Genomic DNA, 54,111 nt, shown 5'->3' on the forward strand with positions numbered 1-54,111 from the left:
CTGCCATTCATGCCTCAAAAAAGCTCACCTTGCTATGGGACAATTGCCATGGTTATCTCACCTGCCTAGAATGGACCAAGCACCTGAGCCCTGGAGATCTGCTCAAGATCTCCTGGTGCTTCATGACAGAGAAGCAGAAGTTCTCAGGAAACTCTTCTCCTTTCCTTCCCCTTTGCTATGATACAGGATAGATTCTCCAGACCTTTTTCCGTCCCTCTCTGTTCTGCTTGTCTTCCTACACAGATCAGGGACTCCTTCTCTCAGTCTCCCTTGCTCCTGCCACCTTCTCCTCACTTCTATGCAGATTTACACTTTTTCCATCTTCTCACTCCCAAATCACAGGACTCCTTTTTGGAGGTTGCCCACTGTCACACTCCCATATCACTGTACTTGCAGACCTCCCACCACCACCTGTGCAAGCTGCTGATCTCTTTGTGTCCCAGTGTATCTAAAGCTGAGCTCCAGCCAGACCTGCACAGCTCAGCTCAAGTTGAGATGAGGAATCCCTTGGGAGGGTGGAATGACAGCTTAAATCTCTCTTGTTTTCATGTCACAGCTAACATTGTGCCATGTCCTCCCACTGTTAGACCTTCTTCTGCTTATGGAATGACAGGCTAGATCCATCAGAGAGACCCCAAAATCAGGTCCTGTATTTAGCCTGCAATTCTGCCTTCCTCCAGATCCTCCTCAGCTGCAGAAGAGAATCCAGTGTTTGCTTCTCTGGGAATAGTGTTGCTGTTAATGAATGATAACATTCAGCCTTAGTGCAGTTCCCCAAAGCCGTTTATTTTTTCTCTTTTTATTGTGCGAAGGGTTGGTATGGCCTGAGGCTGGGTAGCCCTGAGAGCCTTGTGCAAATCAGATCCCCATCTGCATCTGCTTCCTCCAGGCTCCAGAAACCAGAGGCACATTCAGGTCAACCTCAAGGGTGTTGCAGATTGACTGTAGAGGAAGACCTCTGCACTGGAAAGATATTGAGCAGCTTTCTAACATCACTAAAAATAAAGTCTAAAATGCCACCAGACTAGTCTAAAATATGTTACACAACAGTCATATCCCTGTCTCCCAGGAGAACACAGTTGAATTGCAGGTTTTTTACCAATAAAGACAGGATCCCAAATACTCATAGACTGCTTGAAACAGCTCCAGGGAAGACTCTCAAAGTGAACTCCAGAGTCTGCTGAGCTCAGTGAGAAGCTAAATGTGGACTCTACCCAAAGGAAACTCACCCAGAAATATTCACACTCTTTCTCATAATCATTCTGAAAGACATGACCAGAATTTAGAGGAATGCTTTCTTAGCACTTAATTGCTTTCTGAGGAAGTTTTAGCATGGCCAAATGAACATCATCAAATTGATTACCTTGTAGAAGTAGTATGTTTATTTATTAAATAATTTTCTTTTCATTATACTATGTTATGATATATCACAGTACATTGTACTGCAGCATTAATTAATAATATATTCATTATAACACTTCAGAACTGTAGTATTTTTGGTTTTTTGCCAAAAGTACATGCTGGGTCTTTTCATTCTGAAAGTTTCTTTCCCCAGTTTTAGAGAGGAAAGCTTCTTTAAAAATTGTAGTGAATTAAGAGTTGCAAAATATTAATTATTTGTAGCCTTAAAGATCAAAAAGTTGAAAATAAAAAGCTCTATTTCTAGCCTGCTATATTTGAACTAAAAGAAGATTGTTTAAAAATATAACAACCAAAGAAGCAAATTTAATCTCATTTTTTGCAGGAGTTTTTAGGGGGTTCAATTTAATATATTTTGTACTCTTTGAAGCTATAAGAATGAAACTCCTTCCTGTTTACCTGTGGGCTCATGGTGAGAATACTGACAGTTGGTTTCAATTTTTTATATGTGGAAGTGAGAGGAGTTAAAGCAAGAACTTGAGTCTCCATCCTGTAACCGTCTTCAAATTAAAATGCCCTGGTGTTTCTGCATACGAAGCTACAGTATCAATAGCTATAGTTTGAAAAGTCACACAAATCTTTTGTCCTCCATTCCAAGACAGCACTAAGTGCCTGCTCAGATCTAGAACCTTGAGCATCCTCATTCTTTTTGTGGAGTACTGCAAAAAGATAAACTTCAAGTGCAGACCAGCCTCGTCAGTGTCTTGTGGGAGCATGCCTCTGGAGTCTTTGTTCCTGGAAATAATCATTAAAACTTAACTTTTAAGTTTGCTATGGTCATGAAGAAGAGAATTGCAGAGAATAAGGATTTTTTGTAGTTTTTATAATATCTTGATTGCATTAAAAATCATGCAAGCATATATATATATATATATAACAGAAGAAACTCTTATTTGGATGTTAAAATTCCCAGATAAAGAGCTTGCAAAGGTCTTTTTCTTTCCACTGCCTATATTCAAGAGTGCGTTGAATGGCAAACTGGTGAAGACATCTGCAGTGCAAATGCCCAGAGCTAGGCAAGATAATCCCATCCCTGTCTCAGAAAACCCCAACATGGGGTCTCTCCACAGGCTTAGAAGCCCAGGTGCCAGCTTGGGTTCTGTATGGAGGTGTCCACTCCCCAGAAGCAGCTTGTGCTCTTGTGGGCAGCTGGCCTTTAATAGCTTTCAGGCTAGTGGGCGTTTATAAGCTCAGTCTCAGAAATGCCTTTTAGTCAAACATATACATTCAGGCAAGGAAAACAGGTACATTTTTCGGCACAGAGGGGTTTTACATGCAGAGGACTAACTCCTGATAGTCCAGGATGCCTGACTTTCAGCTGGAGACCCTCTGTGTATAAAAGTATCATACACCATATGTATATGAAATGCTTGTCCAGGCTGTAATGGATGCCACTCCTTCAAACAACCTCGGTTTTTACCTTGCTGTCTTGGGCACCACTACACTGAATTCATGATGAGAATGTTGCTCCACTGCTCTAAACCTATACTGTAAATGAGAGTTGGAAGGTTAAGCCATTACTCTAGGTCATTTCTGCATTTCTTTACATAAGCATCACTCAACAGTAAACTGTATTTGATCACAGTTACGCAGAAGTTCTCTTTCATAGAGGTGATCAGAGTCTTCTCATATAGGGCAGAGCATTCATTACCAAACTGCAGTGGAACTGTGCTTGAAAGACTTTGAAGTAAGGAAGGAGTTAATAGTTTCAAAATAGTCATTTCCTGAGTCTGGTTGGATGAGTAAAAACTTTCAACTATTTCTATTTCTTCTGTGTCATTTAGGAGGCTTTCAAGGTGCACTGTACTTCGCAGACCAGGTAAGGAGTACAACTTTTCACTTCTTGATTGTTTATTCATAATAGTTTTTCAGAGGAGCCAGACTCAGTCAAGACTGATTTTTCTCCCTCCTATTATTTACATCTGAAGTGAGAACGACGTTCATTGCAATCCAAGAAGTACATGTGTCTCTTTGTGCCAGATAACTGTGAGCTGTAGAAATAAATGAAGAACTGTATGGCTTAAAAATGGAGCAAAGATAGTTAAGAAATTATGCTGCATAATATTTAGAAGTCAGAATTATTACAGCGAATACTGCAGTAAAAGAGAAAGAAAATGCATCACCAATTTTAAGGAGTTCACTCTGCAGGAACCACTAAGAAAATAAGGGGTTCTCAGATACAGTTTGCTTTAGTGAGGAGAGTAGTAAAAATCATAGTTTTCAACTCTGATTTTAAAAAGAGGAAGAATAAGCTTCTACATATTGGGGACAGAAGAGAAAAAAATCAAACCCAGATAGTTTTGCACCAATTTTAGTTATAAATCTGGAGCTGATATCTAGCTTTAGCTATTGCAGAGTCATGTACTGTACTCATCCTGAGACTGCTCTGGCAGTTTGCAGCAGCCCAACACACACACACAAGTGACTGTGGAACAATATCATAAAATGATACAATTTCATCAGGGTCTTTTGATGCATAAAAGCTGAAATCAGACAGACAGGCACCAGAAGAAAGTCCCACAACAGAGTGCAGTTTAGGACACGGCATTTGTTGCTTCTTAATAGACAAGCAGAGGGATTATTTGTGTGAAAACCTTTTTGTTTTGTTTAATAGTTCAGAAACGAGCATAAAATAGTCATCTGTGGGGAAGTTATTGTCATAATATGCTGTCATTGTGTCACCATACAGAAAGGGAAATTGTACATGCCATGCTGATCCCTGAGTAAAATCATACACTGGTATGGCATTTGTGGGTTTTTTTAAAGACTCAGGGGTTTTTTTGCATTTGCAGGTTTTAAAGTCTTTGCTTGTTATCAGTTTTAATGTTTGGATATTGACTCCTTGAATGTTTGGTTTAAATGCTTTCTGGATTTTATGCCTAGTAGTCAGGCGAATCTAGTTAGGACTTTTAGCAGCATTGGTTTGATTCAGACACAAAATTTCCATCCCTGTTGGGACTTAATTCCTAAATAATTTCCACTTTACTTGTGAAACTGCTGATAGAGTAGCAATTGGACCTCTGTAATGAATTTCACGCTCAACAGACCCAATGATCCACATGAAGTTTTGTCACTGCATCTACAGATGGGGACTTAATATGAATCTCAGCTGGTGCCAGACTTGTGCCCTGGTTTTTGCAGCTGCCCTGTGCAGGCAATCTGATCAAGAGCCCCAGTCTTCCCTTGCGAACAGCTGTGTCAGTTTAGAAACAACCAGAGAGCATGTCACCCTTCTGCTAGGGAAGAGGCTATGGCAGGGGTAGAAGCACTTGCATCAGCCTGAGTCTTAGTTTGAGCATCAGTGCTAAGGAATTTGCTCTTCCTTAGGGGTCTGTATGGCCTTAGTTGGTAAATTCTTGCAGCCTGTGCCATAGTTTGCTGAAGGAAAGGTGGCTGAGGTGTGCCTACAGTTCTGCAGTCACATTTCCCAGTTACCGAATAAGCATGGCTCAAGGGAAAGTGCTCAGCAGCTTTGTGTGGGAAGAGCAAAGAGAACCCAGGCATCCCCTGTCACCAGCCAGCATCTTACTCACTGCTTGTGTGTTCACCTTCTGTCTTACAGCGTGGGTTTGGGTTCAACTCAGATGCATCTGCCCATGCAGATAATTAGGCTTTCACTGATGACTGTTAGTGCAGAAAAGGCCAGCTCAGGTGATTTGAAATGTTTGCTCTTGGTGCCCTCTTTCAGCATCAGTGTCTTTGTTTGATGTGGGAGAAGGGTGCACTCCTCTGTCAGAGGGTGCAGTATGTTATGTGCAGTGGTTACGTGTAACAGCACTGAAAACAAACAAACAGCAGAAAGGTGATTCATTGTATGGCAGCTTTGGTCTGCCACAGTAACTGCTGTTCTGGTCAAGCAGCAAGAAGGGAGAAACCCAGACCCAACCCAGCCACAACAACTTGTTTTGTGGTAGACTCCCCTGTCCTGCTCAAAAATGAAGGGACAACAAGACTGTGCCACCACGCGTCTAAAATACGTGCTGGTGTTGTGCACTTGTATGGCCACTTACAAACTTCACATTTGCACAGTTTCCAGATAAAAAGTCATTTTGAAACAGAAGTTCAGGGGGATTTGCTGCTGAGAACTAATGTTTGCAAAGCTTTCAGTTGGACAGAAGGGAGGTTTCCTTATCAGGCATATTTATTGACACTGGTTCCATGCTCTTCACAGCATGAAAAAGGAGCTTGAAAATGTAGCTCTCCTCTGAAAAATGACATTGCAGAAATGCATTACAGTATGGACCTTGACTACTGCCTCCAGAATTCCTGGATGAAATGAGCTGTATTTATAATTAAATGTCTGTGGGATTGTTGTTTTGGCTTGATTAGTCTTACTGACAGCTCTCAAATGGGAAAGTCAAGCTGGTGTTCCTCTTGGGCTTACTATTTGTAGACAGGAAATCTGAGAGGGACTCAGCCTGAGAGTTATGGTTGTTACTTAAAATAGGTTTTAAATGGGTAATATAATCCAATTTTTGTCAAAATTTTGTCGCTAATCAATCAGAAATATCCCACACAATTAATTTTCTGCATCTTTGAACCAAGTAATGTCAGTTTGATCCAGTATCTTTTCCTGTATTTTGATTGGAAGCCTTCTGTCCTTATCAAAAATTTCCATTGTTAATCTTATTTTTCAGTGTTGATGAATATTTAACTAAAGCTAAATATGAGAGAAAGAGAGAGAAAAATCTGTGCATGCTTCATGCAACAGCTCAATAATTAAATACTGGGTTTTAGCTGTCATTGATATCCTAACAGAGAGATTCTCTATTTTTGCACAAGACCGATGAGGGTCCAAGAGTTGTTCAGGTTGGGGCCAAGGATTTGTAAGTTTGGTCAACAAGAGCTGCACATTTTTGTCACATTTTCACACTACTGCATGAAAAATTCAGGCTCAGCAGCTGGTGAATTGAAAATCCTTGCTTGCCCAACTGCTGACTAAATCTTGAAATAAGAACAGAAATTACACCTTGCTATGGTCATGAAGAAGCAGCTAGGGCTACTTACTGTGATATACCCTGCACCTGATTCACATCTGCACAAATGAGAAGAGAAAATAGCAGGCCAACAACTATGAGCTCTTTTATCTTCTCTTCATCTTCAGATGTCTATATTCTGAAGCATTAGTGGTTCTGCACAGGTATGTTTTACAGCTAGTGAACCATATTTTTAAGGCTGTGAAAGAAAATAGAAAATATTATCAGTGCTTGTCACTATCACTATTTGTAATTATCTTTAGATATGTCCTCTTCTTTTTTTTTTTTTTTTCTTTTTTTTTCCCTTAAAAGATTTCTTGTTTGTTCCTTTCTGCAGATCTTACTCATAGAGGAAATCTGATCTGCTGCAGCACGGAAACATCAGCAGTGAGATGGCGAGACAAATTCCTTAGGGAGCTGCTTGTAAGTCTGGGCAACATTTAAGATGAAAAGTTTTGCATTTTCTTTGGCAGGATGTTGCATGCAGAGTTTAGCTGTATGAGGCAATTGCTGAGGCAATAAGGGAATATTCAGGAACACAAGCTTTGAGTAGGTGAGTAAGCACAAAGGCAGAAATAATCTTGCTAGGATTTTTTCTTTCTTCCCTCACCTTCTAAAGCATGATTGGTCTTTGAGACTCACTAAATCATGAACAATTGAAATCCTGGTCTCCAGAATCCTGGATACACTGAATAGACCCCACTTTGAGGGTACAATCATTCAGCAGTCGAAAGCTGTGAGAAAAAGCCTTTTGTACTTTTGTTGCTTCACCTCGAGACAGTCAAGCAGTGCAGGGATCAAAGGGAAATCCCCCTGGAACACAGCCAGTGATGAGAGATAGTGTGGGAAACTGTGGATAAGTCAGCAGTGAAATGGTGAGGATGAGACCAAAGTACTATCAGACCAAAAAACTGATAGTACAAACTTGGGGTAGATGAGGACAGAGGGTGGGATCTGGAGAGCAGTTAACAGGAGGAAGAGAGACTTTGGGTTACATGCTGATCATGATCAAAGTGGATTTGTAGAGTACAGCAAGGTGTGATTCTTTCAGGTCTTTCCCCCAAACACTCTGGAGATACCCCTGAAATATCCAGGTCTCAGAAACATGGAAGTAAATCTTGGAGGCAGCACAGGTGTGTCTGCACCCTCTAGTGGGCTACAGAAAATTATTTTACCCAGCAGAAAATTACATTACACAGAATATGCTTTTACCCAGCAGTTACTTTCCACTTAATTTGCTAGGACCAGTCATATCCTGATGTTTAGCATATTTGACACACATGTAATAACTGTTTTCAGCCTCTATAACATGATGGCTGCATCCAAACTTCTTTTTCTGGGATGGTCTTTTGTCTGTCATAGCTCCTGAAAGATACAAGAAGTTGATTGTGGCTCAGAGTTGTTTGAGGCAGCATTAGCTGATGTGAAACAAAACCATGTCAGAACTGTAACAGCCCAGCAGTTGAATTTTGTGATCTGAGCACTGTTTTGACAGTGTTAAATTTACTAATATTTACATGCTTTACATGTAGTAAAATCTTCCTTGTGCAGGTTGTATACTCCTCAGAGTCCTAAGGGTAAATATTACAGAATAATAATTCAGCACAAAAAAAATCAATGAACAACCTGTTTAGGGGGAGACCATTTCCTGTCTCATTGCTCAGCTCTCATCTACTTGCTGCTGGAGGACATATTCTGACTGAGATGTAGAACTACAGGAAAAAGCAAAGCAGCTTTGTGATTTTAGTGACTGTGTAATGCTCTGGGAAATATGATTCTGCCACTAATTCTACCTGGGAGTAGATGCAGATAAAAGCTTTTGTGATGGTCACAAAAAGGTCACCTTTTTAAGAAAAGGATACATGTGAAATGCCTGAAGTGGAGCTAGGATGGAACTTCAGAGCTTCAGCTCTGAACAGGGAAAATTCTGATGCAGCCTCTGACTTCTGAGGGATTATACCGTAGTAGTTGCTTCTTATAACACAAGATAGCAATATTTAAGATACTTAGAAAAATAGAGAAGATACCCATTAGCAATTATAAGAACAAATGGATTTTTGCAGGACTGAGAAAGCTGGTCTGGTGCCACCAAGGAGAACGCTTAAAGAAAGTCAGTGAAACACTTTTTTCTTTACATATGCAGGTACTTGCTTTTAAAAAGGTCAAAGAGTAGGAAATAGTGTAACTCCTCCTCTAGAGCATGCTCCTAGGAGAAAGAGTGTGCACATTCAACTTTGTTCTTTGGAAAGTATTTAAAGTCTTATCCACCTCCCTCCTAGGTAGTATGCTAAACCTATGGACTGGGCAGAATTGCACCCAACCAGTAGAAGCTGGAACAGCAAGCAAAAGAGGATAAAAGAGGTCAGAAGCCTGAAATACCATCCAGCTGGAAGGCTAAAGACTTATCTCTGGTCTTGTCTTCAGAGACAGTTTCACAGTAATCACTGGATAACTCCAAAGACCAAACTAAAGCTAGATTCCAGGCCATGTGCACTTACTCGATGGCTGCCTTTAGAATCTCTTGCCCTCCTTCATGGTGTTTTCATCTTTTCCTGAGTTGTTGTGTTAATAATTTTTTAGTGTGCATCTCTGATGTGAAAGATGGGTGGTAACCAGAAGCTTTGTGGCTAAAGCAATCTCCAGCTCAGATAATCTAACTCCCATGGTCAGACTTGGAGGGCAGCTTAAGGCATCTATTTGCTGAAATTAGCCACTGCATTACTGTTCAGACAGGGAAGGGAAGCATTTTTCTTCTATCAACCATCTTAAAAAATTGTAGTAAATTATATTTGGGGCCCAGAAAGAGAAGGCAACAGAGAATTTTAACAAAAGGAACTTTGGCAAAGAGGTTCAAGGTCTCCCTGTATTTTCCCTGTGAGAGTATGATGTGTGAGAATTACTATTTTTACCCCCAAAATTTCATGTTTTTATGGCTTATTCTCTGTCCTCACCGGATGATCTATATGTGTGGCATGTGAAGTGTGCTGACTTAACACTGTTCCTTATAATTTTTCTGACTATTTCAGATCCCATTCTGAGACACCAAAGCCTTCACTGGTGCCTTCATCCTTCCACCTATGTGATGCTTATGTTACAGAGCTTGAAATTCTGTTTCAAATCTGGTTTCAAGGGGTTAAGCTTTCAGAAACACCAAGTCTGAGTTCCTAATTTTCAAATGCTTATTAAAAGATAACTAGACTTGCAGAGGGTATTGAGTACTCACAAATCCAGGTATGGTCAATAGAAATGTGGTTTGGAACAGTAACATTTTATTTAATGCCAAATGCTCTTAGAAATCAGGTCCTGCTCCTAGAAATCAGGCCCTTCATTCCTCACATTCCTCTTTGCAGTATGGGGTTAAATAATACTTATATTAGAGGAAGGCTGCAAATAAGAAATTTGTAGGTGTTTCTGAAGCACTTTGATGCTATAACACTGGATGTCATAAAAATGCCCAAAAATAGTTTATTCAGTATTTAGGACAAGAATTTGAACGGGGCATTTTACATAGGGCATAGCGTCATTTATTGAACAATCCGAAGAAAAATTTTTCTGATAGGGTCTTTGGAAAATTGCTGGGAAGGCATTGGTTCAACAGAAATCAAGTGGAGAAAGACAAGCTTAAACATGTCCATTTTCAAGCTTGTGACCTGTACAGTTTCTTGGCAACTGATTGAGTTCAGTTAGAGATAGAGAATCTTGGCTGTTTTCCTGTCTTCAGCCTGTTGACTTACACTTCACTAGTAGGATCATTCAGCTAAAAAGCAACCAGGACAACCTGCTGGTGAAATTCTGGCTCTCAAGATCTTCAGCTGTTTATTTATTCAGGCTGCCAGAACAGTAACCTTCCTGAGATGAATAGGCATTGTGAGCATATCTGTTGTAGTGCGTTTTTAAGTTTCTCTTATGTTCTCCCATTTTATGTATTGTTCCCCCTTTGTACCTTGTAAAATGGTTCTTCCCTCCCCAGTTTTCCCGCCACAGCTCTCCTGACAGTTATGTTACTATGGTTACCCCTGCCCCCTTCAGTTGTCAATCGCTCAAGTTATGTAACTTTCCCCGCCCCTATTCTACCATATAAGTAAGTTTTTCCTCCTCCCTGGGCCCAGTCAATCACTCCCCACTCCTCCCAGCTTTCGAGAACCTTCTTCTCTCTGGGGGTTGTGGTTGGCTGGGGTCCCGGGGCTCCTCCTTAACTTTGTGTTTATTGGATATGGCTGTATGTCAGTTATGTTATGCACCTCCCTATATGTTCTCCTATTGGCTAGCTGGGCTTCCCTCCCTTCTCCACCCCTTACCTTTAAAACCTTGCCTCTCCCCCTTGCTCGAGGCCATTTGCTGGTCGGTGCCTTCCCTCAGTTGGTACCTGCCTTCCTTCAATAAACCGACGTTAATCCTCAGCAAGTGGTCACTCCCTTTCCTCGTTTCGTGCAGCGCATAGAATCCAGTCCGCGATCCAGCCCAGCCCGAGGCCACGACGCCAAGGGGGCTTGGCCTCAGATGCAGTGGGGGCGTCGGCCATTACCCCTCTAGCTAGCCGGACTTTGGGCTTCATACGCCCTCGCGCACATCTCAACGTGGAAGGAGAATACACGACATTTTCATAAGGGACTTCTCTTCCCCTCAGTCACGTTTCTGCAAAGCTGCTGATCTCAGTTACACAGTGTTTAAACCCTCAGTGGACAGATCAGAGCTGCTGGGGTCTTTACAAATACATAGTTAGTCAAAAAGTTTGCAACGTATCCGTGACTGCAGCTAACAGAAGCTTGCTGCTAGCGCATGAATGTGAGACTGAGTTAAACCAGAAGCAAGACAAACACTGCCTTGCACATTGCATACATCTCCTTATCAGCCTGATTTGTGACCTAAATCTGTATATCCCTGTCACAGAAAATCTCTGGAACCCAGTCTTTCACATGAAGATGTGCCTTCTTGGTCACCCATTTTTCCTGTGGGGCATAAATATGTCTTTAACACCTCTAAGAGAATGAAGAATGAAGCTTCCTGTTAGGTGTCTGGCTTTTACAAGCTCAGCAATTCTCAGCACTGCAGATACATAATCTTAAAATCTTTATCCAGTGTTGATGGATAAAATAGCCTCACAAACTCATGACTGAGGTTTTTAATGGTGGAATGCATGTTAAATGTTTGACATTTAAAACCATATGCACTTGTGAAAAAAAACTTTCAGCTTTTTAAATGAAATGTTTTCTACCAATACCTCTTTGAGAAACAGGACATGGCACAGTTTTACGTGTTATAGTAAGCTGATAGGTTTGCTCAACTCACATGTCTGTTCTGCTAAAGTTTGTGGGTTGAGTATATAATTATCCCCTCATGAGAGGGGAAGAGATCAGAGCCAGAATCTACATCGTTAACAATTATGATTGATCTACCCTAGGCTTGGAGATGTTTACACTGAGTGGGGTAGATTCTCAGCACTTCCCAGTTTTTGTTGCTGCAGTACTGCAAAAAACAACTGCAAACTCTCCCAGCATGCCTGGGAATCACTTTGTTAAATGTGGAGCACCAGCATGTGGAAAGACTTTTGCTGTGTCAGTTAGCAGGGGAGAGCAGAGAGAGAAAGGAATCAATCATATTAGAGAAAAATCAGTTCCTTCGGTTGTGCCTGTTTTTCTGACTGCCTTCAACTTGTGTTTGGGACTACTGTAGTCATGAGTGTAGAAGGAAAAAGAGGTGGTCAGAAACAGAATCCTTTAGGTTGGAGAAGACCCTCAAAGTCATCGAGTCCAACCCTTAACCCAGCACTGCCAAGTCTGCCACTAAGCCATGTCCTGAAGTGTCACATCCACACATCATTTAATTACCTCCAGGAATGGTGACTCCACCATTTCCCTGGGCAGCTTGTTCCAATGCCTGGCAACCTTTTCTGTGAAGAAATTTTCCTATTATTCAGTCTAAATCTCCCCTGGGTTTACAGGTCAACCTGAGTCCATTTCCTTTTTTTCTACAGTTGTTACTTGGGAGAAGAGAGGAACCCCCACCCAGCTCCAACCTCCTTTCAGGTGCTTGTAGAGAGTGATAAGGTCTCCTCTTTCCTTCAGACTCAACATGCCCAGCACGCCCAGCTGTTCTTGTGCTCCAGGCTCCATTGTCCTTCTCTGTACATTCTCCAGCACCTCAATGTCTTTCTTGCTGTAAAAGGGCCGCAAAACTGAAAATCTTTGCCATCTTCAAAAGTGCACGTGGAGATCTGACTTTCTCAAGTTTGAAATAAAAACTTCAGTGTTGCAGTTTGCCATTGCCAACGATTTTGTTGTTCACACTAATGTGCTACAGGAGCTGTAAATGCTCCCCTGTCCATACCTGCGACAGCAAAGTAAAAAAGTTCACACTCTGCATGTATCATCAGCTTAAACTTTTCTAGTAAATCCAAAGAAAATGAGTAGGGGTATGTTCACAAAGAACCAGCCAGAAATTTAAAGTGTGCCAAGTATTAGAAATAAAGCCATGCTTATATATTAAAGATATGTTGGTGTCCAGCTATGGGCCCAAGAGGACTGAATGCTAGATGCTTTCACTTCCTTCAATGGAAGATAAATATATGGTTCATTCATAAACTAGGTCTGTCACATGTTGGGTCAAGCAGGATTTGGTGTAGGATTTGCAGGCTGATATTTGTATCCACAAGAAATACTTTGTCTTCTATTCTGAGCTGCATTTTTCTTGTTCTGACCCCAGACCGAAAAAAGGGCTAAGTGAAAGGCATTTTGAACAGTTAGGATGAGACAATGATACTGCCCTGCAAGGGGAGATAACACCAACATGTGTGGATTCACTGGCTCTGGAAACAGTAGAAAACACTGGTCTGTTTTCTTACTGTGACTTACAGTGAAATAATATGTAATGAATATTATCCTTATTTGCATTGCACACATCTGCAAACTTCTCCTGAGTTATTATGGCCATTACACACAGAAAACCATAATCAGGGAAAGGAGCTAAAAAAAATTAGGTGGAATTATAATGTCTGAATTATAATGTCTGAATTCCAGGCTTTCATCCAGCCAATTCACATTTTTGAGAAAAAAGAGAGAGGAGAAATATAGGCTCATATATATAGGCCAAAGATCCTTTTCAAACAAAGCTGGACAGCAGCTGGGCTCAGTGTCACTCTGGGTTTTATTTACATTCTTGTTTCTATGCTAAGGATTAAGTGAACAAATGTGTGATACCTGTTCTGGCTGACAGTTGCCCAGGTCATTCCCATCTGGATTGTCCTGTATTACATCCTTCCCCTACAGATGAGGCTACATGCTCACCCACAGGCTTCATTTGTCTGGTAAGAAAGTACACTGAAATATCAGTGTGTTTCACTTCTAGTCCAAGCAGCCCAGTTGGTTTCTGTGAATAGCATTCATTGACTGACTCAGAGAAAGAATTGCCTGGCCCAGCATCTCAGTGAAGGCTCTCTCTGTTATCTGCAGTGTGCTCCACTGAGCCCTAGCCCTCAGCATCCATTTCTGCAGCCCAGTGTCACTGTGCCCCTTCACTTTCTTCTGGGAGGGAGACAATAGGTTCAGGCTGAGCTTTCTGCATAGACATTATTGTCTCAGTGCTCTCCTCCTCCTCCTCCTCCAGAGAAATGTGCTGTAGAGACTTGTGGGGGTTTATTTCCTTTTTTCAGATCTGAGCCAAAGCTTAAGTCTCTTGATGTGTTGCCATCAAAGGCATCAAAGATAAATAACTCGCAGTAGTGCTGGTAAATAAATATCTTGCAGACTGTTACTCACTGCCTTACTGTTTCATGCAGAGTTAAATGAGATTATATAGAGGCAGAAGGTTAAGCTTGCAGTAATTAAACTTCTAAATACTTTTGAACATCAAAATGAAATGTTTTCAATTTTATCTATTTATTTTGTATTTATTTTATTCACATTTATTTCACTTATGAAATTAATTAATCCTAAACCATCCTTAATCTAAATCCTTTCCATAACAACTCACAGTGGTGAGAAATTATGTCAGATTTTGGCAAGGCCCTACATACAGACAATTGCAAATGATAGCACTTTTTTGAATACATCTGCAACATGTCTTATGCATTAATTTTTTTATATGTTAGGGCAACAAAGATTGTGTTGCTGCTGAATCACTACTGTTGATCATGGTATAACAAGAGTATTTCCCCAGTGAAGAAATAGCAAAATATAGTACAATTTTTTAAAAGCCAACAGAGCATTCTCAGATCATAATTACAGAGTATGTAAATGCTCTTTGCAAATCAGTTTGTATATATCTTTTTGACACTGACAGTCTCGGTGTCCTTTGTGGTAAACATCACAAAGGATTTTAATGTGCTTGTTCTGTTTAATATACTTTTGATCCACTCATTCTTAAATTAAATAACTAGATAGAAAAAATTGTGCTACTCTACACTGAAATGGGTTAGAAACCAGCCTCTCTTCTCCTTATTAGAAATAATCCCTTCACTTCATGTTTTGGTCTGGTGGGTAAGAAAACTGCTTGTTTTTTTGGCTAAAAGTGTGGTGTTTCCAATTCTGAACTTCTCATTGCAGTTACCACTAGTTATGAACACCCACATCCCCAGGAAAAAAAAAATAAAAACACCTAGTTTGGGGCTCTTCTGTGTTGTTTATATACCGTTTAAATGTTATCAAGTATTTCTTAACCTTTCTCTTTGCTTAAAAGCAGATTGTTTCAACCACTACTTCCTTATTTCTCCTCCCTTCCTCTTAACTCTTTAATAGAGGATCTCTACATGTGCTTTTCTTCTTCATTTCCAGTCTATGAATAAATTGATCTGTGCATCCTGCCAACCAACTGGGATTATGAAAGCCAAGCAAACTTTAGGGTAGCTTTTTGTCAGAACAGCAAGATAGAGTTGAAGAGTTTGCTGGGAGTGGGGGGAGAGGTGGTGTCAGTCTTTCACCACTGAAAAACTTGTCGTTTTCCCATTCATCCTTCTGACAGTTTTATTTTGACAGCCTGCATCACAGATAGCATCGTATTGTCACCACACAATGCTGAAAATTACTTGATCATCTGCTGCTTTCCTCAAACCTTGTCCTTCACAGTGATGCACCCCCATAGGCACTGATAGGAATTGGTCATGCCAGCAATGACAGGATGTCACAAGAGATAGCTGCGGTCTCGTGCTGGCACAAGAAGGTGTGTGTGATCTTCTCCATGTATGTCCTTGTTCTGTTAAAAAAACACTGGGTTGGTCTTTGCTCTGAGGCCAGCCTGAGCCTTGTTGTAGCTCCATGAGCACAGCTTTCATTCTCACTGGAGTCCTTTTCTCTGGCCTGGCTTCCTAGGTATTTCCCTGTGTAATTGCCACTCTTGGCAGAAAATGGAGTCAGTGTAAGTATGGGATCTTTCTACTGCTCTTCTCCCATTCCAGCCAGGAAGAGGGGATGTGTAAAGGATCTTAGCAAGGTGTAGAGCAAGTAGATACCTATACCCCTGTAGGCTGAAGCTCATCATCATGAGATCATCCATCTAAACAACGCAGGAAGTCAGGAATTTTTGTTCAACTGGAAACAACTCTACTTCACCCCTGTCTGTCACAGGGGGACAAGATACATGAACACTCAGCCAGGTGATTTGCAGTGAAAGCATCACACACACCTACCAAACTCACCCTCACACCCTTCCACAAGCACCTTATTTCTGCCTGGGGAGTGGTGCAAAAATGTGCAGTTGAACTAGGTAGCTTTTCTATGCTGAATGTCTTTCCTAGTCTGCTGGGACAGGATATCTGTTCTCAAAGAGTTTAGCAAGACATTTTAACTCCATGATCTAGAAGACTGATTGAGTGGCAGTACATTCTGGAAGATCCGCCAGTGTTCTTGAACTAGAGAAATGCAATTGGCACTGCAATAAAAGCAGAAAAAGTAAGTATTTTTATTTGACTGCCTCTGATTCTTACAATAGAGGATGAGGACTGTCCATCCACTGTGGCACTATGCTCACCAATGGATGATTTAGGTAGGAGCATAAGAGATTCTTTGCAAAAGGAGCATAATCCCAGGAAGCAGAGCAAAGCAAATGTGCATTTGTGACTCACATTATATGCCTAGCATCAGGCCTCTGCTGTTCATGTGCCTTGACCTACTTGCTGGGATCCACTGAAACCCAACACTGAAGGAGAAAATTTCCATCACAGGTGGAATTTCCAATTTCTGATGTTTATTCTAGCACTGAAAAAGGCTTTAGGAACCTAAATACTCTTTTGTTGTCACTCAGTACTGAGTCTCAAGACTGAGGTCTTCAGCTGCTCAGCTTTTGCTAAAGGTGCTATTATAAAAACTATGAATCCCAAGCGTTAAGTTCTTGGAAGCCCATATATCCTAATACCCAGCTCAGGCTGCAGGCCTGAAATCACAGTTGTTGAGTGGGAGGAAGACTGTTCCTTGTGCTGCATCAGTTTGGGAACCTAGTAAACCATAAACTGCCAAAACACTTATTGGACTACATCCTCCATGGGATACAGAAGGAAGCGAGATGTCAATGCCATGTGTCCTTTAGTGCTGTGGATACTTAGGGCACTCCCTACAGACTATGGATGTTTACCTGGCCTAATTGGAGCCAAGCTTTCTTGTAGAAATGCATTAATCATAATGTTATTTATCTACAAGTTGTCTTTACTCCTGCAGCTGAATTTGTTCCAGGTTGCATGCTAGAGAGGAGAAGACATCCAAAATGCAGTTCCTATTTCAATGTAATTTATATATTTTCTGTGAATCAACTAACAGAAAATCCTATTGCTTGATGGGGGGGTGGGGGGAGTAGATTTAAATCTCCTCACTCTGATGAGAGAAATAAATTCATATCTCCCACTTCCCCATTGTGTGACATTTAGGAAGTGTGAATAGTACTCTTTTGGCTGGTATGGATACTTCTGGGTTTTATGAGATAAGACAAGACAGAGGCAAACATCTCACTGCAGCAGAAATTTCAGGGGTAATGCATGGTTTCATCTAGAGATATCCTTGAAATCCTCCACAAAGGGTGTGGAGGGTTTCACACACTTCCTCTGAAGCTTTCTCAGAGACTAAGGTGTTTCTGTCTAGCTTTCTTGCCGCTCAGTGTCCTGATTTTCTGTATTTCATGGTAAAATGCCTAATAATGAGCTGATGAGGTAGGGACAGGGCCATGGAAACTCATCACCTCAGACAGGGCCATGGAAACTCCTTGGCAGGCAGGTGTGAAAACTTACATTTCTACAACCCAAGGCAGAGTAGGTATTGGATGGTGGTGCACTGGGCTCTCTCTGTGGGTTTAGATTCTGTCTTAACTCCTCTAGGTGCTTGCTGCTCTCCTGTGTCTCTCTTTTTTTCTTTCTTTTTTTTTCTTTTGTGATTGAGCAAATCTAACCACAATCTCTTCTTACACCCAGTTTCTAAAGAAATTCTTTTTCCTGGTTTTCAGCTTTTTCAGCTGAACTGTTGCTTCAGTAATAACAAGAACGAGACATCAGAAATCCAGTAAACAAAATAATACATTGATTCTATAATATGAGGCATTCAGTCATTTGAGAACCAGAGAATCTTACAGTACCCTGCAGTTTATGGAGATTTTTCCTCTTAGAGTATTATTATTATAATTCATGCAAAAAAAAATCCACTAGCTCTAAAGAAATACTTATTTTATTTTGATAATTGATTTAGGAAGTCTCATTATATCATCAGTTAAAGTTCAAGGAAGTGCTCAATTTCAAAAGCCACTTTAAATGTTCTCCTTACAACTCTTGTAGCATTTTCAAAGCAAGACACTAATATGCCTTGAGACATCAGCAGCAAGGTAACTGAGTTGTGCAAAAAATATTAGTGTTATTTAAAGAAAAAATTATATGAGATTAGGAAAGTGACTTTTCAGAAGGCATTGAGCAAGTGAGAGAGAGCACTGGAATTTAAAATGTTCTCCTATCATCCCCAAGAACACACCTACAGTCTTGCCAACTCTTGCCAATCCAGGCAGCCCTCAGAAGAGACATGATTCTTAATCATCTACCTCTCGAAATTGCAAGGAGGTTTTTTCACAAAGAGATGTAAAGAAGCCATTAACATTTTCATCTCCTTATTGACATGGCTCTCTGCAGGAACGATAATGAGGAAGCTCACTGTGAGTGCTGCCTTCGGTCCACTTCATCCCAGCACTTTAGAAGTGGTTTTAGAGTGCCAGATCACTTTACACAGTTCAGTAAGGAGGCTCCCGACTCTAATCTAGAAATTCATATTGCTTTGGATATTGTGGCATTGTGGGAAGGCCACTGACATACTGGTCAAAGTATTGTTACTACATTCTCATTGACAGTTTTGGCAGGAGACAAACTCTGTTGCTTGTGTTTGCTTTTGCAGAAGCATACAGGGAAACTAGTCAGGAATGCCACTGCTAAGGGACTGATTCATAAAATATTTGGATGCCTTCTGAGGACTTAAGGCAAAATTAGTTTATTTTCCAAATATTGCTTTGCATCAGGTGTATAAAGAAATGGGAAAAAAAAACCCAGAAAAAACTATATTAATGTAAATGGCAATGGCAAGGAGTTGGCATGTGATGCGACCTAAAAATAGCGGACTTATATAAACACTTGTTCAGACTAAAAAGTACTCTGTCTTGTGATTGAAGTGACCATTTCAAAATATTTCCTGTTGTGATTGTATAACCTTTAAAAGAAAGGATAAGTTTGAACTGGTGAATGGCTAGGTCTTCTCTTTCTGCTGATCTTGGTAAAGGGATTTCTTTAACATTAAAGAAGCAAGTAAACAAAACTAAAAGACAAGCCTTGAGGGCTTTGTGTAGGTTAGTTTACATCATGCTGTAACAGAATGCTCTAAAAACTATCAACCTACACAGTACAAACACAAGTAACTTTTATATGTAGTTAATAGTACATCTAAGAAGCATCTATAGAGATGGTGTGGGAGTGAAGGGAGGGCTGAACTGAGGAAACTGCTTTTGAAAGTTGTTTTTTTGTGTGTGCAATTTTTTTAAAAGAATTTCAGAGAATGGAAAGAGGAACCTACACTGAGAAGCTAGGCCCAACTTGTCAAAAACTTTCCCCACAGCGTGTGGTGAAACATCTTTTATCACTGCACTCTTATCTTTAGTGTGTTGGCACTACGGTTTGCTCACCTGCACGGACAGATGGATGGATGGGGCTAGAAGGGATTCTGAGAATTTATTTTGTTTTTCCAGGCTCTTTTTATGAAAATTTAATGCACAGCCTTTATTAAACCACAATCCTCAAGAAAATGGATCTATTTTAAAGCTTAAAACTCCTTTCCTTTTCTTTCTCTCTCTTTATCTGTATATTTGTATGATGATTAGGCAATATAAGAGAAAGAAACACACAGAGAAGAAGAAATGAAACAAAAGTTGCTCTCCTGAAAAGTATTGCCTTTGGCTTTTATAAAAGTCTTTCTCAGATGTTGAAATAAAAAGTACTCAGGTCTGTTTCTTTCAGTTCCCTGAAAAAGCTTCCAAACACTGGCATTTTCCTTCATTTGCTTGCCAAACCACATTAAACCCTGCCACAGTGCTCAGTGGCTGTCACAAGCACGGGTGACTTCATGTGTCATGCCCCACCAGGCTCCCCTCTGCTGAGCTGATGCCACACAGAGATGCTGGCTGGATGCCACGTGCACATGCAGAAAGTGGGGGGCCAAGGTCCCAGGGGACTTCTGCAGGGCTGGGGAGAACATGGAGTCTTGGCAGCTCTGTGGGAAACCCCCTTGAGGGCTCTGAGACCCCGAACTTCTCAAGAGCAAGCATGAGCAATGAGTCCCAAAGCAGAGCTGGGAACTAAGCAATAGTAAAAAATAGATAACCTCCGCTGTTCTCTGAAAGAGAAGTGAAAAAGTAGTTGGCACTGATGTTTCTTCAGCTCACTGATGTGAGCTGGGGAGCAGGCTGCATTTTCAAAAGGCCTATCCTGTCTCTACTCCCAGGTAGCTGAGGGCATCCTTGGAGTTTCAGAAGAGAAGGTGGCTGCTGTGGTGGCTGGGATCACACCTCAGCCACTGCCAAAGCATCAAGGATCTGCCAGCAAAGGAGCTTCCAGCAGCAATTCTCCTTCACGATCTGTGGCACCACAACAGAGTGAAAAAGAGAACCAAAACCTTCTGATAGGGAAGCCCTCATGAGAGTACAGGTTTCAAGATTGCCATTTGCTAAAAATTCTCAGTTAAAGAGTTCAAGTTGTAGAAATTTATCTGCAATAGTCTATAGGCCAAAGCTCTTTGGTGCCTTGATTGGGAAGGGGAGACCCCAGGTGAGTGCTTCTGCTGCTGTGGACCCTCAGGATGGCCAAGGCCTGAGCTGAAAGCTGCTAATCCTCATCTTGTGAGGACCTCCTCACTGGGTCTTGAACAGCTAATTTCCACAAGGAATTATATTTGATGTGCCTGAAGACACACATTGCCAGAGTGCATTTTCCTTGTTTGGTTAGGGGTACTTGAAAGGTTTTGTTATTTCCATATTGTTTGCTCTCACAGCTGGTTTTTCTATCCCAAGCGCATTGCTACCACATTTACCATCCTTGTCATGTTATTAATGATGCAGTCCTCCAGTCACAGCCTTCAGCCCATGGAAATTCTGACTTCTGCAACAATCCTGAAGCAACATGGCCCATTTTGGCAGCGCTGTATCAGTGTGCGTCTTGGCCATACCATTCCTAACAGTCACTTTCTGTCATCAGACTTCTCAGATGCCTAAATTAGGTCAGATTCCCAGCTGAAAACCAGGGCAATCAGCCTCAGCATATTTTTACACTTTTAATTTAACTGGTTTTTTATGCATCTCGGTTTTTTTGTGGCTCACTGTTTTATGTGATGTGCTTCACACACTTCACACGTAGCAACTGTTTGTCTGGTTCCTTCCTGGACTTTATTAACACCTTTCCTGCCATTTTTACTAAGATTGCAGGGGATTTAATAACATTCCCACCACTAAATATGTGTCATCCTGAACTGTACACTTTTCTGTGCCACTTGACTCTCTCTAATTTTTAGTTTAAAAGCTATAACATTAATTTTCAGTAACAGAAATTGCCCCATTTTAGTTTAGGTCAAACCGTATTTTCTTGATGGCACCATCTGCACCAAACATTTCCTTTATTCTTAACTGCATCTATATCATTTTTCTATGCATCTGCTTTCAAGTTGCACACTAAAAGTTCAGGAATGTGATAATATTTCAGAGCACATCACTTAGAGATCTCTAGGGCTCTTAACAGCCCAAATTTTGTCTCCAAAGATCTCTCTCCTAGTGCTCTAGTGTTATATGTATCTTATTGAAGCATAACTGTACCAGTCATCAAAATTGCCTTAGAGCAGAGTCTAGTTGGGGTGTTTGATGGTGATACAGAACTGTGAGGAGTGGCTGATAACACCAGGGTGCTGAGCTGTCAGCCTGCAAGACCTGGATGGCTCCCCACACAAACCAGGGGCAGAACACTTGACTTCTGCCTGTGATTATTTCATAGGAATAATTCATTATAATAATGCATATATCTGACCATTGTTGGGGCACTTACATGCTTCTCCAAGCAATAAGAGTGTGTTACACAAGGATAGAATCCAATTTCTCTCTTATTTATGTGTTTAAGTTAACTAAGTGCAAAGAGGGTGGGAGAGAAGACCAAACCCTGAATACCATGGCACTTGCAGCCAGGTTCAGCTGAAAAGTTGAACTTTGACTTCCTATCTCACCTGTACTTGAGGATATCAAGAGGAATGAAGCAGATGTGGTTTCAGGTGCTATTCCTGTTGTAGCTATTTGTACTAGTGTAGTCCCTAAGATACTGGACTAAAGGCGAAGCTTTTCTCAGAAATATTTTTTCCTTCTTTTTTCCCCATTTTATAATCTCTGCTTCTTGTAAGTAACCAGTCATACCTCTAACTGGTATCAGATTGCCAAGCTGAGGAGAAGTCAAGAAAAAAAGTGTTAAGTCACAAAGAAAGTAATAATTAGGTTGACTCTTTGCTCTTTCTTTTGTGCATATATGATGCTGCTTTTAAAACTAGGTAATATCTGCTCCTGTAGTCTGTTGTTTCTGAGGCCCCTGTTACCTGTGCACTTTGCCTTTGGGCAGATGAGCTCTGCACTCTTCAGGCACTTGTGAGTCCATGTTGTGCCCTGTGCCAGCCACAAGCAGCACAGCTGCAATTATTGATACTCAACGTAAGCTGTGAGCTTTTGCAGAGAAGCCAATTTTCAGTTCTTTCCACATGTGAACAAAGTGATTTTGCACAAGCTGGAAAACAATGATCTTGCTTCTACCTATGAAGCAAAGAGCTCCGAGGTGCTGTGCATACAACGCACAGAGCTGCCTCAGACTTCTCTGTGAGCTGCATGAATGCCAGACCTACAGGACTGCTCTGAGAGAAATGCTTCCTGGTCATGCCGTTGGGCCTCCAAAGATTATATATCATAATTAAAAGGCAGAATCAGCCATGACTGTAGCTTGAATACTATTGAATGGTGATGATAATTTCTTTAAAAAAATGAAGAAACTTTCTCTAGCAGAGAACCACAACTATTTATATGTGACACGAGCAACTGAACGTCACTTTGGAAAAATGCAGCTCATCTGTAGCTCAGTAGTACAATTCAGGGTTCACATTTTGATCTGTGACAATAAGCAGTAAAAGAAACTGGGCAAAGGAAAGAGTTGCAACAGTGCAAGGTTCCTCACGGAGATGACCTGAGGCACGCCCCAACCACCAGTCCCTTCAGGCCAGCTGGAAAGGAAGCATTGTCCAAAGTCCTAGGGAATAAGCTCACCTTTCCCACTGCCTTGGATTGCCTACATTTCTGCCTCCTAGCCCTTTGTCAGCCCAGGCACACATTTCTGCCTGAAATATATGCGGTCACCTATTTTCAGTGGGTATGGACAAGAAGTACAGGAGAATGGCTGAATGCAATATCAGTTCCAGTCATACCAAAGTGCTCCAGCAGCCTGGTTTTGTATCAAAGCCTTCCAGTAAGATGTGCAGCTTGACAGGAAGCGAGGCTCATTCTTTCCGTATATCTAGCTCCTCTTACCCTTTCAGGAGCAGAGAATAAGATATGCAAGAAGCTGCACAGTGCACATCAGTTTAGCTCCTTCAGAGCCCCTGGTCTCAAATTTTTCAGCCAAGACTGTTTTCACTAGCACTGATGGGAGAATCACTCCAAACTGTGATTTGGAAGAGGTTCCAATCACTCCTGACATGAAAATCAGGAGAACATCCAGTCTGCAGGAGTTCACTGCCACAACATTGCAGAAGGCACCTGGGGGGAGAGCAGTGGTCAGTCCATTCCATGGCCTGCCAGTAAGGGCTAAATGTTATGTGCTGAGCAAGTACTGCAGCAGGAGCAGGAGAAAAAATAATTTTTATTCTGAATCCTGAAGTAATGTAAAACTGACTGTAGGCTTTGACACACACAGGTGGAAGAAGATGATTCAGGTAAAACAATGCATTTGATCCTGTTCTGTGCCAATTTATTTTCACACAAAAGCTGACCTGGTCATTTAAAAGTAGAAGCTGGGTGATCCAAATGTGAAAGGGGTCAATTATGTTTTAGTGAACTAGCTCAGATTCTGACAGATTCCAGGCAACTGTGGGCGTCCAGGAAATCAGGATCTGAATCAACAGGATGTTTAAAACAGGCTGGAATCAGCTTCAAACACCTGCATTTACTGTGGAAGTGACTACGTATGCAGATACTGCAGTCACTGGAGATCTGCCCAGTACAGTAAACACTTTCCAACTCACCCTAAAATAGATACTTAGATTTCTCTGGATGATAAATCCATAACTGTAGCAAAGACCAGGCAGGAAAGGCCACCTATACACAAATCCTGCTGTGGAAAGACTTTTGCCTATTCATATAGATCTTAATTAATAGGAGGAACAACTATTCATCCTGTGTTTTTACCAGTCACCAGTTGTTAATGGATCCAGTACTTTTAGGACACATCTATTTATTCAGGGGGTAGAAAAATGAATCTGCTGAGACCAACTAGTCTCAGTGGAAGCAGTGGAAAAAGGCCCATCTGAACGCAGCTTACACTCTCAAACAAGTTATTTGATACACCCCTGCAAATATTACTTACAATTTCTGGCCCAAATATGTTATATGACTGTTCGAATTACTCTACATTGTTTGCTCAAAACATTTCCTAAATATCACACCAAATTATTCTTTCAGGTACTCCAGCAAAAATTCGTGGCCTGTCCTGTTTATGGGCTCAGTCATAAGCAAAATCATTTAACAGCTACAGACTGTCATATCCTTACTGTAAATATGAAAAAAAACATAATCTGAGGATCTTTTTTTTCTTTTTTTTTTTTTTTCAATTTTTATCTCTAAAGATAATCTTCAAGAGCACACAGCAACTGTACCTCAATTCCTTTGTGGACTGATCAAGAGAGGAAATACTTGAAGAGAGCTTCACAGAAAAGAGAGGTGAAAAGATAGAAAGTAGAGATTTCAAACAGAAAATATATACACACATATATTTGTGTATAGCATAAAAGCATATGTGCTTTTACATGTATATACTTATATATATTTGTTTGCTGCAAAATGCCAGTTTGAGCACACAGATTCAGTGTAAGACCACCAAGTTTCTGAGGATTGAGGGATTCTCTGTTAGGAATCTGTCATATATTCTACCACAACTGCCTTGTGCCAATGACTGTTAAATTCTTTTCCTGGAATTTGAGGTTGGAAGGGAAATGATTGATTACACTCTTTCCTCTGACTCTCACAACAGCTCCATGAGGCAATTACTTGTAGAGGGAAGTAGTTGATGACCAGAAGCCATTGTCTGTCAATCCTGGATACAGTCAATATTTAAAACTTAAACTTATAAAGGAAACCAATTCATGAGTTATTTAAATTTCAACTAGGCAAACTTCAGGCAATTTCATCAAAGTTCTACCAGAACATGTGTCTTCATCTTGCCATAAGTCAAGGCCAAGGTACCTGCAGGAGTGCCCTCTGGCACAGGATAACTCCACACTATGCAGGATGTCTGCCAGAGGAGTTAAAGGGGGGTTTACAAGCTGATTGTTCATGGCCCTGAACCATCTGACAAACTCTGTGGCACATTTAAGTGAAGGGTCCTTGCCAGGAATCAGCAGTTTCGGGAACCACTTGCATGGCTCTTCCTCCCTGTGCAAGATAGCATGGTTTCACCCAGAGGAAAGTTACCTTGTGCTGTTGGGAAATATGAGTGTGCATATGGGCAGTGATCACAGAGGCCTGTATGTCCTACAGAATGAATGCTTGAGCTGATATGTTGAACTTTTCTGTTGCATTTGCTTTGCTAATCTTTTTTAAAATACCAGTCTTCAAAAAAGCTTTTAAAAGTTTTAAAGGTCTGCTTATGTAGGAAAGATCAACATATATATAATATTCTAGCTATTAGCCCCTAAATTGGAACCTCTTCAAATCCACTTTAGGATACTTACTCTTACTGACATTTAAACCAGCCTACAAAATTTATCAGTAGTTACACAACTTGGGTTTCAACTGACCTAAGGTTTTGTGCACAACATTTTTATAGGCTTACTTGTGCACTGGTAAATAAAACTGCAAACTGATTTATTTTGTAATCTAAGTAGCACCTGAACTGTAAAATCATACTTCAGATGCTGAGAGGTTTTTGTCAATACTGGCTCACAGACTTACTATTTCCAAGAACCTTACTACTGCAGAAATAAAGTTTTTTAAAGACCACATTGATGAGTTTCGCTCTGAGCCAGCTCATAGACACAGATGACAGTGGCTGTGTTCATGCAAATCTTACCTAAATTAGGGTGAATGTTGCTAACTAGCAGAGAATCCTGAACTTGCTGATTTATACTTCGAAAAGGTGAAGGTTTAAGTGAATTAAAATCAGCACAACTGCATAGTCCAGGACAGACACAGGAAATTTGAAAGTAGATATGTACATTTAATTTTACTACTTAGCTAGTTCTGAAGATTCAGTGCAGCATTTGCTTGTGGAGTTTCTTTGCCTCTCATCTGTATTTTTTAAATTTCATGGAAACAAATTTTTGGTTCAATCTTGGAAAGTGCCTGCTTTTACTCTGTCAGGCTGGAGAACAGAAGCACTCCCTAGTAGGCAGAAATCACAGCATTATTTTTATTCACTTTTGAATAAAGCAGTTTTTCTCTAGAATGATACAGCTAACAAGCTCTTACAGGAATGCACCCCTCTACTACATGAAAGCTGGTAATGTTTCTATATTTTCTTGCTGAAAAAAGAGAGGGGTTTTTACCTCTCAATTTGAAATCCTTGTGGAGAGAAGACACTCTTGTTTTACCTTGCCCTGATGGTTTGAGGTCAGAGCTATACCCACCGTAGGGTTTACTTTGACTGTGTGTACTAAGATAAAGACTGACATTTGTGTCTGAAAGAGTTTTTGATTAATATAATGAGTATAGCTTAACTTTTTCATTGTAAAATATGTGCCAGCTTTTGCAGTGAAGGTATACATATGGTTTACTTATGTCCTTTATCTAAGTGATCTTCAGTGAAAAATAAGAAATAAGACCAGGGTTTTTTAAAAGCTAAATGGCATGGAAGGTCAGGAATATCATAGCTAGTTCGACACCTTCAGTTTTCTTTTCTCTGCTCAGTAATTCTGAGTGCACAGAGGGTAGAAGTGTCATTTCCCAAATGTATTTCTTCTTAAAAGAAGGTAAGCTAAAACATCAAATACTGCCTTTGTGATAACATAACTAAGGCTTGGCAACAGTTTCTGACCTTTGTGATAATGATACTCAGAACAGAACAATAGGAAAACAAATCGGCTAAAAGAACAAGGAAGCCCAAATACAAAGAAATTTCTTAGAAGACTTAGGTTCACATCTCCACTGAGTGAACCAAACTCTTGGCTTTTAGAGATGTAGAGATGTAACACTGCCAGCTAAAATTTGCATGAAAGTTTATTGCAAGGGTGAGAAAGAACCATCAGTACAAAACCTGCAGCCCCTTTCGGTAAGGCCCATGTTCTGTTTAGGAAACATTCAGACAGCGATGGACTCATTTGCATTGCTCAGTTTGCTGAACTTGAACATTTGCAGAAGTGTTTCTCTGAATCGCATGAATGGTGCTTTAGGAACTGTACTTGAGATGTGTTACAAAAGGGCAATTTTTCTTCTTGTTCTTCACATTAAAACCCCTTACTGTATTGAAATATCGAAGTGTTTGTCACTTTTCCCACAGCTCAAGATAATCGACTCTTGGCTCTTTACCTTCCTGACACCTTCTCACACTCAGTCTTCAATAGAAATTAAGCATTTGTTTTATGGGCTTTTACTCATCTCAGTAGTTATTCACACAGTCCAGGAGGGGTTGAAAACCCAGCAGGAACACTCCATACTGAGAACCCCCAAGTTGTCTCTAGTTTTATCTACCATTAGGTAGACATAAACTATCCTAACCCTTTATCTCTTGTTACTGCTTTGTAATCAAACTGAGTAAGCAAAAAATAATGTCAAATTAAAACATACTAAAAAGTGGTCTTTTAAAAGAAAACAAAATGCATTCTTCAGCTACATTTGCATTGATGAAAAACTATTAACAGGGTTTTTCTAAGTGCTTGCAATAAAATCTGTCCTTTCACTTTTCTTCATTCTAAATCTATTTGCAATTGAGTTGAAATTGCATTTCAGCTTGTTTTACCTGAAACATCTGAAACATGCCATCCTGCATTCTTCAGCTAGAAGGGTGTCTTTCTACAAGTGTAACAATATCAAAGACTTTATGAAATAAGAACTTTTTTCCCTTATGCAATAGTGCTTTGGCAGGTATTGCACCAAAAATTATGAAACACAATGAGTTTTGAAAGGCTTTCTGCTGCAGGGTGTATTTTAAGAGGTATTTTCCATCTCAAATCACAAAACAAATCTCAATTTTTTTATAAATCGGCAATTTTCATTTTGACTTCACTCATGGGCTTTTCAGTCTTTTTCACAGGTGTGCTTGAAACTGAGAACAGGAAGATAATAGATGTAAGAGAGAAATCACATCAGCTTAATTTAGCAGTTCTCTAAAAATAGAGACATCTCTACTCTTCCTCCTCCACAGCAAAGAAGCAACACATCTCTTGCGATTTTTTTTACTGTTTGATTTTCAGTACAACCTTAAATGTTTTATTTATCAACTTTTGAAGGGAATGAAATCCCTATTCCTATCAGAAAAGCATTAAGCAGCTGTCACCTTAGCTTATGGTTGCAGCTTGGATGAAAACATGATTCCACTGAATTTCCAAGTGAGTTTTCTGTGCAGAGTGCCATGAGCCAGTGAGTACAAAGAATAGCAAAAAAAATCCTACATGGATTTAGTGAGTATTACTCCAGAGGCTTAGTACTTAATATGAGACTAATATACATCCATCTACTAAATGTTTCAGAATCAGGCAAGCAGAAAAGCTTAACATTTCTCCTTCTATGTCACAAGCTTGAGGACTGATGTAAATATCTCTAAGACTGGATCATGTCACTTGAAGAATCCTTATTTAGTTTTTGTTTCAGTATGTCCATTGGTCTGTCTTATTTTAAATACAGGTCTCCCCAAATTAAAGAAAAAGCATGTATTTCTAACAGGGAAATTTATGTAACAGAATTATATTTTGAAAAATTATGCATACAAAACCATAGCTTAGAGTGTATGTTTTAAAATCCATGCAAGCTTCACTGATTTGAATTCTGTTGTAAAGCTGTAGTTGGATGGAAAAAGCTCATAAAATGAAAGAGGAGTCTAATTTTAAACCACTAAAGAGGGATTCTTTTCTCTCTTGATGTATTACATTTACAAATCAAACCACAAGAGACAGACAGAGGCTGTGGGTGCAGTGGGGGAAGGACACAGTTGGCCTGACCCAGATGAAAATGTAAACACAGCCTTAACTAAACCCCAGCAGACACAGGAATGGGAGTGGTACATTGTGGTTCCAGCAGCTCAACCTGCTGTGGTAGTTTCAGTCTAGCCAGCAGCCAAACCCCACACAGTCACTTGCTCACCTCCCCCACTAGGCAGGATTGCAGAGAGATTTGAAAGGGTAAAAGGAAGAAAAATTGTGGGTTGAGAAAAAGACAATTTAATAAGAAAAACAAAATCCATGCACACAAGCAAAGCAAAACAAGGAATTAATTCACTGTTTCCCATGGGCTGACAGGTGTTCAGCCATCTCCAGAAAAGCAGGGCCCCATCACATGCAAGGCTGACTTGGGAAGACAGTCACCATCACTGCAAATGGTCCCCCTTCCTCCTTCTTCCCTCTACTTTATATGCAGGTAATGGAATATCCCTTTGGCCAGTTTGGGCTACCTGTCTGTGTCTCCTCCCAGCCTCGTGTACCCCCAACCTCCTTGCCAGCAAGGCACTACAAAAAGCAGTGTGGTGGCTCTGTGTAAGCCCTGCACAGCAATAACAAAAATATCTCTCTATTGTCAACTCTGTGTTCAGCACAAATCCAAAAAATAGTCTCATACCAGCCACTGTGAAGAAAATTGGCTCTATTCCAGCCAAACTCCACGCACCTGGGCATTTAAAAAGCAAATCATTACAAGTGAGGGTGAATCAGAGCAGGAATTTCTTCTAGTCCAGGCTTTCCTGACAAGGAATTCAGGATTAGTGTCAGAGAATCTGGCAAAAGGAAAGATGAAATAGGGAGGAGGATTTTCTGTACTCCACATTTCCTCAACACATTTCCTCAAGAGGCTATCTGCCCTCATGAATGACCTGCAACATCAGTCTTGTGTGCTTTGCATGCTCCCTTCTCCCCTGCAGAAGACTCTAAAGGAACCACCCCTCTTCCTTCTGCTCATTGTGATGGACATCTGCATTACTAAAAACGGTGTCAAGGAGACATACCATTTTTGGAAAGCTCTTGTAGGCACATAATCAGTAAGTCTGGTGTCTTTCAACTCCAAGAGGTGCCTGCATTTGGAGGCACTTCTGTTTTACTGACAGTAGTGTTCCACGAGTGCATAAAATTTGCCTTTAGTCAGGCCATGAATGCTGACATTGTTTTGCATTTGGCAGTATCCAGGCATGCATTTTTTATCTCCTTCTTATCAAGATGTTCTCTCAGAAAAAAGCAAGTACAGAAGAAAATACATTTGAGAATAACACAAACCAAAATGTAACACATATTAGATAGCTTTATGACCAGTGTGATAGATTTAATGGAAATTTTTACCTATATTCCTACCTTCCCAAGTACCTGTAATTTCTATAGGAGTAGCTTCTAGAGGCCAGTGATAGCAAATATCTTTCATTTGCTCTATATTATTAGAGATCTGTGGTAACTCTGATATAGACAACAATCTTCTGTTTGGATTGAGAAGTATAGAGTTGTTAGGCACACAGGGATGCTACTTCAGCAGGATTTTTGAGGTAACAGACTTAATGAATAAACATTTGCTATGCTAAGTCACAAACAGATGAGTTGAAATAGAGAGCATTAAGGCTTTTTTCCCAGAGTTATGTGACAGTGAGTGCTTTTTCAAGTTAGCCTGAAAAATGAAGAATTAGCTCCAATCTTGATAGATCTCCCCTGATAAGATTTGAATTTCATTTGCAATAGATTTGGCTCAAAGGGCTTTTTGCAATTGTGCCCATATGATGATCACTTCACTATCTGAAACATGCTTGCTCTGTGTCATGTGCGTGATATATGTCCCTCTCTGATTTCTCTGAAATTCCTATTTTCTTGTTCCTTTATCTAGGATTCCAACATCTCAGCTGGAAGCAACCTTAATCAATACAACTGTCTTGATACTCACTCTCACCACTTCTGAATATTTGTAGCTGACATTTAAAGCACTATTGTCAAATATATCAGATCAAGAAAGAACTTTAATAAGCCCCCACTGAGCTGCTTGCTGCTGTAGCTGTACCTTTTTCTGGATCTGCACTCGGGTTTTTCTCAGTTGATTATCTCTTTACTGCACTGCAGCCTCCAGTAGAGACTTCACATTTGCCAGGTCTCAGGAATCATCAATGGTTCAGAAAACAAGTTTTTCAGTAAAAGCCTCTCTCAGAAAGTACAGCTTTTGTCAGAATTATGATTTCCAGAAACTATAGAGTTTCTCAGCACTGTGGGATGAGCTCTTTGAGGACTGACTGGTTGCACTGCTCATGGCCTATGAGCACAGAAACTAAAGCTCTTTTTAAACAAGATATCAGGTTAAGTGACACCAACATGTTTTTTAACCTAACCTCCTACAGCAGGGCTGCCTTGCAACAAGGTGCTTGGAATAAACCATGCAGGTGATGAGAGTCCACAAGCAGGAGTGTGTCTGAACCCACTCTCTGCCTGTAATTAAGTAGTAGAGATGTGCCCACAGTTATCGGCTGACTTGGCCTGGCACCTCTTCAGCCCTTATTGTAACTCTTTGCAGAACCTACTGTAGATCTGTCCTCTGCCTTTATGGGTATTTGTTGCCATTTCTTCACTTTTTCAATGGTGTACTTTTGTGAAATTGCCTCCCTGTACTCACATCTTAAGGAAAGCAAGCACACACATTGAGGTGTGAGTTCTGTCCTGCAGCTGCTGAATGCTTCCATGCTGCTTAAAATAAATACACTAAACCATGAGCTATTGCATCTGCCAAGAAAGATCTATGAAAAGCAGACAGTGAAAGCATGGGTCTGCTTTGCAGACTGCAAAACTGAAAGTAATCTTGCAGAATTACAGATTATGCGAATAAGACAGCTGCAAACAGAATATTTTTAACTAACTTGCATTTTGGAAAAACTGAAGCTCAATAGTTTTTTTTTTTCTGGGTAGAAGAGGGCTTCTCCAGCCTGTAAACCAGTCCAAGAAATTGCAATCTGACCCTGCTTCTCATTTTTCTTTCCTTATATTCTTTTTATATTATAAATATAGCAAGAGTCATTTGAATGCATGTTTTCCTTTCCCTAAATTGAAAAAAAGCAAAAAATTTAAAATCCACACCTTATTTGAAATGGATCACAGTTTAGTTGTGGGGAAGAAATGTCAGAAGATACTGTGCACTACAGAAATCAAGGTTATGACACCTAGAGTAGATGCAATGGATTTAGCTCACAGACAATCCATGGACTAGTGTTCTCATGCAGACATCAATTGAATGTCAACTTGTGATATGTGATTTTCCTTATGTTACAGTAACATAATGAATAGACTACAGAGCAGTCCATGTGAGAGGGATTGATGGGCCAAGGTCAATGGTGTGAGGTTCAATAAGGCAAAATGCCAAGTCCTGCCCTTGGGTCACAAGAACCCCACACAGCACTACAAGCTTGGGGCAGAGTGCCTGGGACATTGCCCAGTGGAGAAGAACCCAGGGGCTCTTCATAATCAGAGCTATGATCTAATTGACATGGTGATGTTTGCTCAAAGATGCCATGATCTTGGATGTCTTTTTCAAGTTAAATGATTCTGTGATTCTAAGCATCAGAAAACCATTCACCAGGGAAAAGCCAGCTGCTCCAAAATAGGAAGAAGTCAGATTGGTGATTTGAAGGGAGGCAAGATTTTCAGAAAGTAATTTTAATGAATTGAGTGCATTCAAGGAAAATTTGTCAAACTAAAGAATTTTTTTAGTTGATTAATACATGATTCATGTCCTAAATTTCTGCTTTGACATATTGTTTTTCTCACTTGACATTTCTCCTCTAGGTTTTCAAGCCAAGTGTTCATGATATGATCCAGCTGGCTTACAGGGATCAACAATCCACTTATGAAAAATGGTTAAAAACGAATCCCACCTGGACGATTTGACACTGGCAATGCTCCAGAATAAAACAGTGTCCATCACCCTCCCAGTTGTGTATACAGTAGTGGCTGTGGTCAGCATCCCTGGCAATTTGTTCTCCCTTTGGGTGCTCTGCTGGCACATCAAACCCAAAACACCTTCTGTTATTTTCATGATCAACTTAAGCATCACAGACCTTATGCTGGCCTTATGTTTCCCCTTCCAGATTTCTTATCACGTCCGAAGCAATCACTGGACATTTGGCAAGACTCTTTGCAGCCTTGTGACAGTGATGTTCTATTCCAACATGTATTCTTCCATACTGACCATGACCTTTATCAGCATGGAGCGGTACATGGGTGTGGTACACCCCTTGAAGTCGGTCAAGTGGAGAAGAAAAAGATATGCCTTGGGTGCCTGCCTAGCTATGTGGTTTGCCTTGCTACTAGCCTTCTACCCACTAGAAACTACAGACCTGACCTATGAAGTGAAAGAATTAGGGATTATAACCTGTTTTGATGTCCTTAAATGGAATATGCTGCCCAATTTTGCAGCTTGGGTAGCCTTTCTCCTCACTTTATTTGTTGTGCTGTTCCTGATCCCTTTTGTTGTAACAGTTGGATGCTACATTGGTATCATTAGGAAGCTAATTCAGACATCAAGCAGATATGGCAATAGGCAAAAGACTAGATCCATATACCTGGCAATAATTGTCCTTCTGTCCTTCATCACTTGCTTTGCCCCCAATAACTTCATCCTACTTGCACATATGATCAGCCGCCTATTTTACAACCGCAGTTTGTACCCTGCCTACAAGCTCACCTTGTGCCTCAGTTGCTTCAACAACTGCATAGATCCCTTCATTTATTACTTTGCATCGAGAGAATTTTACCAGAAATTCATGCAATTGTTTCGCCCTATGGTACCGCTCAGCGACAGCTCGGAAAACAGAAGGGAAAGTTTATTCTCTGGCAGGACCATGTCAGCCAGATCTATGTCAAGTGGACCCATGGATGGGTTAGAGGGAGTAAGGATCAATTTGCAAAGGCAGGAAAGTGTTTTTTAGCGTTAGATATTCCCAGAAGAACGACACCTGTGAAACTCAGGAGTAGACACAGAAAACATTTCCTTTTGAAAGGCCATGCTGAAAATACCTTGCTTCAGTGACAGAACTCAAGCTGTACTTAAATTGCATTTCAGGATTTTCTGGGCATGGAAGTGCTAAAGGAACTGAATTTCTTCAAGAAGGCACTGAAGCAAATCAAGCAGGGTTAGCCTGGAAATAGCCTTGCTGCATAAGACCAAGGGATAGGTTTAGAACAGTTACTCTCAGGTTGTACTATAGTTAACCAAAGACTTGCAATTCTCAGTGAATGTGAAATATTACTGTACATGAATTAGAGCATACACCAAAGCTGGTTTGGGAGTAACGGAGTTGTTTTTCTAAAGAATGTGCTAAGCTTTGTTTTTGTTTTTTGATTATATTTCCTTCTCTGTTGTTGTATTTTTATAAAAGAAAGAATAAAAGTAGCATGGTATTTTACCATTAATGCATAATGCAGAGCCACTGTGAAATCACCCAACTGCTTTTCAGTCAAACCACACTGACACTTGAAAAGGCTAGGTTGACTCATATTATTATTTATTTCAATCTTATACAGCAAAATATCTCATACAATGAAAGGAAAGCTAACAATGTTTGCAAATACAGCTGCACTTCTTGAAGTTATTAATTTCTCAGGACTATGGGGAGCACTTTATTGAAAGTAATGGACCTTCCCACATTAACCTATTACAGTACCAATGCTGCTTGTATGGGGTTAGTATCAACTGGTCATTTTCACCAATGTGAAAAGGCTACACATAGAAGAACCATCCCCCTCAGCAGAATTTAGCTTTACATAGTGCCTGGGGAGTGATGTTTTCTTCCTTACAGAGATAGTGTAGATTATAAACCAGATTTTCAGCTGGATAAATGAAAATTCAACCACAGACTGGAGAGTCATTCTCTGCCAGCAGAAGCCAGATGAAAACTTTTCCTGATGGCAAGATGTCAGAAACAGACTTCTTTCAGGCAGGCAAGAACAAAGAAGAAAGATGAAAATAAGGCTTGAGAATGGGAGTTGTATAAAACATCCTGAAAATAAGTTGTGGCAGGTAGGTTGAGCAGTCCTGTGTTTGGAGCCCTCCTCTGAAATGTCTTTCTACAGTTTGCCTACTGTGTGCCATGTTTAATCCTTCTCACTTCGCAACAACTGCCTGCATGCCTGGAAAGACAGCTGCTGCAGAACCTGCACTGGGGACAGAAAAAAGAGAAGATATTCCTGTAGTATTTACAGCTTTTTACCTACATTTGACTCTCATTGACAGAGGATAGACACAAACCACCTGAGAAGACCAGACAAGACCCCCTCACAAGCAAGACAAAAATACACAATATCCTTTTGCTGCGTTTCGACTCCATCCAACACTGAGGAGGAAGCCGTCTGCAATGTTGTAGATAGCTGGTTGAGACATCTCATGCTGCACTGATTCCTGAGCTCCTGTGCCTAGGCAACCCCCAAGGCCCTTAAAATGTCCCATTTTTCTTTGGGCATCTCATGGTTCAAAACCAATTTTACACCACTAATTACCATGAATTTCTTCACAGTGGAGGGTGGAAAACCACAACATGCACAGTGAGATATTTGAATGTCCTCTCTTCTGCTAAAGTATTGTCAGTTTTTGGAATAGAATAAATGTGAGTTGACCTAGCACTACTGTTTACAAGCCAATGTGAACATTCAATGCTTTGTGGCATTTCACAGTGCTAGTTTTAATTGATCGGCACATTTTCTGAGTACAAAGCAAATCTTAGTGATACGTAACTTACCCAAACCCTCCCATCAATTTGCCTGGAAGCTACCCTTCACTATTCACTTTCACATGATTCCAGCTTTCTCACTATCACAATTGTTTAATTGTTTTTTGCATTTTGTTGTGGCAGAATTTTTTTTTAAGTTTATACTGAAATCTCTCTCCTTTTTCTTTTTTTTTTTAAACATGGAAATATTTTTACATTGAAAGCCTTTACTTCTCCTACATTTAATGCAGACTTTGACTCTGTTTTATCTTGAACATGGTCCTCAAGTGCATAGTCGCTCCTAAAATATGCTGCAAAGTGCCTGAACTATAACTGACACAAAATAGAGCCAAGAGGGCAGAAACCTTGCACTTTGGATATCAACTGCTATATTTTGAAAAATTGTGAATTGCTCCTTTTTCAAGTGAAAAAAGATGCTCACAATGGACAGAAAATATTATCTCCAAACTCATGCAGCTCTTCCTAACCCTTCATCTCTCTTCTGAATATGTTTAAAAGGAACAGGAAGGATACCTCATTTGAGTACACTTCATGCCATTTCACTAACTAGCTTCTAGTTAACTCCTGTTGGGTCAGTGAGATTGTTCCTTGAGAAAGGAATGAAAAATGCACCCATTAACACCAGTCCTTCGAGTCCGATGGAATATACTGTGAAGTCTTGGAGAGTTTTTATTTGAGAGGAAGAGAATAAATTATTATTAAAAGAGGCCCATCATACTGTTCTTTCATCCTGGAAATACATCTTTCTGGAGCACCATAAGAATAATGACTTCTACCCTCCTTGATCAGTAAGTGTAAGTTGACATCCAAATACATATAAATATATACATATACAGTGCAATTTGTGAAGTTATTGAGAAGATCATGTCCATATTCTGTACAATTTGGGGAATATGGGTCCTGGGCAACTTGCTTACTTGTAAGCATTATTATGTAGTTAATGTAATTTTACTGAAAAGAATGTAAAGTCTTCTGTTTGTTTTCAGGGTTGGTAGGAGAGTTTGTGTTTGGTGTTGTTTTTTATGACAGTATATAAATTTAGTCTATGAATGTTCTTGAACTTTTTTGTAATATAATGATAATAATAAAGGGAAAAAAAAGCACATGTTTTAAGATTCATTCCTGTGTTTTTACCTGCCATGTGGGAAAAACTTCCGAGCATAGCAGAGGGCAAGGAAACCAAGTTATGAAATAAAATTCATCTATTTCTCATTGTTATTGTGGATTTTTAATTTTTTTTTTCAGATTTCTTTACAGGATAGATATATATATTAGAAGTTGGCATTATCATAGACACTTCACACAAATTTGAAAAGTATCAATACTTTAATGAGATGTTGGCTAACTCGAGTCCTTCTCCTGATGCAAGAAGTGCACCAATACATATATTTTTTTTTAATTTCTATTCATTTCTGAAGGAGCCTAGCAGTCAGAGGCTCTTCCACCCCCAGTCTGGAGCAGGGCATTGGAGGAAACTGGGAACAGACAGAGTCAGTTGTGATGGAATCATAGAATCATAAAATATATCAAGTTGGAAAGGACCCACAAGGATCATTGAGTCAAGCTCGTGGGCCTGCACAGGACCATCCCCAAGAGTCACACCATGTGCCCAGGAGTATTGTCCAAACACTTCTTGAACTCTGTCAGGCTGGTGCTGTGACCATATCCCTGGAGAGCCTGTTCCAGTGCCCAAACAACCTCAGAGTAAAGAATATTTTCCTGATATTCAACCTAAACCTCACCTGACACAACTTCAGGCCAACCCCTTGGGTCCTGTTCCTGGTCATCAGAGAGAAGAGATCAGTGCCTGCCCCTCTGTTTCCCCTCACAAGGAAGTTGTAACTGCACTGAGGTCTCCTCTCAGTCTCCTCCAGGCTGAGCAGACCAAGGGGCCTCAGCTGCTCCTCATAAAGCTTCCCCTCTACACACTTCACTATCTTTGCATGCTCCTTTGGATGTTCTCTACCAACTGCATGTCTTTCTTACATTGTGGCACCCAGGATGCAAGGTAAGGCCACAGCAGCACAGAGAAAAGCAGGACAATCACCTTGCTCAAGTGATGGTGATGTTGTGCTTTCATGAATGTTCCCTAGACTGACTACGTTCCATTTTGGGTTCATTGTCTGTTTGGCTACATATATGCTGATACATGAGAGGGCCAGAGATTATCCTGAAGTCAACTCATCACTTTTTGTCATTTTTTCCAGTTCAAAGAGTTTATAATAACATGAGGTGCTATCTACATTGATACCCACCACAGTGTTATTTCTCTAAGGTGATGGTTAGGGTATGTGCTTACCCAAAGATGGGAGGGATAGCACAAATGTTTGTGTGTGGAATTCAGTATTGGTAAGTGTGAATTAATGCACACAGGGAAACCCAGTCACAGCTTTGTGTATAAAATTATGTTGCTTATCAGTGACTACAGTGAATCACAATCTGTAAGTCCATTCATCAGCTCAGCATCATAAAAATCCACAGTTCACCCATTCATAGTTTACTCTCTGCACTTCTGGCCTCTGGCACAGAGAGGATCAACAAAGATTAGAAAAGACCAAGGTAAGAGCACATGGTATCCTCTAAGAAATTAATTTAAAATCTTAGAAGTTAAATAGTTTAGGACTGCTCATCTCAGAAAAGAGACAATATAAGGTAGGTAGGAAAGAGGCGTACAAAATCTTCAATGAAGTTGCAAAAGCTGATTTAGATGATTTACACTGCCTTTGCCTACTAATTGGTGAACAACATATTAAGCTGATGAGATCTGAGGTTAAAAAAATCAAGTTCCTATCTCTTCTCACAACACATAGGATAACTGGAAAACACTTTGCTAAGAATGTTGTGGATGCACATAGTACTGGTCCAGAGAAACTGGAAAAGAGCATGGAAAAGAAATCCATTGTAGGTTATTAAACAGGCAAACCACCATAGGCCCAAGAAGACCTTGAGGATTAAAATTGTCAAAGGCTGGAGAAGTAATAAGAGGAAGTCATAGTATGTGATTGCCCTGTTGTCCTTTCTTTTGAAATGCCAGTGGCCCCCTGGAGGCAGGACTCCATAAGCAAGACAGCCCCTTGGCTCCCCTCTGGTCCCCCTCACACTCCCAGTTAAGCCCTGCCAGAACCACCTTGGAGCCTGGCCTCTTCCACCCTGCCTGCTGGAGGGCTGCCAGGGGGATTCAGCAGGAAATTCAGCCAGCTACCTTTGTGGAAGAGGCTATTCCATAGTCAGGGGAGCCTGGAGCACAAACCTGAACAGCTGTCATTTAGTCCTTTTGACAGATCACAGAATCACAGGATGACTGAGGCTGGAAGAGACCTCTAGAAGTCACCGTGTCCAACCCCCCTAACCAAGCCATCTCTCACAATCAGGCAAAGATGAACTTGTGTCTTGCTCTTCAACAGATCTCTCCAGGTGCTTGTAACAGTTCATCCATTTTGCTTCAAAACACATAATTATTAATTCCATTTCTGACATATTGTCTCACCTCTGGTCTCACTTTTTCCATCACCTATCTCTCTCAAAGGCTGCTGCTGTTGGAGCTGACTAGCAGCAGACCTGTGCATGCACCTTCTTGTGCATTTGAGGCATGCAAATTCACTGTTGAATTTTTTTTTAACTTCTCAGACAGCAGCCTAGTCTACTCTTTAAAACTCACAGCTGTATTAGGGAAGAACACAATTCTCTGGCATGAATTGTCACAAATGCATTGGCAAATACACTCTAGTGTACCTTTTCTGAAAAAAAAAATAGGAAACAGGAAACAAAATCTTTTTCAATAACCTGATAAGTTAAAAAAGCTAATTTAAGATGCTATGACCTGGAAAAGTCCATTAAAATAATCAGTTTTATTGGTAAAATTTTTAGATGTATCTAAAGTCATAGTTTTTTTAAGTGCCCCAAATGAAAATTCTAATATAAAATAACACTTACAAGAATGATTAGGATATAAGACTTGGTTATTGTTCTTAGCAATTAAATCCATCCTGGGGAAAAAAAAAACACCTAGAATCTTTTATAGGAATAAATGTGCTTTCTTCATTTATGCCACAGTTCATAGTCTCAAAAGGAGTTACTGAGAGCAAAATTTCAGTCATACTATTAGTTTTGATATGCTTGGATTACTTTCATTCTGGATTAAGTTTTTGCAAGTAATTGTTTTCTTCTTGAACATGTAAAGTGTAACTATGTAGTGCATAATAGAGTACAGCATAATGCTTAGTTGAAATATCTTTTTTTAAGCTTTCTTTTTTATTTGACAAAAAACCCACAACCCTGCATAACTGAAGTCTGGACTGCCGCTGAACTCCTGGTCTTTCATGACTTAGTTGCAAGTCTTCTAGTGTTTTTCCCTAAAGTCTAAACAGCTGATATGTTATCAAATGAAGAGACTCTCAAGCATCTTTAATTATAAAATATGAAGTTCAGAGCTGCCAGACAGATTACCTTTCTAGCTTTTAGCATAAATAAATAACTCAACTCCCTTCTTGACTATCTTATCTCGGGATGATGTCTTGCAGTCACACTTTTTCTTCTGCAGAAATTTTCAGCACAGGGACAGTGATGGTTCTCTTTCCCCAGTTTCTGCACCACTGCCCACATGACCTGGCTCTAGCATGCCCCAATTTGCAGAAAGAAAAGTGCCATTGTCCTGCTGAGAGCTTCCCAGGCTAATTGTCCTTTGGAGCTTTTCCCAGTATGTTCCACAATCTTAACTGCTGCTGTTGGGTATGGTGAAGTACCCAGGAAAATAGAGACGTGTTTTGTTGAGTGCCTTAAATCTGAGGAAATTAAAAGGTTTTTCTCCTCTGCTGTGTACCTGAGAAGCTTTATCAAAGGAGAAAGGACAACAGACTCATATGAAGTATAAGTAGAAAATGGAAGAAGGGTTAAAGAAGTAACTTCTGTGGCAGCTGGGCAGAGAAATACTATAAGTGTCTGTGGAGAGGAGACACAGGAAGTCAGTTTCTGCACTAGGCTATCTGCAGTTAGAGAATGTCTGTAAATAGTTCTTTCATAAATGGCCACTTTCATTTTACAAACATGGTGCCTTTTCAGCAGAAAAGCTGGGAGCAGCAGTAAATCTCCAGATCTCTGCTGTAAGGAAAGAAATGTGATTAACAGACAAACAAACACTATCGAGATACAGAACAAACATCTCACAGAGTGACTCAAACCTCTGAAAATGTGGGCTTGCCATGCACAAAGGTGTAACTTACCTAATCAAGTGTTGCCCTAAGCATCTAATTGTTTGGAAGCACTCATGATGACTGGTGACTGTCTCCTTCATTTCCTAAACAATACCTGCTTTGGTTTTTGATTGCATTCAGACATCCAATGTCAGCAGATCTCTCTGTAGACAAACACTACAAAAGAAATTTTGGTATCCCACAGCTGTTACCATCTTCTTCTTGACAGCTGTTTTTGAATTTTGACATCTTCATGCTTGTAACAGCCGGTTACAATAATATTCCTGAGGATCCCAGCAAACAGTCAAATAGGCTGTGGGTCTTTCTTATCTTCCCAAACTCACACAGCTTCAGAAAATAAAGGAAAATATGTAAGTTAATGTATAAAATGAAGTATCTTCCCGTTATTTACCTCTGAAAAGAGTCTGTCCATCTTCTCAATTAGAAACTCTCTATGAAGTGCAATGGCTTTTTCTCTCTCGAAAAGTTTCAGCACCACACCTCTGACTTGGTTTCCTCAGTTCCTTATTATTGTCAACATGCTGGTATTTTTTTCTTTTCCCTATTACATCTTACATTCCATAGTATATGCAGAACGCATTGGTAACCCACCCCATTTTGATGAGCAATGCAAATTTCTCTGTACACTTTCACATAGTGTCCATATGTTTGAGCTTTTTAAACCCCTAAACGAGTACAAAAATAAGTTAAAATACAACATCTAATTGTTCTTCACTTGATTCATCTGATAAAATTGAGATGACAGAAGACAGAAGTCTGACAATGTTTACTTCCATATTCAATAAAGATGTTTGTTTCATAGGGTAGAATTATTCCTGTTCTTACAACCATGAAAATTTGCTGAAGGAGCCGTAAGATCTGTGGAAGTCATATCTTAGCACTTCTTAGCGTGCTTATGGTGTCTCTTTTCCCCTCCAATCTCAGTGCATCTCTTTCAAGATATTGCTAGACATATTGCCATTCACATCAGCTCTGACTGTCCCTACAAGTACACATCTGCACACACACATGTGCGTCCATTGCTCAGCCTGGAGAAGAGGACACTGAGGGGAGACCTCATGGAGGTTCCGAGGTCCTCTTGCCTTCCTCTCCAGAGCAAGAGGAGGGGCAGGCACTGACCTCTTCTCTGTGGTCACCAGTGACAGGACCCGAAGGAATGGCCTGAAGCTGTTCTGTTATGTAATCCTTAAAATTAAAATTAGGAATGTGAGCGTTTGGGGTGTGAGGCCTTTAGTTACTAGAAGTTACAGCATTTTGGAGGTACTTGAAAGTTAGGGTTCATTATCAGATACGTAGGGAAAAGACGGGACGCACTGCCCTCCGGTGGAGATTCAGATAATAAATATAAGAGCTCCAAGACGCTCTTCACCTCGGAGCCTTGGAACTTTTTTCTGGAAAAACTGGGACTACAGTGAGCCAATTAATATTCTCTTTGCACCTGAATTTAAGTTTCCCTAATTTCATGCCGTTGTCTTTGCAGTTATCATTATACTGTACAATAAGACGGAAGACTTATTTTCCAGTCTTAGGCAACTAGATATTTGTATCTTGCATCACATTTGTGTATATATGTTTTTTTTTAAAAAGCACACACACACATAGATAACATGTGCATGATGCACATATAATAGATATATTATGTATATGCACATAATTTCCCCCAAAATATTTTATGTACATGTTTATGTATTTTTCAAATTTAAATAACACAGAACCAGTGGTTTTTATAGTCTGATACACAGCTTCTTTTTGTCTAGAGGCTATGTAAGGGGTAATTGAAGTGAGACTGGGGCAATACTGAGATTAGAGGTGGAATCTGCATGTGCAGTAAAAACCAGACATATGACTTCAAGAGAGACTCATGGATTCAGTATAATCCACTGGCTGTCAAACACACAAGCACACAGATATCAAGGGATGCTGTCAGCAAACACTTATCCTCCTGTCCCAGGGACTACAGGGTTATTAGACTCTGCCTAGTCTTCCCTTCTGAGGCTGCTTGTTGGCCTCAAGCTCACAGCATGGAGAAAGAAAGCTGCAGATCAGAAGTTGCTCTCAGCAGCAGACATTGGCTGTGGCAACAGCTGGGAAAGTCAGCACTGGCACTGTGTGTAACTGTAATGCTGTTTCTATGTCGTGTAAGTCAGGATGTGCTTGCAGCACTCTATTTTATACTGGAGGAGGATATAGTACTTATTTGATATCAGGTAGAAACTAGCAAGAAAGAAGCATTCTTTTTTTTCTTCTATCTTGTGTTGCTGCTGTGGACCTGGCAGCTCACCCTCTTGGCCAGCACAGGCAAAAAAATCTGTCATTCTCTGCTCCTCTTACTAGGATTTAGTTGTCTTCACATTGAAATTTTTTTCAAGGCTCTAGGTTTCTTTAATTTACAATACATTTTCTGTGGCAGAGGCCAAAAGCAAAGCTAGTTTGAATTCCTAACGTTCTTTCTTCAATTATTCCTGGAATGACACTTTTTACACTATTTGAATGTGCTGGCCAAGGATGACTCTTTGGGGCTTGGATAATGATTTCTGTATTGTTTAAAGTTGCTTTGTGAATGGCCATGTCCTCCCCGTGTGCATTGCTACATCCATGTAGCAATGGATACAGCCTTTATCCTATGGTGCATTTAAATCTTATTCCATCTGACTTCCTGTGGTCTCCACAAAATGTCTCTATATGATTGTAGTACTACTCTACTTCAAATAGAAAGGAAATTCTGGAAAATGGTCACCTAGAGACACTGAGATATTACAGGCCTTCCAAGCTGGACAGAAGAGGAGGAAGAAGCATTTGTACCCGAGCTGAAAAATTAATAGGGATTCTTAAAAATGGCCTATGAGAACACAGAGCTAAGCAATAAGACTGTGAAAGAAATCTAGGGCATCTGCTCTGAAAGCACTCCCTGAGTCTGGAAAAATCTAGAATACCCCTTCATAAACCAAAGATCTAGCTGAACATGTAAAGCCATCGTAAATATACAAAGCAGGTAACTCTGCTCAGAAGGCTGCTGGCTAAATAAAAGCTGTATATAAAAAGACAAAAACAAAACATAGGACGGGGAATGTTAAATGACACCATGATTTTAAACAGTTACTGATGGTTAACTGATTAAATCCATCTGCAAACAACTAAAGATCTTTTCCCCTACAGTAACAGAAACAAGATGTATTAATTACTTCACAAGTTAGGCAGACACATTATACCATAGCAAGGATTTCGGCAGCAGAAAAAGGTTCATTGAAAAACTTAAGTGTGAGTTCTTTGAATTGATGAGGTTATCCTAGAAAAGTCAGGCTGCCCTGTGAAAGGTGAAATGCTCATTCCCTTCATAGCAACTTTATAGCTAAGCCCCTAGGGTTCACTAATTTCCTCACAGTGGTAATGCATTGTTCCCCAAACAAGATGATCCTGTGCTTGCATAGGTGGCTCAGGCAAATAATACATCTGGGTTCAAATACATACATCACAATACACACAAAAGTAAGCACAAGAACTTAATCATCACAGTGTTCTTTACATGCTTGAAGGTGTTACTGTCATAGCCACCAAGTAAATGCATAGACAGAAAAGCAGAGAATTCCAGAACAAAAGTATTGAGGTCTCTGCAGTTCAGAGCTTTAACTGCTGTTTTGCTTCTGCTCAAAATACCTTGTATATTTGAAAAAGTCAATAGTTTCATAACCAACCTTGGACAAGCTTAATCTTTGACTAGCACAGTGAGCCACGACACAAACTTTTCTGATAACTGCTGGTGTCATTGATCTCCCCTCAGTCAGCTCGCTGCAGCCCCACACTCGCTGTGCCTGGCTTGCGAGGCCGGTGGGGAGCAGTTAACAGCTCTCTGCCAAGCCTCTCGCAGCCGTGGCAGCTTGTGCGATGTGGTTTGGCTTTTCTCACAGGGTGCTTTAGCTTGACATTTGGACCAGCACAAATAGCACATAAAGATGGCAAATGAAAATATGTACGTCAACAGGTTTGTGGTTTTGTCTTGTAAATAAACAAAATCACCATTTGCCATGTAAGTTTAACAGAATAACAGATTTAGTAATTACCACTCCTTAAAAATAATGATCCAAGAGCCACATCTCATTTTCTTCAAGTAAAAACATCTTTTGGTGGTCTCTAGTTTTGGGCATTTTCTTAACTTTCATGGAAAATATATAGAATTTCCACATATTTCCCATTTATTTGTTTAAGTTTCAAAACGTCGGTTGTGCAAAGCAGAATTCAGTTAAGGGAAACAAATCAGGCTTGTTTTACTCTTCAGTTAATGGGACGCCACACCTAAGAGGAGTTATATTGAGTGCATCTCTAAAGACTCCACAGGTGTCTAGAGACAATCTGTCTTTGTTCCTCTCTCTCAAAAGAAGCTGCCAGGAACAGGTGTTCTTTCATCTCAAGTCTTTCCTTTACTCATACACACAGATTGGGATGGAGTCACAGCTTCACTGCTCTGTTGCTATGAGAGCCAAACTATATTGGAAGACTGAATAAAATGAGGAAAAGAAAATTTGGCTTGTTAATTTGATATATAAACCTTTGCATTATCATCTTAGTCCTCTGGAGTGTCTGATTTTAGTTTATTATGCTTGCTTATATACAGCACAAAGCAAACATAGTATAGAAAGACGACTAGATAAGAAATATGTCCCAGGTTCTAGGAACACCCATACAATTGCAATTTCCCTTTCTTTGGTTAGGAATGCAGTGACATTGAAGATGTACATATATTAGGATTTACATTTAACTTGCAGGGTTGTAATATTTTTTCCCAGAGGAATAACTCTTTTCTGGTGTGTGCCAGGAAACATAAGCTTCTGCTACTGGATGAGATCCTTTTCCTTTTATTCCATCAATATTATATTGGTATCATAGGAAAGATACTGTTGCTTTCATTTCTGCAATATTTTTCAGACCTGTCATTTGCAAGGAGCAGTGTCACACTTCCTAGCCCTGAAAAAGGAACAGTGAATTTGTTCTGACAAGCATACACTATTCCTTTTTCACGCAGGCCCTATTTTCCTCACTGACTCTCCAGATATTCCAGAACAATATTGAATATTATGGACATGCAGAGCACAGCTGTGTACATTCACAGGTGTACTTAATCTAAGTTTTTATTTCTGTTTTCAATTCAACATCATTTCCCTAGGTTCTTTCTACTTTGTAATTACTTGAGAAAAAATGTCTTTAAATTTTCAATTCTGCTCTCAAGTCACCATCACCACTTAAAAAAAAAAAACCAACAAAGTTCAAGCTTTACATCCTGGTAGCTAGGATGATATGCAACCTGTCAGGTTATGGTGACAAATGGCTGGTCCCCATGCACCATGACAAGAGCAGGAGGCCCAAGCCTGAGGGGAGCCCCAGCAGCCCCACAAAGCCAACAGAGTTCCCTGTCCCAGCCCCTCCAGGTGCCACAGGAGCCCTGTCAAAGTTGTGCTATTGGGGGATCCACATATGTGAAAGGTAGGTAGGCGAATGTGTGCACATACAAAAAGGTTTTTCATCCTGATGAGCCAGAGGGGAACAAAGACTCCTGGTGGTGTTTGTGCCTGTGTGAGTTCTTAGTGTCCCTGTCCATGTTGCTCCAGGTGGTTTTCCATGTCTCCAAGTAGACATGCCAAACAGTGTGTGCATGTCAGCCTGCTGGCAATGGAACTCATGCTCAGCCCTGCTGCTGGGGGCAGCTGGGGCATGGGGCTGTGACAGTCTCACCTCCACTGGGCTGGCAACCCTTAACACAAACCACGGAACCACAGAATGGGAATCGGAAAGTGTCGTGGGTTGACAGCCTTTATCCCAATATCGTGTGTTGTGTCTGGCAGCTGTGCCTTTTCTCTCTTCCCCCCCCCCCCCGGCCGTCTTGCTGCGGCGGGGCGGGGAAGAGAGGGGGGAGTGTTTGACCAGGCCTTTTTGCTTTTGGCTTTTGCTGCTTGGCTTGGCTAGCCGCTTTGCTTGCTTGCTTTCTGCTTTTTGTGCTGTTTTTTTTTCCTTTTCTCTTGCTCCCTCTTTCTTACCCTCCCCTGAAGATACTGGACCGGCTCCGGACCTGACCTGTAGACGTCCAGGACACCCGAAGCTTGCAGAGAAGCGCCGCGCCCTCTCAACACACAGTCTGTTTTTTCTGTTTTCTTTTCTTTTCTTGTGTTGGGGAGTGTTCTTTTGTTACTTGTAAATAAATAGGTTTTGTTTTCCACTTTGCTCCTCCGAGAAATTCCTTCCCGAACCCGGTGTTGGGGGAGGGGTGGTTGGAGGTTTGTTTTGTTTTGGGGGGCTCCCTTTTGGAGATTTCCCCTAATTTGTCCTAAACCAGGACAATATACTTTTTGGTGCGTTGGCCGGGAAAAAGGGAGGCCAAAAAACAGTGGAAAAAAAACCTATAACAATAGTATTTTGGTTTTGGCTATTTTGTGGGCATATTGGTGATTCATAATGTCATTTGGAGTGGAAGCTTGCCGGTCATTCTGGTCCCTAGGGGTTTTTGAAGTTTTAATACTTTTGTGGTCCCTAGGGTTATTTCCTTACCCAAAAATAGCTCTGATGTTGGCCCTAATAAGTAGCTTTTGTAAGCGGGGGGCACTAACCAGAATAGTCATTGTGCTGGTCTTATGTATGATGATGTGTCGGATAAAAATGCTGGACTTTATTTCAGGAATGTATGGACTGTTATTATGGTTGTTTACTCAGTTTGTTTGGGGAGAAGAAGGGGAAGGGGCTTTTCAGCCTTTGTCTTCCTTCTTGTCCTCCAAATTGTTGACATCTCTATTAGAAAATACTGAATTTCCCCTGAGTTTGAAAGAATCCATCTTTCTGGCATTTAATTTATTAAGCCTTTTCTATACTGTCTGGAGTGTGTATAAAATAAAGACTGAGATTTCTAGAGGGGTTAGAGACACTCCTGACTTAGGAGTAAAACAAAGCAGGAAAAATCTTGACTGGAGTGGGAAATGGGAGGACATGGGCCAGACTTTAAAGGAATTTTCTGATCCTATGGACTGGGACTTTCCATCTGATCAAATTCAGAATCCAGTCGAGGTGGCAAAGTATTTGAGGGAGAAGTGCCATGGTAACACTAAGGAAGAAAGGATTACTGCAGTGAGCTGGGCCTTGGCATTTGTTTACCGTACTCTGCTAGATACTGTGGAGCAGCAGATAGCAGAAAGGGAACAGGGAGATAAGTTAGTTACTACCCCAGTGACCCAGGCTGCAGCTAACATCCCAGGCTCCAGGCTAGCAGCTGCATCAGACAGTAGGCCCCAAACCATGGCTGTTGCAGCTAATACAAGAGGTGGAAAGTGTAAAGGCAAGACCGATCGAAAGGTGGAGGATGATGAGGACGATGATGCAGGAGAAGGACCCTCACCAAAATCAGAGGCCACATCAAGGGGCACAGAATCTGGAGCTAATATTGACTCCTTTTCTCTGAAGGACCTCAGAGGCCTAAGAAAGGATTACAGACGACAACCTGACGAATCTATAATTAGTTGGTTAGTCCGCCTTTGGGATGCTGCAGGGGAGGTTACGATTTTGGATGGTACTGAAGCGAGGCATTTGGGATCCCTGTCACATGATCCTGTCATCGATCAAGGTATGATGAGGGGGGCTAACCCTCACAGCCTCTGGGAACGGGTCCTAAGAAGCGTAGCAGAACGATACCTGTGTACGGATGATCTCTATATGCAGCAGACACGGTGGAAGACCATAGAACAGGGGATCCAACGCCTGAGAGAGATGGCGGTGGCAGAGCTCATTTTCTCAGATGACACAACAACTAGAAATCCGGACCTGGTACCATGCACACCTGTAATGTGGAGGAAACTCGTGCGACTTGGGCCACCTGAATACGCTTCTGCCCTAGCAATAATGAAGCGGGATGATACATATGAGACTGTGCTCGATATGGCAAAGAAGCTTCGAGCGTATGCAGATGCTGTGCATGGCCCAACTCATGCCAGAATTGCAGCAGTGGAAACCCGACTGCAGAAACTAGAGGATAAAATTGAGGAGAATCATAAGAAACTCCGGGAAGAGATTAAGGAGGACCTTATTCAAATCTCAGCTGTACAAATTAGAGGTCCTGGTGTCCAGCGCTGGCGCTCCTTTGATGGGGAGAGAAGGTACACCCCACGGACTGAGTTATGGGCTTTTCTGCGTGAGTCTGGAGAAGACATGAGGAGATGGGATGGAAAACCCACCGCTGCTTTGGCACAACGGGTGCGTGATTTGAAGAAAAGAGAAAGTATCACCAAAAAGATAGCAGCTCCGGTCGCTCGTAGCCGAGATGTTAAGTATAATGATGACGATGACATGTCCGATCCCCTTGAAGGAACTTCTAAGGCATATGCCCAAGGAAAGAAGGACAATCTGGCTTAGAGGGGCCCTGCCTCCAGCCAGGAAGAGGCACGGGAGAACCGGGTTTTTTGGAAGGTGTGGATCAGATGGCCTGGCACATCAGAGCCACAAGACTATGAAGCGTTGGTTGACACTGGATCACAGTGTACCTTAATGCCATCAGAACATGTGGGGACAGAACCTGTTTCCATTGCTGGAGTGACGGGAGGATCACAACAGTTGACTTTGTTGGAAGCTGAGGTGAGCTTGACTGGGAAGGAATGGCAGGAACACCCGATTGTGACTGGTCCAGAGGCTCCGTGTATTTTGGGCATAGACTTCCTCCGGAATGGCTATTACAAAGATCCTAAGGGATTCAGGTGGGCTTTTGGAATAGCTGCAGTGGAGATAGAGGGTATTAAACAATTGAACACCTTGTCTGGACTATCAGAGAATCCATCTGCAGTAGGACTCTTGAAGGTAGAGGAGCAGCGAGTGCCAATTGCCACCTCAACAGTGCACCGCAGGCAGTACCGGACGAATCGAGATGCCGTGATCCCCATCCACAAAATGATCCGAGAGCTGGAGAGCCAAGGGGTGGTCAGTAAAACCCACTCACCCTTTAACAGCCCTATCTGGCCTGTGTGAAAATCTGACGGAGAATGGAGACTGACTGTGGACTATCGTGCCTTGAATGAAGTGACTCCACCACTGAGTGCGGCTGTACCAGACATACTGGAACTGCAGTACAAGCTGGAGTCTAAGGCAGCAAAGTGGTATGCGACCATCGATATTGCTAACGCGTTTTTCTCCATCCCTCTGGCAGCAGAATGCAGGCCTCAGTTTGCTTTTACATGGAGGGGAGTGCAGTATACCTGGAACCAACTGCCCCAGGGGTGGAAACACAGTCCTACCATCTGTCATGGACTGATCCAGGCTGCACTAGAAGAGGGTGAGGCTCCAGAACATCTGCAATATATTGATGATATCATTGTTTGGGGGAGCACGGCAATAGAAGTGTTCGAGAAAGGAGAGAAGATAATTCATATTCTCTTGGAAGCTGGATTTGCCATTAAGAAGAGCAAAGTCAAGGGACCTGCCCGAGAAATTCAGTTCTTGGGGGTGAAGTGGCAAGACGGACGGCGTCAGATTCCTGTGGATGTTATTAATAAAATCACTGCCATGTCCCCACCAACTGATAAAAAGGAAACACAAGCTTTCTTAGGCGCTATAGGTTTCTGGAGGATGCACATCCCTGAGTATAGTCAGATTGTGAGACCCCTTTATCTGGTTACCCGCAAGAAGAACGACTTCCATTGGGGCCCTGAGCAGCAGCAAGCTTTTGTCCAAATCAAGCAGGAGATCGCTCATGCTGTAGCCCTTGGTCCAGTCAGGACGGGACCAGATGTGAAGAACGTGCTCTACTCTGCAGCCGGGAGCCATGGTCTGTCCTGGAGCCTTTGGCAGAAGGTACCTGGCGAGACCCAAGGCCGACCATTGGGATTTTGGAGTCGGAGCTACAGGGGGTCTGAAGATAACTATACTCCAACAGAAAAGGAAATCTTGGCCGCCTATGAAGGAGTCCAAGCCGCCTCGGAGGTGATTGGTACAGAGGCACAACTCTTTTTGGCACCCCGACTACCGGTGTTGGGATGGATGTTCAAAGGAAAGGTTCCCTCTACCCACCATGCCACCAATGCTACTTGGAGTAAGTGGATTGCCCTCATTACGCAGCGCGCTCGAATTGGGAAGTTAAATCGCCCTGGGATCCTGGAGATAATTACAAATTGGCCTGAAGGTGAAAGCTTTAGTGTCGCAGATGAGGAACAAGAACCAGTGACCCGGGTTGAGGAAGCTCCGCCATACAATCAGTTGCCAGCAGAAGAAACACGTTATGCTCTATTCACCGATGGTTCTTGTCGTGTCATAGGGATGAAACGGAGGTGGAAAGCAGCTGTGTGGAGTCCCACTCGACGGGTTGCAGAGGCTACTGAAGGAGAGGGTGAATCCAGTCAATTTGCTGAAATCAAAGCTATTCAACTGGCCCTAGGTATTGCAGAGAGAGAGAGGTGGCCAAGGCTCTATTTGTATACCGATTCCTGGATGGCAGCCAATGCTCTATGGGGATGGCTGAAGAGATGGAAAGAGGCGAACTGGCAGCGAAGAGGAAAACCAATTTGGGCTGCGGAAGAGTGGAAAGATATCGCTACTCGGGTAGAGAAGTTACCTGTGAAGATTCGCCATGTAGATGCCCATGTCCCCAGAAGCAGAGCTAATGAAGAGCAGCAAAACAACCAGCAAGTACATCAGGCTGCAAAGATAGGGGAGTTGAAGATAGATCTCGACTGGGAGCATAAGGGAGAGTTATTCTTAGCACGATGGGCCCATGATGCCTCAGGCCACCAGGGTAGAGATGCCACCTATAAGTGGGCACGAGACCGAGGGGTGGATCTAACCATGGACAGTATCTCTCAGGTTATTCGTGACTGTGAGACGTGCGCTGCCATTAAGCAGGCCAAGCGGGTGAAGCCCCTCTGGTATGGGGGGCGGTGGTCTAAGTACAAATACGGGGAGGCCTGGCAGATTGATTACATCACACTGCCTCAAACCCGCCAGGGCAAGCGCTATGTACTAACCATGGTAGAAGCCACCACGGGATGGTTGGAAACCTACCCTGTGTCTCATGCCACAGCCCGTAACACTATCTTGGGCCTTGAAAAGCAGGTCCTTTGGAGGCACGGTACTCCCGAGAGAATTGAGTCGGATAATGGAACTCATTTTAAAAACAATCTTATTAATACTTGGGCTAGGGAACATGGCATCGAGTGGGTATACCATATCCCCTATCATGCACCAGCTGCAGGGAAAGTGGAAAGGTATAATGGATTGTTAAAAACCACCTTAAAAGCATTGGGTGGGGGGTCTTTTAAAAACTGGGAGCAGCATTTGGCAAAGGCTACCTGGTTAGTTAACACTCGAGGTTCCACCAACCGAGCGGGTCCTGCTCAGTGTGAGCTCCTTAATATAGTAGATGGGGATAAAGCCCCAGTGGCCCACGTCAGAGGTTTGTTGGGAAAGACAGTATGGATCAACCCTGCCTCGAGTACAGACAAACCCATCCGTGGGATTGTCTTTGCTCAAGGACCACGTTATACATGGTGGATAATGCAGAAAGATGGAACAACACGGTGTGTACCTCAGGGAGACCTGATTGTGGGATGAGACTCATATATGAATGTCATTGTTTGTTGAATGTGAGACAGAAGGAAACTGTAAGTGTCAAAGGTCTGAGCAAGTAAGATAAGAGGAATGCGTAAGTGTCAAAGGTGTGAGTAAGTGAAATGAAAGTTTTTATTGTATATTCACGATATGGGATAAGGGGTGGAGTGTCGTGGGTTGACAGCCTTTATCCCAATATCGTGTGTTGTGTCTGGCAGCTGTGCCTTTTCTCTCTTCCCCCCCCCCCCCGGCCGTCTTGCTGCGGCGGGGCGGGGAAGAGAGGGGGGAGTGTTTGACCAGGCCTTTTTGCTTTTGGCTTTTGCTGCTTGGCTTGGCTAGCCGCTTTGCTTGCTTGCTTTCTGCTTTTTGTGCTGTTTTTTTTTCCTTTTCTCTTGCTCCCTCTTTCTTACCCTCCCCTGAAGATACTGGACCGGCTCCGGACCTGACCTGTAGACGTCCAGGACACCCGAAGCTTGCAGAGAAGCGCCGCGCCCTCTCAACACACAGTCTGTTTTTTCTGTTTTCTTTTCTTTTCTTGTGTTGGGGAGTGTTCTTTTGTTACTTGTAAATAAATAGGTTTTGTTTTCCACTTTGCTCCTCCGAGAAATTCCTTCCCGAACCCGGTGTTGGGGGAGGGGTGGTTGGAGGTTTGTTTTGTTTTGGGGGGCTCCCTTTTGGAGATTTCCCCTAATTTGTCCTAAACCAGGACAGAAGGGATCATCTGGTCCAACTTCCTTGTTCAAACAGGGCCACTCTAGAGCACATTGCACTGGATTGAGTCCAGATGGTTCTTGAATATCTCCAATGTGGGAGACACCACAATCTCTCTGGGCCACCTGTCCCAGTGCATGGTCAACCACACATTGAACTTCTTCCCCCTTCCCAATAGTGAGGTGAAAATTCCTGAGCATCATTTTCTGCCTGTTGTCTTTCGCTATTGCTTGGCAATAGAGAAGAGCCTGGCTCTGCAAATGAGACACAGGGTCCATGAGACAGGTGTCAGAAGATCCAAATATGCAATGCAAACTGCTGTTTTAATGACTGGACATATTTTTAATGCTGGAGGATAGATTTCACTTTCTTCCAAGCAAACTGAGAAAGCATGCAGCATCACACTATTTGAAAGCAATCTGAGTTTTTATGACCTTTTTCTACTACTTTTTCACTTAAAAGGCCAAATAGGGGATATTTAAAGTTTGGCGAAAATGCAACAGGTGATGATGAAAATGGAGTCACAGTATCATAGAATGGTACGGGTTGGAAGGGACCTCAAAGATTCTTCCGAATGCCTAACCTAAATTTCCCCTCTTTCAATTTGTACCCATTACTTCTCATCCTATCACTA

The 54,111-nt window shown here is 41.4% G+C and overlaps 1 protein-coding gene across 2 annotated transcripts; it reads left to right on the forward strand.

Moving 5' to 3' along the window:
* The first annotated feature begins 3,208 nt into the window (after positions 1–3,208).
* Positions 3,209–37,150, forward strand: P2RY8 (P2Y receptor family member 8). 2 transcript variants are annotated; one of them, XM_059467056.1, is made up of 4 exons: positions 3,209–3,238; positions 6,733–6,818; positions 33,059–33,228; positions 33,361–37,150. In XM_059467056.1, the coding sequence occupies exons 3-4, from the start codon at positions 33,127–33,129 to the stop codon at positions 34,198–34,200; spliced, it is 942 nt and encodes a 313-aa protein (XP_059323039.1). In that variant the 5' UTR covers positions 3,209–3,238; positions 6,733–6,818; positions 33,059–33,126; the 3' UTR covers positions 34,201–37,150. The 2 variants fall into 2 exon arrangements, with proteins under 2 accessions (XP_059323039.1, XP_059323038.1); XM_059467055.1 differs by having other exon boundaries at positions 33,059–37,150.
* Positions 37,151–54,111: the final 16,961 nt, after the last annotated feature.

This window comes from Ammospiza nelsoni, chromosome 2 (genome assembly GCF_027579445.1).
Source record: "Ammospiza nelsoni isolate bAmmNel1 chromosome 2, bAmmNel1.pri, whole genome shotgun sequence".
Lineage (NCBI taxonomy): Eukaryota > Metazoa > Chordata > Aves > Passeriformes > Passerellidae > Ammospiza > Ammospiza nelsoni.

Coding starts and splice junctions, on each gene's coding strand:
- P2RY8 (XM_059467055.1), top strand. CDS start 33,127: ATGGTTAAAAACGAATCCCACCTGGACGATTTGACACTGGCAATGCTC.